This window comes from Lycium barbarum, chromosome 4, assembly GCF_019175385.1.
Source record: "Lycium barbarum isolate Lr01 chromosome 4, ASM1917538v2, whole genome shotgun sequence".
NCBI lineage: Eukaryota > Viridiplantae > Streptophyta > Magnoliopsida > Solanales > Solanaceae > Lycium > Lycium barbarum.
Window position 1 is genome coordinate 122285476 of NC_083340.1, and position 72089 is coordinate 122357564.

Consider the following 72089-nt stretch of genomic DNA (forward strand, 5'->3'; position numbering starts at 1 on the left):
CAGATGATAGATATAACCCTTTCTAATCATTTTCTTTGCCTTAAGGTATGAAATAAACTTACCTTTCGGCAATGCTGTATTTCCAGCCCAATCTAAAACTGGCTCCCCGGGAAACTGGAAGCGAACCACCTTATTCTGGCAGTCAACATTAGCATAACAGGAAGCTAGCCAGTCCATACCCATAATAACATCAAATTCAGTCATATCTAACTCTACCAGATCTGCCTTAGTATCACGGCCACATACAATCACAGAACAGTCTTTTATAAACCTGTTTCGCTACAATAAAGTCCCCTATCGGTGTGGCTACCTCAAATGGCTCTATAGGTTCAGACATAATACCAATTTTTCCAGCAACAAGGGGTGAAATATATGATAAAGTCGAACCTGGATCAATTAATGCATACACAGACCGAGAGAAGACCAATAAAGTACCTGTGACGACATTAGGAGATGCCTCCTGATCCTGGCGGCTGGCCAAAGCATAAATATGCGGTTCGAAGGACCGCTAATACCAGAAGCTCCACCACGGCCTCTGCCGCGACCTGCTGGTGCTGGAAAACCCTGCCCCGTAGGGCGCATAGCCACTGACGACGATGAAGACCCAGCGGCTGATCCGGTAGGCTGCGCTGCACCACCCGAACTACCCTTATACGGGCAATCTCTCACAGAATGGCCCTGACGGCCACAAGAAAAGCATGCACCGGTGGCTCTGTAGCACTCTCCCGTATGGTATCTGCCGCAAAAAGAACACTGAACCCTGGGTGGCCTCATCTGACCAGAACCCCTATTTGTCCGCGAACCTGAAGCCCTGGAGCTCTGGCCTGCTCCTGAATACCATGGGCTATCGAATCTGCGACCTGTAGGCTGGGGAGGCGCGCTCTGCGCCGGCTGAGATGAAAATCTGCTAGGCTGCTGCGGCTGTTGGGGCTGTCTGCCCCGAAAATCTCCAGATGACCTGGCCCTCTTGGGCTGTCTCCGATCCTGGCCCCTGTCAGGCTGGTGTCCCCCTCTGCCCCGATCCTCCATACCCTGGGCATGGGCCTGGATACGGGCAATGTCCATACCGGGCTGAGCAGCCAATACTAAGCAGCTATCAACAAAATACCGATCCAGCCCCATAATATATCTGTGCATCCGGTCCGCCATAGTAGCCACCACAGTAGGTGCATATCGGGCCAAGGAATCAAACTCCAAACTATAGTCCCGGATACTGCGGCCCTTCTGCCTCAATAATAAGAATCTATCAGATCTAGCTCGTCGCAACTCTGGGGGCAGAAAATGTCCAAGAAATGCCTGAGAAAAATCGCCCCAAGCTGCTGGAGGAGCGCCGTCCCCCCTGGATAGCCCCCATGACCCGTACCAGTTTGCCGCCACATCATATAACCGGTACGAAGCTAACGCGACTGACTCTGTCTCGGAAGCATTAATCAATCTAGAGTGCGTCGCATCTTCCTGATAAACTCCTCAGGATCCTCCTCGGGCTTTGTCCCAAAGAACTCTGGAGGGTTACAAGTCAAAAACTCACGGGCTCTCGAACTATCACGCCTGACTGCCCGGTCACCTCCCAGTCCATGCCCCTGAACCTGCCCTGCCACAAGTCTCGTCATCAACTGGACTGCCTCCCTCATAGACTGATCCTCAGTGCCTGGCCGTGGAGCTGGAGGCTCAGGTACTGGAACTGCGGGATCTGGCGGTGGAGCTGCCCCCCGATCTGCGGCTGCGGCCGCCCCAATCTCCTCCACGAGTGGCGGTGTAGACGAACCCTCTGTCTGGGGTAAAGTCCCCGGAGCAATATGTGCCTGGGCCCTGGTAATCCTCTGGACCCGGCTAGTCTCTCCCAAGGCTGCTGACTTGGCCTTTTGGGCCGCGGTTGCCTTTTTTGGAGGCATATCTGCAAATATAGCCACTCGTTAGGGAGGGGTCATCCTGATAACACAGCTCTATCGCACGATCTAAGACAGAAAGAAGGGTAGTATCCTAAATGCCCTGTAGCCTCCTGTTTATAGGCGTGGTGCACAACACACCGATAAACAAGACTCTACTAGACACGGTCTGTGGACATTCCGAGGACGAACTGCTCTGATACCACTTTTGTCACGACCCAACCCCGTGGGCCGCGACCAGTGCTCTAGCTGGGCACCTATACGTACCCGATAGCCAAATTAGCATATTATCAGAATAATAATATAATAATATTAGTGGATGCTACAGAATTTATCAGAAAAAGCAGACTTGGCACACATAGGCCGATAAGGCCATCATTGAACAAAGTATCCCAAACATGTGTACAGAACCCACACAGATGTATCCACAGACCTCTACAGAACATATCATAATCATAAGACGGACAGGGCCCCGTCATACCCAGAACAAAGTACATATCCAGATAGCAGTGACAGACTGTACCAAAAGATGGGCTCTGTAGAAGAGAGCGCCCCAAATAGCAGAAATAGGATCCTAAACGTGTGGATCAGCGAACCTGTCGTCAGTACCTGCGCGGCATGAAAACGCAGCCCCCGAAGAAAGGGGGTCAGTACGAAATATGTACTGAATATGTAAAGCGGAATCACAGAAGTCAAATCGTAATGGTTACAGAAAATGAGTACAGAATCCAGAGTGTCAAATGCATATTTCCAAAACAGACAGAATGCGTACAGAAACATATGTCATATCATATCATATCATATCCGGTCCCTGCCACGAGACTCGGCAGACAGAATGTGGCCACCCTCCCGACGCTGGTGCCACTATACAGAGGAATCAGAAAAAGGGGCGTGGCCCCGTATCATATAATGTCATATCAAAATGTCCATAACAGATCAGAACAGAATAGGCGGACATGGCACATCATACTCCACAGACCCATGTACGCGTATACCTGCCCCCTCACATCGGGACGCGGCGAACAATGCAGAGAATTACGCTTGACAACATATCCTGGCCCGGGCTCAGTGTGGGAAACATTGGGACATCCACGAATGGAGTAGTGAGAGACTAATGCAATTTAAAAATATAATAAATGTTTTCAAAGACTCGATGAAGCGTATCAAAGACAAACAAATCCAATGGGGTCGGACGGAATCATAATAAATGTATTTCGGATATCATAATAAATTACAGAAGTATAACTTTCCCGAAGTCATTCCGAGTGTCAAAATAATTTATAATATTTAACAGAATATTTAAAATAATATTCGTTAAGCGATTAGTAGGGTAATTAAAACATTTCTTTCAAAAATCGCTTAAAAAGGAAGCTTTAACACATTAGGGGCAAAACCGTAAATAGTGGGCCCGCCTCAGAACAAATAAGGTGGCGGGCTCAAATTGTGCCCTCTAAACATATAATATCATCTACGAAGGTTATACAGACATTCTATGACTTTCTGAGTAACTTAGAGCACAATTGCATAATTTCAGAAAAAGCGTATCAAAATGGTTCAATTCTACTGAAGGAAAAACTGAAATTTTGTCTTGCGGATTCCGAGGGCCAAGAGGTCCTTCGAGGCCCGGATCCGACCCTAACACACTAGGGGCATGCCAAGGGAAGAATTGGGGTTGCTTTACATACCTTTCACGCTCCTTAAGCCTTTCCAAACTTACTTTCCGTTTCGTCGAAAAACTGCAATTGGTCAAGTTTACCAATTGTAAGCTATGAATACCAAAGTTTCAACTTAATGCATATTTGGCTACCGAAATTTCGGTAGCACTTCTCCTATACATATAGCACCCCGAGAATTCAACTCGGCTAGAAATCATCAACAACAACCCAAACGACAACATCAATATCAACAATGAACATTAAAAACATAAATATCCTTCAACTAGTCATTTTTCTCACAAGTTGACATAATCTTCAATTCAACCCAACTTTCAACTAAGATCAATAATTTCACATTCAACAACAATCATGATCATCACCATATAGTTCTAGAAACATTTCATATCGTTTTCCTCAAGATATACACTCGATATACATAATATACAACTTTCCGCCAAAGTCATAACTTATGCAAAACATCAAATCTTTGGCATACAACTTCATAACAAGTTTCCAACTTCCAAATTCATCAATGATCATCACTATTAGCAACCAAACAACTTCATTTCCTTAATGTCGGAAAATCATACTAAAACGACATAAGTTTCTACATTCCAATTCAATACAAACTTATATCATTCTAACTTCATTTACATTACAAACATCACAACAACACTTTAACACACTAAACAACTCAATTCCTTTCTATCCCAAACCATATACACCCTACGGCCATATGCCTATTTTTTTCCAATATCAACTAAATTCATCCAACTTTCAATTCCCATATGCATTTCATCACAATCACAACTAGAATATAACATAAATTCAACACATTGTGGCTATACAATTGTGCATACCCACGGCTACACACCTACAACACACACCCACTTTGCAAACTTCCATTTTTCCATACAATCAACACATTTCTATATACTACAACACAATCAAAACTTCATAACACAATAAAAAGGTAGAAATTCTTACCTTTTCTTCAAGTCTTCTTCACTTGGAGATGTGATCACTTTGGTGATTCTAATGCTCCCCACTCCAATCCAACTATACCAAGTTACAAAGGAACCTTAACTTAGTAGGAAAACCACAAAAGAAAAATTTTAGGAGCAAGATTTTTGGTGGTGAATTTTTGCACCTCAAACCCGAAATGCCTTCTTTTTTTTGCTCTTGTTTTGCTCTTCTTTCTCTTCTAAGTCTCTTGAACCTTCTAAGGGATAGTGATCCCTTTATAATTAATTAGCACATGGAAATATTCATTAAAGCCATGGGTTGGGCCTCACTTGGCCGGCCACCCCTTAAACATTGGGCCTAAATTTTTATTTTATTTTTTTTGGGCCAACTCGGTTGATCCCGAGTTGGGCCTAGCCCACTGACCTTTCGACCTTAAAACGTTCATAACTCCTTGTACCGACGTCACCTGGGAACCCACGACCTATGGATGGAAAGCTAATTCAATTATCTACAACTTCTATTTCAAGGTATTTTCGAAATTCCAAACTTATAATACAGTTTTTGCCCCCCAAAGTCAGGTCACCCGAAAACGTTTTCTTAAAAATATTCGTTTGGAGGGTTTCCACTTTGATTTGGTCCAAGGGTACTTCATGAGTTGTGTTTAACTTTACATATGTGATTCATATGACTTTTCAGATGTTCCAAAAAAAATCTCGATGTGTGGGCCCCACCCCAGCAGATACTCCGAGGTTCAAAAATACGGGATATAACATCCTCCCCCCCTTTAGAACATTCGTCCTCGAATGTTAAATTAATCTTATAGGGTCTGAAAATGCTTCGGGGGAGTTTCTTTTTATGGTCAGCACATATGTTACACATTCATTATTGAATATAATTAAGCAAGGATTTTAGATTACCTGTGGGCATAGGGAACAAATGAGGATATTTCTTCTTCATTTCCTCTTCGGCCTCCCATGTCATTTCCTCCCTATTATCGTTCCGCCACAGTACCTTAACAGAGGCTACATCTTTATTCCGAAGCCTCCTTACCTGACGATCCAAAATAGATACGGGCTGCTCCTCGTACGATAGTTGCTCCGTCACCTGAATATCATCAGCAGGAAATATTCTGGAAGGGTCACCGACGCATTTACGAAGCATAGAGACGTGAAATACCGGATGTACCGCTTCCAAATCAAATGGCAAATCTAGCTCATAGGAGACATTTCCAGCTTTCCGAACAATCTGATAAGGCCCAATATAACGCGGACTGAGCTTACCCTTTCTGCCGAACCGCATCACGCCTTTCATAGGCGATACCTTCAGAAATACCCAATCGCCTACCTGAAACTCCAACGGTCGACGCCGTTTATCCGCGTATGATTTCTGTCGACTCTGGGCTGCCAACAGTCGCTCTCGAATAAGTTTCACCTTGTTCACGGCCTGCTGGACCATATTTGGGCCAATCAACTCTGTCTCGCCAATATCAAACCAGCCGATCGGCGATCTGCACTTCCTGCCATATAAAGCCTCATACGGAGCCATCTGGATGCTGGAATGGTAACTGTTATTATATGCAAACTCAATCAACGGCAGGTGATCATCCCAGCTGCCTCTTAAATCAATAACGCAGGCCCGCAACATATCCCCCAGCGTCTGTATAGTGCGCTCGGCCTGCCCGTCGCTCTGAGGATGAAATGCGGTGCTCAAACTCACCTGAGTCCCTAGTCCCTCCTGAAAAGATCTCCAGAAATGCGCCGTAAACTGGGCGCCTCTGTCAGAAATAATAGATATAGGAACTCCGTGAAGCTTCACAATCTCCTTAATATAGAGCCTGGCATAATCCTCGGCGGAATAGGTAGTCCTGACGGGAAGAAAATGGGCTGATTTCGTCAGCCTATCAACGACGACCCAGATGGAATCATACTTCCGTGGAGTGCGAGGCAAACCTGTAATGAAGTCCATATTAATAACCTCCCACTTCCAAGTCGGGATTTCCATCTCCTGCAACAGTCCACCCGGCTTCTGATGCTCAATCTTGACCTGCTGACAATTAGGGCACTGGGCGACGAACTCTGCAACATCCTGCTTCATACCGTCCCACCAGTATAAGCATCGGAGATCATGGTACATCTTCGTAGAGCCAGGATGGACCGAGTAGCGAGCATAATGTGCCTCGCTCATGACCTGCTGCCGAAGGCCTGCAATATCAGGTACACACAACCTGCCTCTGTATAACATAGTGTCGTCCGGTGAAAACTCGAACGAAGTCCTCTCCTTATCATAGGCTGTGTCCCTGTACCGAGCTAAGACAGGATCCTCGAACTGATGCCGCTTAATATCGTCCCTGATGGATGACTCAGAAACCCCTCGAACAGAAATCTGGGTATCTCCAGAATCGGCCAGACGAACCCCGAGACTAGCCAACTGCTGAACATCACGGGCTATCTCTCTCCTGTCTGGCTGTAAATCGGCTAAACTGCCCATAGACTTCCGACTGAGCGCGTCTGCAACAACATTAGCCTTGCCCGGATGATACTACATCATAATCTTTCAGAAGCTCCAGCCACCTCCGCTGCCGCAAATTAAGCTCTCTCTGTCTGAAAATATACTGGAGACTCTTATGATCAGTATAGATATCCACATGAACGCCATATAAATAGTGTCTCCATATCTTCAGAGCATGAATCACCGCTGCGAGCTCCAGATCGTGGGTAGGATAATTCTTCTCATGCTTTTTGAGCTGCCGGGAAGCATACGCTATAACTCTGCCGTGCTGCATCAATACACAGCCTAACCCCATACCAGAAGCGTCACAATAAATAACATATCCGTCCGGTCCCTCTGGAAGAGTCAGAACTGGGGTTGTAGTCAGCTTTTCCTTCAGCAACTGGAAGCTCCGTTCACAAGCGTCAGACTACTGGAACGTAGCTCCCTTCTGAGTCAGCCTTGTCAAAGGCGCTGAAATCGAAGCAAACTTCTCCACAAATCTCCTGTAATAACCTGCCAATCCCAGGAAACTGCGTACCTCTGTGGGCGTCGTAGGTCCGGGCCAATTCTTCATGGCCTCGATCTTCTGTGTGTCCACACGGACACCATCAGCTGCAATAACATGCCCCAAGAAAGCCACTGAAGACAGCCAGAATTCACACTTAGAAAATTTGGCATATAATTTCTGATGCCGGAGTACCCCTAATACCGATCTCAGATGATCTGCGTGCTCCGCCTCAGACCGAGAATAAACCAGGATATCATCAATGAATACAATTACGAACATATCCAAGAATGGCCTGAATACCCGGTTCATCAAATCCATGAATACTGCGGGAGCATTTGTCAGCCCAAAAGACATAACCCTGAACTCGTAATGCCCATATCGAGTCCGGAAAGCTGTCTTAGGGATATCGGCCTCTCGTACTCGAACCTGGTGGTAGCCGGATCGAAGATCTATCTTCGAAAAACACTTAGCGCCCTGCAGCTGATCAAACAAATCATCAATCCTGGGGAGGGGGTATTTATTCTTTATAGTTACCTTATTCAGCTGCCGATAATCAATACACATACGCAGCGACCCGTCCTTCTTACGCACAAATAATACCGGGGCTCCCCAAGGCGAAGTACTGGGTCTGATGAAGCCCTTATCCAGCAAATCTTTCAGCTGCTCCTTCAACTCCTTTAACTCTGCAGGCGCCATTCTATACGGAGGAATAGAGATAGGCTGAGTGTCTGGGAGTAAGTCAATAGAGAAGTCTATCTCCCGCTCTGGAGGAAGACCTGGAAGCTCGTCGGGGAAAACATCTGAAAACTCATTAATCACGGGGACTGACTGAAGTGTCGGCGTCTCGGCGTCCAAGTCTTGCACCCGAACCAGATGATAGATATAACCCTTTCTAATCATTTTCTTTGCCTTAAGGTATGAAATAAACTTACCTTTCGGCAATGCTGTATTTCCAGCCCAATCTAAAACTGGCTCCCGGGAAACTGGAAGCGAACCACCTTATTCTGGCAGTCAACATTAGCATAACAGGAAGCTAGCCAGTCCATACCCATAATAACATCAAATTCAGTCATATCTAACTCTACCAGATCTGCCTTAGTATCACGGCCACATACAATCACAGAACAGTCTTTATAAACCTGTTTCGCTACAATAAAGTCCCCTATCGGTGTGGCTACCTCAAATGGCTCTATAGGTTCAGACATAATACCAATTTTTCCAGCAACAAGGGGTGAAATATATGATAAAGTCGAACCTGGATCAATTAATGCATACACAGACCGAGAGAAGACCAATAAAGTACCTGTGACGACATTAGGAGATGCCTCCTGATCCTGGCGGCTGGCCAAAGCATAAATGCGGTTCGAAGGACCGCTAATACCAGAAGCTCCACCACGGCCTCTGCCGCGACCTGCTGGTGCTGGAAAACCCTGCCCCGTAGGGCGCATAGCCACTGACGACGATGAAGACCCAGCGGCTGATCCGGTAGGCTGCGCTGCACCACCCGAACTACCCTTATACGGGCAATCTCTCACAGAATGGCCCTGACGGCCACAAGAAAAGCATGCACCGGTGGCTCTGTAGCACTCTCCCGTATGGTATCTGCCGCAAAAAGAACACTGAACCCTGGGTGGCCTCATCTGACCAGAACCCCTATTTGTCCGCGAACCTGAAGCCCTGGAGCTCTGGCCTGCTCCTGAATACCATGGGCTATCGAATCTGCGACCTGTAGGCTGGGGAGGCGCGCTCTGCGCCGGCTGAGATGAAAATCTGCTAGGCTGCTGCGGCTGTTGGGGCTGTCTGCCCCGAAAATCTCCAGATGACCTGGCCCTCTTGGGCTGTCTCCGATCCTGGCCCCTGTCAGGCTGGTGTCCCCCTCTGCCCCGATCCTCCATACCCTGGGCATGGGCCTGGATACGGGCAATGTCCATACCGGGCTGAGCAGCCAATACTAAGCAGCTATCAACAAAATACCGATCCAGCCCCATAATATATCTGTGCATCCGGTCCGCCATAGTAGCCACCACAGTAGGTGCATATCGGGCCAAGGAATCAAACTCCAAACTATAGTCCCGGATACTGCGGCCCTTCTGCCTCAATAATAAGAATCTATCAGATCTAGCTCGTCGCAACTCTGGGGGCAGAAAATGTCCAAGAAATGCCTGAGAAAAATCGCCCCAAGCTGCTGGAGGAGCGCCGTCCCCCCTGGATAGCCCCCATGACCCGTACCAGTTTGCCGCCACATCATATAACCGGTACGAAGCTAACGCGACTGACTCTGTCTCGGAAGCATTAATCAAATCTAGAGTGCGTCGCATCTTCCTGATAAACTCCTCAGGATCCTCCTCGGGCTTTGTCCCAAAGAACTCTGGAGGGTTACAAGTCAAAAACTCACGGGCTCTCGAACTATCACGCCTGACTGCCCGGTCACCTCCCAGTCCATGCCCCTGAACCTGCCCTGCCACAAGTCTCGTCATCAACTGGACTGCCTCCCTCATAGACTGATCCTCAGTGCCTGGCCGTGGAGCTGGAGGCTCAGGTACTGGAACTGCGGGATCTGGCGGTGGAGCTGCCCCCCGATCTGCGGCTGCGGCCGCCCCAATCTCCTCCACGAGTGGCGGTGTAGACGAACCCTCTGTCTGGGGTAAAGTCCCCGGAGCAATATGTGCCTGGGCCCTGGTAATCCTCTGGACCCGGCTAGTCTCTCCCAAGGCTGCTGACTTGGCCTTTTGGGCCGCGGTTGCCTTTTTTGGAGGCATATCTGCAAATATAGCCACTCGTTAGGGAGGGGTCATCCTGATAACACAGCTCTATCGCACGATCTAAGACAGAAAGAAGGGTAGTATCCTAAATGCCCTGTAGCCTCCTGTTTATAGGCGTGGTGCACAACACACCGATAAACAAGACTCTACTAGACACGGTCTGTGGACATTCCGAGGACGAACTGCTCTGATACCACTTTTGTCACGACCCAACCCCGTGGGCCGCGACCAGTGCTCTAGCTGGGCACCTATACGTACCCGATAGCCAAATTAGCATATTATCAGAATAATAATATAATAATATTAGTGGATGCTACAGAATTTATCAGAAAAAGCAGACTTGGCACACATAGGCCGATAAGGCCATCATTGAACAAAGTATCCCAAACATGTGTACAGAACCCACACAGATGTATCCACAGACCTCTACAGAACATATCATAATCATAAGACGGGACAGGGCCCCGTCATACCCAGAACAAAGTACATATCCAGATAGCAGTGACAGACTGTACCAAAAGATGGGCTCTGTAGAAGAGAGCGCCCCAAATAGCAGAAATAGGATCCTAAACGTGTGGATCAGCGAACCTGTCGTCAGTACCTGCGCGGCATGAAAACGCAGCCCCCGAAGAAAGGGGGTCAGTACGAAATATGTACTGAATATGTAAAGCGGAATCACAGAAGTCAAATCGTAATGGTTACAGAAAATGAGTACAGAATCCAGAGTGTCAAATGCATATTTCCAAAACAGACAGAATGCGTACAGAAACATATGTCATATCATATCATATCATATCCGGTCCCTGCCACGAGACTCGGCAGACAGAATGTGGCCACCCTCCCGACGCTGGTGCCACTATACAGAGGAATCAGAAAAAGGGGCGTGGCCCCGTATCATATAATGTCATATCAAAATGTCCATAACAGATCAGAACAGAATAGGCGGACATGGCACATCATACTCCACAGACCCATGTACGCGTATACCTGCCCCCTCACATCGGGACGCGGCGAACAATGCAGAGAATTACGCTTGACAACATATCCTGGCCCGGGCTCAGTGTGGGAAACATTGGGACATCCACGAATGGAGTAGTGAGAGACTAATGCAATTTAAAAATATAATAAATGTTTTCAAAGACTCGATGAAGCGTATCAAAGACAAACAAATCCAATGGGGTCGGACGGAATCATAATAAATGTATTTCGGATATCATAATAAATTACAGAAGTATAACTTTCCCGAAGTCATTCTGAGTGTCAAAATAATTTATAATATTTAACAGAATATTTAAAATAATATTCGTTAAGCGATTAGTAGGGTAATTAAAACATTTCTTTCAAAAATCGCTTAAAAAGGAAGCTTTAACACATTAGGGGCAAAACCGTAAATAGTGGGCCCGCCTCAGAACAAATAAGGTGGCGGGCTCAAATTGTGCCCTCTAAACATATAATATCATCTACGAAGGTTATACAGACATTCTATGACTTTCTGAGTAACTTAGAGCACAATTGCATAATTTCAGAAAAAGCGTATCAAAATGGTTCAATTCTACTGAAGGAAAAACTGAAATTTTGTCTTGCGGATTCCGAGGGCCAAGAGGTCCTTCGAGGCCCGGATCCGACCCTAACACACTAGGGGCATGCCAAGGGAAGAATTGGGGTTGCTTTACATAACTTTCACGCTCCTTAAGCCTTTCCAAACTCACTTCCCGTTTCGTCGAAAAACTGCAATTGGTCAAGTTTACCAATTGTAAGCTATGAATACCAAAGTTTCAACTTAATGCATATTTGGCTACCGAAATTTCGGCAGCACTTCCCCTATACATATAGCACCCCGAGAATTCAACTCGGCTAGAAATCATCAACAACAACCCAAACGACAACATCAATATCAACAATGAACATTAAAAACATAAATATCCTTCAACTAGTCATTTTTCTCACAAGTTGACATAATCTTCAATTCAACCCAACTTTCAACTAAGATCAATAATTTCACATTCAACAACAATCATGATCATCACCATATAGTTCTAGAAACATTTCATATCGTTTTCCTCAAGATATACACTCGATATACATAATATACAACTTTCCGCCAAAGTCATAACTTATGCAAAACATCAAATCTTTGGCATACAACTTCATAACAAGTTTCCAACTTCCAAATTCATCAATGATCATCACTATTAGCAACCAAACAACTTCATTTCCTTAATGTCGGAAAATCATACTAAAACGACATAAGTTTCTACATTCCAATTCAATACAAACTTATATCATTCTAACTTCATTTACATTACAAACATCACAACAACACTTTAACACACTAAACAACTCAATTCCTTTCTATCCCAAACCATATACACCCTACGGCCATATGCCTATTTTTTTCCAATATCAACTAAATTCATCCAACTTTCAATTCCCATATGCATTTCATCACAATCACAACTAGAATATAACATAAATTCAACACATTGTGGCTATACAATTGTGCATACCCACGGCTACACACCTACAACACACACCCACTTTGCAAACTTCCATTTTTCCATACAATCAACACATTTCTATATACTACAACACAATCAAAACTTCATAACACAATAAAAAGGTAGAAATTCTTACCTTTTCTTCAAGTCTTCTTCACTTGGAGATGTGATCACTTTGGTGATTCTAATGCTCCCCACTCCAATCCAACTATACCAAGTTACAAAGGAACCTTAACTTAGTAGGAAAACCACAAAAGAAAAATTTTAGGAGCAAGATTTTTGGTGGTGAATTTTTGCACCTCAAACCCGAAATGCCTTCTTTTTTTTGCTCTTGTTTTGCTCTTCTTTCTCTTCTAAGTCTCTTGAACCTTCTAAGGGATAGTGATCCCTTTATAATTAATTAGCACATGGAAATATTCATTAAAGCCATGGGTTGGGCCTCACTTGGCCGGCCACCCCTTAAACATTGGGCCTAAATTTTTATTTTATTTTTTTTGGGCCAACTCGGTTGATCCCGAGTTGGGCCTAGCCCACTGACCTTTCGACCTTAAAACGTTCATAACTCCTTGTACCGACGTCACCTGGGAACCCACGACCTATGGATGGAAAGCTAATTCAATTATCTACAACTTCTATTTCAAGGTATTTTCGAAATTCCAAACTTATAATACAGTTTTTGCCCCCCAAAGTCAGGTCACCCGAAAACGTTTTCTTAAAAATATTCGTTTGGAGGGTTTCCACTTTGATTTGGTCCAAGGGTACTTCATGAGTTGTGTTTAACTTTACATATGTGATTCATATGACTTTTCAGATGTTCCAAAAAAAATCTCGGTGTGTGGGCCCCACCCCAGCAGATACTCCGAGGTTCAAAAATACGGGATATAACATCCTCCCCCCCTTTAGAACATTCGTCCTCGAATGTTAAATTAATCTTATAGGGTCTGAAAATGCTTCGGGGGAGTTTCTTTTTATGGTCAGCACATATGTTACACATTCATTATTGAATATAATTAAGCAAGGATTTTAGATTACCTGTGGGCATAGGGAACAAATGAGGATATTTCTTCTTCATTTCCTCTTCGGCCTCCCATGTCATTTCCTCCCTATTATCGTTCCGCCACAGTACCTTAACAGAGGCTACATCTTTATTCCGAAGCCTCCTTACCTGACGATCCAAAATAGATACGGGCTGCTCCTCGTACGATAGTTGCTCCGTCACCTGAATATCATCAGCAGGAAATATTCTGGAAGGGTCACCGACGCATTTACGAAGCATAGAGACGTGAAATACCGGATGTACCGCTTCCAAATCAAATGGCAAATCTAGCTCATAGGAGACATTTCCAGCTTTCCGAACAATCTGATAAGGCCCAATATAACGCGGACTGAGCTTACCCTTTCTGCCGAACCGCATCACGCCTTTCATAGGCGATACCTTCAGAAATACCCAATCGCCTACCTGAAACTCCAACGGTCGACGCCGTTTATCCGCGTATGATTTCTGTCGACTCTGGGCTGCCAACAGTCGCTCTCGAATAAGTTTCACCTTGTTCACGGCCTGCTGGACCATATCTGGGCCAATCAACTCTGTCTCGCCAATATCAAACCAGCCGATCGGCGATCTGCACTTCCTGCCATATAAAGCCTCATACGGAGCCATCTGGATGCTGGAATGGTAACTGTTATTATATGCAAACTCAATCAACGGCAGGTGATCATCCCAGCTGCCTCTTAAATCAATAACGCAGGCCCGCAACATATCCCCCAGCGTCTGTATAGTGCGCTCGGCCTGCCCGTCGCTCTGAGGATGAAATGCGGTGCTCAAACTCACCTGAGTCCCTAGTCCCTCCTGAAAAGATCTCCAGAAATGCGCCGTAAACTGGGCGCCTCTGTCAGAAATAATAGATATAGAAACTCCGTGAAGCTTCACAATCTCCTTAATATAGAGCCTGGCATAATCCTCGGCGGAATAGGTAGTCATGACGGGAAGAAAATGGGCTGATTTCGTCAGCCTATCAACGACGACCCAGATGGAATCATACTTCCGTGGAGTGCGAGGCAAACCTGTAATGAAGTCCATATTAATAACCTCCCACTTCCAAGTCGGGATTTCCATCTCCTGCAACAGTCCACCCGGCTTCTGATGCTCAATCTTGACCTGCTGACAATTAGGGCACTGGGCGACGAACTCTGCAACATCCTGCTTCATACCGTCCCACCAGTATAAGCATCGGAGATCATGGTACATCTTCGTAGAGCCAGGATGGACCGAGTAGCGAGCATAATGTGCCTCGCTCATGACCTGCTGCCGAAGGCCTGCAATATCAGGTACACACAACCTGCCTCTGTATAACATAGTGCCGTCCGGTGAAAACTCGAACGAAGTCCTCTCCTTATCATAGGCTGTGTCCCTGTACCGAGCTAAGACAGGATCCTCGAACTGATGCCGCTTAATATCGTCCCTGATGGATGACTCAGAAACCCCTCGAACAGAAATCTGGGTATCTCCAGAATCGGCCAGACGAACCCCGAGACTAGCCAACTGCTGAACATCACGGGCTATCTCTCTCCTGTCTGGCTGTAAATCGGCTAAACTGCCCATAGACTTCCGACTGAGCGCGTCTGCAACAACATTAGCCTTGCCCGGATGATACTACATCATAATCTTTCAGAAGCTCCAGCCACCTCCGCTGCCGCAAATTAAGCTCTCTCTGTCTGAAAATATACTGGAGACTCTTATGATCAGTATAGATATCCACATGAACGCCATATAAATAGTGTCTCCATATCTTCAGAGCATGAATCACCGCTGCGAGCTCCAGATCATGGGTAGGATAATTCTTCTCATGCTTTTTGAGCTGCCGGGAAGCATACGCTATAACTCTGCCGTGCTGCATCAATACACAGCCTAACCCCATACCAGAAGCGTCACAATAAATAACATACCCGTCCGGTCCCTCTGGAAGAGTCAGAACTGGGGCTGTAGTCAGCTTTTCCTTCAGCAACTGGAAGCTCCGTTCACAAGCGTCAGACTACTGGAACGTAGCTCCCTTCTGAGTCAGCCTTGTCAAAGGCGCTGAAATCGAAGCAAACTTCTCCACAAATCTCCTGTAATAACCTGCCAATCCCAGGAAACTGCGTACCTCTGTGGGCGTCGTAGGTCCGGGCCAATTCTTCATGGCCTCGATCTTCTGTGTGTCCACACGGACACCATCAGCTGCAATAACATGCCCCAAGAAAGCCACTGAAGACAGCCAGAATTCACACTTAGAAAATTTGGCATATAATTTCTGATGTCGGAGTACCCCTAATACCGATCTCAGATGATCTGCGTGCTCCGCCTCAGACCGAGAATAAACCAGGATATCATCAATGAATACAATTACGAACATATCCAAGAATGGCCTGAATACCCGGTTCATCAAATCCATGAATACTGCGGGAGCATTTGTCAGCCCAAAAGACATAACCCTGAACTCGTAATGCCCATATCGAGTCCGGAAAGCTGTCTTAGGGATATCGGCCTCTCGTACTCGAACCTGGTGGTAGCCGGATCGAAGATCTATCTTCGAAAAACACTTAGCGCCCTGCAGCTGATCAAACAAATCATCAATCCTGGGGAGGGGGTATTTATTCTTTATAGTTACCTTATTCAGCTGCCGATAATCAATACACATACGCAGCGACCTGTCCTTCTTACGCACAAATAATACCGGGGCTCCCCAAGGCGAAGTACTGGGTCTGATGAAGCCCTTATCCAGCAAATCTTTCAGCTGCTCCTTCAACTCCTTTAACTCTGCAGGCGCCATTCTATACGGAGGAATAGAGATAGGCTGAGTGTCTGGGAGTAAGTCAATAGAGAAGTCTATCTCCCACTCTGGAGGAAGACCTGGAAGCTCGTCGGGGAAAACATCTGAAAACTCATTAATCACGGGGACTGACTGAAGTGTCGGCGTCTCGGCGTCCAAGTCTTGCACCCGAACCAGATGATAGATATAACCCTTTCTAATCATTTTCTTTGCCTTAAGGTATGAAATAAACTTACCTTTCGGCAATGCTGTATTTCCAGCCCAATCTAAAACTGGCTCCCCGGGAAACTGGAAGCGAACCACCTTATTCTGGCAGTCAACATTAGCATAACAGGAAGCTAGCCAGTCCATACCCATAATAACATCAAATTCAGTCATATCTAACTCTACCAGATCTGCCTTAGTATCACGGCCACATACAATCACAGAACAGTCTTTATAAACCTGTTTCGCTACAATAAAGTCCCCTATCGGTGTGGCTACCTCAAATGGCTCTATAGGTTCAGACATAATACCAATTTTTCCAGCAACAAGGGGTGAAATATATGATAAAGTCGAACCTGGATCAATTAATGCATACACAGACCGAGAGAAGACCAATAAAGTACCTGTGACGACATTAGGAGATGCCTCCTGATCCTGGCGGCTGGCCAAAGCATAAATGTGGTTCGAAGGACCGCTAATACCAGAAGCTCCACCACGGCCTCTGCCGCGACCTGCTGGTGCTGGAAAACCCTGCCCCGTAGGGCGCATAGCCACTGACGACGATGAAGACCCAGCGGCTGATCCGGTAGGCTGCGCTGCACCACCCGAACTACCCTTATACGGGCAATCTCTCACAGAATGGCCCTGACGGCCACAAGAAAAGCATGCACCGGTGGCTCTGTAGCACTCTCCCGTATGGTATCTGCCGCAAAAAGAACACTGAACCCTGGGTGGCCTCATCTGACCAGAACCCCTATCTGTCCGCGAACCTGAAGCCCTGGAGCTCTGGCCTGCTCCTGAATACCCTGGGCTATCGAATCTGCGACCTGTAGGCTGGGGAGGCGCGCTCTGCGCCGGCTGAGATGAAAATCTGCTAGGCTGCTGCGGCTGTTGGGGCTGTCTGCCCCGAAAATCTCCAGATGACCTGGCCCTCTTGGGCTGTCTCCGATCCTGGCCCCTGTCAGGCTGGTGTCCCCCTCTGCCCCGATCCTCCATACCCTGGGCATGGGCCTGGATACGGGCAATGTCCATACCGGGCTGAGCAGCCAATACTAAGCAGCTATCAACAAAATACCGATCCAGCCCCATAATATATCTGTGCATCCGGTCCGCCATAGTAGCCACCACAGTAGGTGCATATCGGGCCAAGGAATCAAACTCCAAACTATAGTCCCGGATACTGCGGCCCTTCTGCCTCAATAATAAGAATCTATCAGATCTAGCTCGTCGCAACTCTGGGGGCAGAAAATGTCCAAGAAATGCCTGAGAAAAATCGCCCCAAGCTGCTGGAGGAGCGCCGTCCCCCCTGGATAGCCCCCATGACTCGTACCAGTTTTCCGCCACATCATATAACCGGTACGAAGCTAACGCGACTGACTCTGTCTCGGAAGCATTAATCAAATCTAGAGTGCGTCGCATCTTCCTGATAAACTCCTCAGGATCCTCCTCGGGCTTTGTCCCAAAGAACTCTGGAGGGTTACAAGTCAAAAACTCACGGGCTCTCGAACTATCACGCCTGACTGCCCGGTCACCTCCCAGTCCATGCCCCTGAACCTGCCCTGCCACAAGTCTCGTCAGCAACTGGACTGCCTCCCTCATAGACTGATCCTCAGTGCCTGGCCGTGGAGCTGGAGGCTCAGGTACTGGAACTGCGGGAGCTGGCGGTGGAGCCGCCCCCCGATCTGCGGCTGCGGCCGCCCCAATCTCCTCCACGAGTGGCGGTGTAGACGAACCCTCTGTCTGGGGCAAAGTCCCCGGAGCAATATGTGCCTGGGCCCTGGTAATCCTCTGGACCCGGCTAGTCTCTCCCAAGGCTGCTGACTTGGCCTTTTGGGCCACGGTTGCCTTTTTTGGAGGCATATCTGCAAATATAGCCACTCGTTAGGGAGGGGTCATCCTGATAACACAGCTCTATCGCACGATCTAAGACAGAAAGAAGGGTAGTATCCTAAATGCCCTGTAGCCTCCTGTTTATAGGCGTGGTGCACAACACACCGATAAACAAGACTCTACTAGACACGGTCTGTGGACATTCCGAGGACGAACTGCTCTGATACCACTTTTGTCACGACCCAACCCCGTGGGCCGCGACCAGTGCCCTAGCTGGGCACCTATACGTACCCGATAGCCAAATTAGCATATTATCAGAATAATAATATAATAATATTAGTGGATGCTACAGAATTTATCAGAAAAAGCAGACTTGGCACACATAGGCCGATAAGGCCATCATAGAACAAAGTATCCCAAACATGTGTACAGAACCCACACAGATGTATCCACAGACCTCTACAGAACATATCATAATCATAAGACGGGACAGGGCCCCGTCATACCCAGAACAAAGTACATATCCAGATAGCAGTGACAGACTGTACCAAAAGATGGGCTCTGTAGAAGAGAGCGCCCCAAATAGCAGAAATAGGATCCTAAACGTGTGGATCAGCGAACCTGTCGTCAGTACCTGCGCGGCATGAAAACGCAGCCCCCGAAGAAAGGGGTTCAGTACGAAATATGTACTGAATATGTAAAGCGGAATCACAGAAGTCAAATCATAATGGTTACAGAAAATGAGTACAGAATCCAGAGTGTCAAATGCATATTTCCAAAACAGACAGAATGCGTACAGAAACATATGTCATATCATATCATATCATATCCGGTCCCTTCCACGAGACTCGGCAGACAGAATGTGGCCACCCTCCCGACGCTGGTGCCACTATACAGAGGAATCAGAAAAAGGGGCGTGGCCCCGTATCATATAATGTCATATCAAAATGGCCATAACAGATCAGAACAGAATAGGCGGACATGGCACATCATACTCCACATACCCATGTACGCGTATACCTGCCCCCTCACATCGGGACGCGGCGAACAATGCAGAGAATTACGCTTGACAACATATCCTGGCCCGGGTTCAGTGTGGGAAACATTGGGACATCCACGAATGGAGTAGTGAGAGACTAATGCAATTTAAAAATATAATAAATGTTTTCAAAGACTCGATGAAGCGTATCAAAGACAAACAAATCCAATGGGGTCGGACGGAATCATAATAAATGTATTTCGGATATCATAATAAATTACAGAAGTATAACTTTCCCGAAGTCATTCCGAGTGTCAAAATAATTTATAATATTTAACAGAATATTTAAAATAATATTCGTTAAGCGATTAGTAGGGTAATTAAAACATTTCTTTCAAAAATCGCTTAAAAAGGAAGCTTTAACACATTAGGGGCAAAACCGTAAATAGTGGGCCCGCCTCAGAACAAATAAGGTGGCGGGCTCAAATTGTGCCCTCTAAACATATAATATCATCTACGAAGGTTATACAGACATTCTATGACTTTCTGAGTAACTTAGAGCACAATTGCATAATTTCAGAAAAAGCGTATCAAAATGGTTCAATTCTACTGAAGGAAAAACTGAAATTTTGTCTTGCGGATTCCGAGGGCCAAGAGGTCCTTCGAGGCCCGGATCCGACCCTAACACACTAGGGGCATGCCAAGGGAAGAATTGGGTTGCTTTACATACCTTTCACGCTCCTTAAGCCTTTCCAAACTCACTTCCCGTTTCGTCGAAAAACTGCAATTGGTCAAGTTTACCAATTGTAAGCTATGAATACCAAAGTTTCAACTTAATGCATATTTGGCTACCGAAATTTCGGCAGCACTTCCCCTATACATATAGCACCCCGAGAATTCAACTCGGCTAGAAATCATCAACAACAACCCAAACGACAACATCAATATCAACAATGAACATTAAAAACATAAATATCCTTCAACTAGTCATTTTTCTCACAAGTTGACATAATCTTCAATTCAACCCAACTTTCAACTAAGATCAATAATTTCACATTCAATAACAATCATGATCATCACCATTTAGTTCTAGAAACATTTCATATCGTTTTCCTCAAGATATACACTCGATATACATAATATACAACTTTCCGCCAAAGTCATAACCTATGCAAAACATCAAATCTTTGGCATACAACTTCATAACAAGTTTCCAACTTCCAAATTCATCAATGATCATCACTATTAGCAACCAAACAACTTCATTTCCTTAATGTCGGAAAATCATACTAAAACGACATAAGTTTCTACATTCCAATTCAATACAAACTTATATCATTCTAACTTCATTTACATTACAAACATCACAACAACACTTTAACACACTAAACAACTCAATTCCTTTCTATCCCAAACCATATACACCCTACGGCCATATGCCTATTGTTTTCCAATATCAACTAAATTCATCCAACTTTCAATTCCCATATGCATTTCATCACAATCACAACTAGAATATAACATAAATTCAACACATTGTGGCTATACAATTGTGCATACCCACGGCTACACACCTACAACACACACCCACTTTGCAAACTTCCATTTTTTCATACAATCAACACATTTCTATATACTACAACACAATCAAAACTTCATAACACAATAAAAAGGTAGAAATTCTTACCTTTTCTTCAAGTCTTCTTCACTTGGAGATGTGATCACTTTGGTGATTCTAATGCTCCCCACTCCAATCCAACTATACCAAGTTACAAAGGAACCTTAACTTAGTAGGAAAACCACAAAAGAAAAATTTTAGGAGCAAGATTTTTGGTGGTGAATTTTTGCACCTCAAACCCGAAATGCCTTCTTTTTTTTGCTCTTGTTTTGCTCTTCTTTCTCTTCTAAGTCTCTTGAACCTTCTAAGGGATAGTGATCCCTTTATAATTAATTAGCACATGGAAATATTCATTAAAGCCATGGGTTGGGCCTCACTTGGCCGGCCACCCCTTAAACATTAGGCCTAAATATTTTTTTTTTTTTTTTGGGCCAACTCGGTTGGTCCCGAGTTGGGCCTAGCCCACTGACCTTTCGACCTTAAAACGTTCATAACTCCTTGTACCGACGTCACCTGGGAACCCACGACCTATGGATGGAAAGCTAATTCAATTATCTACAACTTCTATTTCAAGGTATTTTCGAAATTCCAAACTTATAATACAGTTTTTTCCCCCCAAAGTCAGGTCACCCGAAAACGTTTTCTTAAAAATATTCGTTTGGAGGGTTTCCACTTTGATTTGGTCCAAGGGTACTTCATGAGTTGTGTTTAACTTTACATATGTGATTCATATGACTTTTCAGATGTTTCAAAAAAAATCTCAGTGTGTGGGCCCCACCCCAGCAGATACTCCGAGGTTCAAAAATACGGGATATAACATTTCGACAGGGTCTTGTCCTATCATTTCTAAATTTTGTATTCTATAGTGGTCTGTAGACAGTAATATGTAGTCATGTTGTTATGCAGCCCCGTCAGCACTTATTTTGTTGTATAGTATGTATATGTGCGGTGGCCAAATCGGCTCGCGTTGTTATCATCAGTGTTTAGGATTATATGTATGCGTTGGCCGTGAGTTCCCGCTACAGTGTCTTTTATGTTGATTATTTGGGAGACCGTATGGCACAATTTCAGATTGTATATGGGTCTAGGACATACAGTGAGAAGTAAGTACAGGCACAGGAGTGCTTGACCAGCAATGGTCGGGTACTTTTCGCGGCTCATCGATTGGGTCGTGACATTAATGATGACTTAATGATGTTTTGGAGAAGAGTTATAACGTCCCTTAGATTGATAATGAGGTGTTAAACAAGTGCTAGGAGGTTCCATAAGGATTGGAGATTAAACGAGTCGACGAGAGCGAGTTCGGAAAAGCTGGGCATTACACGGCCCAACATACTGGCCGTATAAAATATATTGGCCATATGTTAGGCCGTATATTCAGCCCAGATTGGCAGCCTTCACTGGACCAAAAGTATGGCCAAATATACGGTCAGTATAATTTATACGGACCGTATGTTGGTCCATAGAAACAAGACGGGACAGATTAGGAGTTATTAATAAAGGGACCAAGTTCATTTCATCTTCACCCCCCTTCTCTCAAAAACTCTCTAGAACATTTCTCTACACCTCTCCCATAAGAATTCAAGAGATATTAATGATCAACTTCATCAAACCAAGAGAATCAAGTGTAAGAAACTCATTAAAGTTCACCCAAGACAAGAAATCCAAATGGGAGGGGAACTAAGGTTTTTCCCAAGTGAAGTGTTTCCACCCAAATTCCATTCCTACACCATCTAAGGTAAGTTTTATGGTCTTTCCTTGTTTTTTAAGGTATTGAGAGGTTGAAAGACTTGGATTGTAAAATGGATATAGGAAATGGGTCATGAATGTGAGAACAGTATCAATTTTGAGTAGTAACTTGGATTGAGTCGTGATTCTTGATATGTTATTGGTATGATTATGTTATAAATGACATTTAGAACATGGGATAGACATTGTATATGAGTGAATGTAATATTGTGCTATGACCATGGATATGGATGATTTGAAGTGAATTGAGGAATATGGATAATGTAGGTGAATGAAGACTATTGCTATGACGTTGTGAATGTTATTATAGATGTTTGGGAGTTGATATATGATATGGGGGGAAGTTGTATAAATAAAGGAGATGCTGCCCTATTTTTCTCTAGCTCTAGTCAAGTATGCTAAGCTATCGATTGTCAAATGTTAGTATAAACTCTAATGAAGGTAGAAACGTGGGCATTGAAGGAGAACGTCCAAGCGATAGAATAGTTGAATGAAAAGGTATGTAAGGCTAACCCTTCTTTCAATAAGGCATGTTTCCTTGGCCATATATCTATTCTTTCATGAGCCAATGATGACTCCAAATGATTCTATCTTTAAAGCTACTAAAGCTCATGATTCTTGTTATATTTATGACTCTACTAAACCCTTATACGATGAGTGATCCTCTAAGGATAGATGGTAATAAAACGACGATAGTAATGATGTCAAAGATGTTTATGAGCTCCTATGTATATGTGTCTATGTGTGACTATTATGTAACACCGAGCTTATATGGCTGGGTATGATATGTATCGTGCGCGCACCACTGTATTTGGGTACGGATAACCCTGAGCCTTGGTAAGGCCAGGTATGTATAATCACCGAGCCTTGCCATGGCCGGGTATGTAAAACACCGAACCCTCAGGGTCGGGTATGTTATGAATACGATTACGAATATGAACATGGATATGAAAACGTATAAAAATACGGATATGGATTTACAGATATGTACATGTGTGTGTACACAAACACACATTAGAAAATGGAAGGTCCCTATGAAAAGAAAGTAAGTGTTTATGTCGATAGTTCTACTGCCTCCCATCTTATGCCATTTTCTTATGTTGTCAATTATGCTTCTATAATGATGTTGTTTATGCTTTACATACTCAGTAAATTATTCGTACTGACGTCCTTTTTTTTGCGGACGCTGTGTCATGCCCGCAGGTGGCCAGGGAGACAGGCTTGATCCAAAGCTCTATTACTCAGAGACTACGTAGCAGAGCTCCACTTCATTTGGAGTTACAGCTTTTAGTATCTATTCTTTTGTGTACATACTTATGGGCATGGCGGGGTCCTGTCCCGCCTACATGATGTGACATACTCTTCTTAGAGGCTCGTAGACATGTGTATATGGTTAGGTGTATTTGGCCTTGTAGGCTTATATTTTGGATATCCTTTTGTTAGCCCCATCGGCTTATGTACATTGATATGGGCATAGTTGCTAAAGATGTAATAAATGTATTGTTTCCCAATGAGTATAGCATGAATGATGGATAGAAAGTATGATTAAGTTATGTGGCTCACCTAGATGTAAATGGGAATGTATGATAAGAGGTGCTCGGGTGGGGTAGCACCGGGTACCCGTCATGGCCCTTCGGTTGGGTCGTGACAAAAGTGGTATCAGAGCAGCTCTGTCCTAGGGTGTGTCTACGAGCCGTGTCCAGTAGAGTCTTGGTTATGGGTGTGTTGTGCGCTACACTTATAAACAAGAGGCTGCGGGCATTTTAGGAATGAATGACCTTCTTTCTTCATAAGATCGTGCGATAGAGCCATAATATAAGGATTTCCCTTTTCCTTAACTGTGTGTTGTGTATTTCAGAGATGCCTGTGTAGAAAAAGGCTACGGCAGCCCAAAAGGGCAAGACAGTGGTAGGAAAGCGGGCTGAAAGAGCACCGCCAACGGTTGTAGAGGAAAGTGAGTCCCAGCATGCGGCTCAATCTCAGTCCTCTCATTCAGTGCCTATTCCTGAAGAGCACGAGGGAGCCTCAGCCCCAGCTCCTCCACCGGATGCTTCGGGCCAAGATGTAAAAGAGGTCATTCATTTACTCACTCAGTTGGTTACCGCTCAGACTCAGTGGCAGGGTACAGGGCAAGGTGACAGGGCTGTTAGTGCAAGGGCCCGTGATTTTATTAGCCTGAACCTTCCAAAGTTCTTCGAGTCAAAGCCGGATAAGGACCCTCAGAATTTTATTGATGGAATGTTGAGGACACTTCGGTTAATGCATGCTTCAGATGTTGAATCGGTGTAGTTCGTGTCCTATAGATTGAGGGATATTGCGGTTCATTGGTACACAGTTTGGATGGCTTCACGGGGAGCCAATGCACCTCCCCCGGTATGGTAAGAATTTGTAGATGCCTTCCTCTGACATTACCTGCCTCCAGAGGTTTGGCGAGCTAGAGCCGATAAGTTCTTGAATTTGAGGCAAGGAAGTATGAATGCTTTAGAGTATAGTCTCCGCTTCAATTCTTTGGCTAGGTATGCTTTGGCCATGGTAGCGGATATGGGTGACCGAGTGCACCGATTTGTGAGAGGCCTAGGGCCACATTTGATGGATAGGTGCTTGACTGTGTCCCTTCAAGACAACATGGATATTTCACGCATTCAAGCCTATGCCCAAAATTTAGAGGAAAGCCAACAACAACAAAGAAGTGAGCGTGAGCATGATGGGGGGTATAACAAGAGGGCTAGATCTTCGGGTCCGATGAGTGAGTTTAGAGACGGGCACAAACAATAGTTTTCTAGGCATTCAGTCCATTCTATGACTAGTGCGCCTCCACGGTTTACAGGCCCGAGATTTGATCGATCTACTCATTCCGGGCCGAGTCAGAGTTTTTCAGGTTCTCAGTTCAGGGGTGATTCGGGTCAGGCGAGGCCACCCGTGCCACGATGCTCCCAGTGTGGAAAGCTACATTGGGGCCAGTGCTGATTAGGTTCAGAGGTTTGCTATACATGTGGTCGGCCAGGCCATATTATGCGGGATTGGCCCTCGGTTGGCAGTAGAGGTAGGACCTAGCTTTCAGGGTCGATAGCCGGATCTTCATCATCTATACGCCCTATGGGGACAGGTTCACATACGCCAGTCGGCCGGTTGGGGAATCGGTAATAGCTAGCCGAGTATATAGAAATTGCATAGTTGTGATTTGTGACCATCGTACTATGGTTGATTTACATGAGTTAAAAATGGTGGATTTTGATGTCATTGTTGACACCTAATTTTGGCTCGACGTGCTTAAAATTAACGTTTCGGGGAGCCCTGATCGTTAAAAGAGCACGAAATAGCTTTTTACACATTTTTAAATTTTTTGACAATTTATTGATGATTATCCTTATTTTAGGAATTTTATCAATTTATTGTCATCTTTAAGAATCATTATTTTTGCACATGTACGGCGTAATATTACCATTTTGTGCAATAATAATTGTCTCTTTATTTTATAGCAGTACATTTTTATATTTTATACTTACATTATTATTATTTATATTTTATACTTACATTATTATTTATACATGTATTAGTTAACTATATTTTAGTACAGTCCGTCAGTGCAGAGAAAATTGGAGCAATTAATTTTTAAACGCTGAGCAAAAATTCGATCAAGTCAAGGTCTCGTCACCTTTTTAAAAGTTGACATTTGAGGTGATGGGTTGGGTTCTTGATCCATTAATTAATAAATTTTTATACATTGGTTAAAAGGGTGAAATCCCCATTGGACAATAACTCAAAGATTAAAATGAGCATTGAGGGGACAAAGGGGTATGGATTTATATTTTTTGGACAATAGAAGGGGTTAGTTTGTATTATAAAGGAATCGAAAGGGTTATTTTTTTTCATGAACTCATTTTTTTATACAACACTTTCACATTTCAGATTTTTTTCTTTAAACCTTAAACATTTTCTCTTCCCTTCACCCTCCCCCCACGAAACCGCCGCCAGCCCCTCCACGCTGGAGCTCTGAGCTCTGGCGAACGCCGACCACACAACCCTCTACTCCCTCCGCCACACCTCTCTCCACTGCCAGCTTCGTCCAAGCCAACCCCGACGAACTCCCAACGTCGGAGCTCCGGCAGAAACCCACCACGAAACCACCAGCCAAACGCCCGCACTTCTCTCTCTCTCTCCCCTCTTATCCCTTCTGTTATCACGTCACAACCCTCACCACCGTCGGAGCTCCGATGAACACCACCGCCACGAACGAAACACCACCACCACTGGCAGTGACGCCGCCTCCCACCACTTCATCTTACTTTCTCTCCATCAAAACCACAAACCAAACACCCCTTCCCCATTCCGAGCTCCACCACCATCTCCGACGACTCCCGTTTGTTTCGTGTTTTGTACATTTTTCGTATACGTATAATTGTGTTTGTTTGTTGGGCTATTTATTTGCGTTTCCAGGCAATCCTTTTTGTCCCGTTTCAGATCTGGCCAAAGTTGAATTTTTCGGTGACTGTTTGAGTTCTCCGGCCAGCGTTTAAATGACTAATGTTTGATACTGTTTTTTTTTTTGTTTTTGGACTGGTTTTGCACTTATTTTTTTTATTCTCCAGCGATGAGCTTCATTTTCGCGGGCGAAACTCGCTTCTTTGGCTACTGCCTGTTGTTACTGTCGATATTTGACTATTTTACATTACCTTTTGCTCAATAATGTTGGTTTTGTGCCCGTAAAATACTCCCGCGGCCAATGACATTTTTACCCTTTTTACCCTTTAAACTCATTGGGCGAATACTAAACCCAAATGGCTGATGAAGAAATTTCCGTCGATTTCCAAGGCCTCCCATGTACAAAAGACGGGTTTTTATTTTAAGTTTATTCATTATTTCTTTAATTAATTCGATAGTTATTTATTCTCTTATTAACACTTTTAGTTATTTATTCTCTTATTAACACTTTTACTAGGTGTTTACACAGGTACCCGGAGACACATCCCGAAGACGACACTCGGAAGGAACCCGAAGACTTCATCGAATCCTTGTTTGTATTTACTTTCGCGCGTTATTTAAAATTGTACAAAACATAAACTTGTAGTATAGTGGAAACTTTACATTTGGAAAACGGGTTGATATATTTATTTACTTGTCGCCTTGATCGTTTAACTTAAAATTTGTCATTCGCTTTAGGCAAGACTTAGGCCGTCAATACTTTCATAAATAGATTAAATTGACTTGGTATAAATGTTTCCTTAATTAAATTCACACTTCTGACGTGTAGGCAAAAATACTAGTTCATTCTTTATTTTGTATTCTTTATACACTTTTAATACAATTTACATTTTATATTGTTTCGTGTAAACTAATATATATTTTAGTTAAGTTAAATCCACATTTTGATGCTAGGTAAATATTAAGTCGTCCATTTACAAATCTTTTATTCTTTAAACGCATTACACATTTTCACTCATTTTTTATCCACAATTTCTTATACTTAATTTTTACCAATACGTTTTACAATTATTTTGTTCCTGATTCTTTTGATAGGATATTCATTAAACAAAAACTCTTTTTAACTAAACGATAGAAACAAGTCAAATAAATTTCACTTTTCTGAATAATTTCGTTATATAAAATCTTTACACCAATGAATATTCGTAAATTATTTTTACATTCTTTATGCACTAATATACCTAGTTATACAATTCTTTATACATTTTAGGTTTTACGTACACTCTTTTACACTTGAAATATGTTCTTTATATGTTTAATAAACATACATTCTTTTAATATACATAGACGCACATTCTTTATATCCTTGATATATTTATTTTTACATAGTCTTACATTTTTTTTATATTCTTAATATAGTTACACATTCTTTACACTAACATATATATACACTCTTTGTACTAACAGATATACTTTTATACTTACGAGGTACATTCTCTTTATACTCTTTTATATATTCTTTTTTACTATACATTCTTTATGAATACTTGATATAAATACATTTTTATACACTGTATATACTTAGGATATTATCACCTAGTGTAGCTTTTCATGAAGTCATAACATTTTGAAAACAAGTAATAATAATGATAAACAGATAGATAATCCCCCTCTAGTGTTCAGTTAAACTAAGTCTAAGGACTGTCTTTGGGCAGGCTCTGAGGAATGCTTAATACCTTCCCCTCGGGGTAAATAAAACCCTTCTCCAGAATCTTATAGGTTTCGTGGACTAAAAATGGAGTAGACACATAAATACATATAGGTTTCCTATTTTTCCTTAAAAATTAGGTGGCGACTCTAACCCTTTTAAAACCAGTTAGAAGATCCGTGAAGTTGTAAATTATATTGGACCCGTTCAAAATACGGCGTAACAGTCATCATGGGTATGGATTGGTTGGCTTCTTGCTATGCCAATGTTGATTGTAGAATGAAAATGGTTCATTTCCAGTTTCCGGGAGAACCAATTTTAGAATGGAAATGGAGTACTGCGTCACCAAAAGGTAGGTTTATTTCCTATCTTAAGGCAAGGAAAATGATCAAAAAAGGTTGCATTTATCATTTAGTTCGGGTTCAAGATGTAGAAGCTTAACCGCCAACTCTTCAATCAATCCCCGTAGTGAATGAGTTTCCGGATGTATTTCCAGATGAACTTTCGAGCCTTCCTCCCGAAAGAGAGATTGATTTTGCTATTGATGTGTTGCCAGACACCAAGCCTATATCTATTCCACCTTATAGAATGGCTCCCGCAGAGTTGAAAGAATTGAAGGAGCAATTGAAGGACTTGCTTGAGAAAGGCTTTATTAGGCCTAGTTCTTCCTCGTGGGGAGCACCCGTGTTGTTTGTACGAAAGAAAGATGGCTCCTTGCGAATGTGCATTGACTATCGGCAACTGAATAAGGTGACGATTAAGAATAAATATCCTCTTTCAAGGATTGATGACTTATTTGATCAATTACAAGGCGCCAAATGATTTTCAAAGATAGATTTGAGATCCGGGTATCATCAAGTGAGAGTTAGGGAGGAACATATCCCTAAGACAGCCTTCAAAACAAGATATGACCATTTTGAGTTCCGGGTAATGTCATTTGGGCTAACTAATGCACCGGCAGTAATTATGGATTTGATGAACAATGTGTTCAGGCCCTTCTTAGATTTATTTGTGATTGTGTTCATCGACGATATCTTGGTGTATTCTAGGTCCGAGGCAGAACATGCGGATCATTTGCGTACTGTCCTTAGAGTTCTTCAAACTCGAGAGTTATTCGCCAAATTTTCCAAGTGTGAGTTTTGGTTGAACTCAATGACATTTTTGGGGCATATTGTTTCAGCTGAAGGCATTCGGGTAGATAGCCAAAAGATTAAGTCCGTGAAGACTTGGCCAAGGCCCACAACTCCTACGGAAGTTCATAGCTTTCTGGGCTTAGCAGGTTATTATAGGAGATTTGTAGAAGGTTTTTCTTCAATTTCTGCACCACTCACAAAGCTGACCCAGAAATCGGCAAAGTTCCAATGGACAGATGTTTGTGAACGTAGTTTCCAAGAGCTAAAGGATAGATTAACTTCTGCCCCAGTCCTGACACTTCTAGAGGGATTGGAAGGTTATGTTGTTTACTATGATGTTTCAGGCATTAGGCTAGGCTGTGTATTGATGCAGCATGGTAAGGTGATTGCGTATGCTTCAAGGCAATTATGGAAACATGAGAAAACTTATCCAACCCATGACCTTGAATTGGCTGCAGTGATTCATGCATTAAAGATGTGGAGACATTATTTGTATGGTTTCCATGTGGATATTTATACAGATCATAAAAGCCTTCAGTATATCTTTAAGCAGAAGGAGTTGAATTTGCGGCAACGACGATGGTTGGAATTGCTAAAAGATTATGATGTTGATATCCTATATCACCCCGGAAAGGCAAATGTTGTGGTTGATGCTCTTAGCCGTAGATCTATGGGAATTTTGTGTGATGTTCGGCCAGAGAAAAGAGAAATGGCTTGTGAGCTCCTGCAGTTAGCAAGCCTAGGAGTTCGAGTGGTGGACTCAGGTAGCGTGGGAGCTAGCATTCAGAATTCAGCAGTCTCGTCGCTAGTAGTGGAAGTGAAGGAGCGACAATATGAAGATCCCATTCTAATTCATTACAGAAATACACTTCCTCAGAAGGAGAAGTCATCATTTGAGATCTTAGGAGATGGAGTTCTCCGATGCCGAGGCAGAAAATGTGTTCCTGATGTGGCAGGATTACGCCACCAAATATTGAGAGAAACCCATTGCTCCCGTTATTCTGTCCACCCCGGAATAACAAAAATGTATCATGATCTTAAATCTATATTGGTGGAATGGAATGAAGAAAGATATAGCGGAATTTGTAGCTCAATGTTCCAACTGTCAACAGGTGAAGATCGAGCACCAAAAGTCGGGCGGATTGTTGCAAGATATAGAAATTCCAACGTGGAAGTGGGAAGTAATTAACATGGACTTCATTACAAGCTTACCCCGTTCTCAATGTAAGTATGATTATATATGGGTGATTGTGGATAGACTCACGAAGTCAGCTCATTCTTTACCAGTCAGGACTACATAAGTGGCAGAAGATTATGCAAAGTTTTATGTTAAAGAGATAGTGCGACTTCACGGTGTTCCAGTATCTATTATCTCTGATAGAGGAACTCAGTTTACAGCTAATTTTTGGAAATCCTTCCAAGAGGGTTTGGGGACTCGGGTGAGTCTTAGCACGGCATTTCACCCGCAGACTGATGGACAAGCTGAGCGTACCATTCAGACTCTCGAGGATATGCTACGGGCATGTATGTTGGATTTTGGAGGTAATTGGGATTATCACTTACCCCTTATCGAATTTTCTTATAATAAGTTATCATTCTAGCATCCAAATAGTACCGTATGAGGCTTTATACGGGTGAAAGTGTAGATCCCCAATTGGGTGGTTTGAAGTAGGAGAGACTAAATTGATAGGGCCAGACTTGGTCCAGCAAGCCATAGAGAAGGTCAAGCTTATACAAGATCGGATATTAGAAGCCCAAAATCATCATAAGTCCTATGCAGATAATCGTCGAAGGGACTTAGAGTTCCAAGTGAAAGATTGGGTATTCCTAAAAGTGTCGCCAATGAAGAGCGACACGAGATTTGGCAAAAAGGGGAAGCTTAGTCCCCGGTACATTGGGCCTTATGAGATTGTGTGCAAGGTAGGTAAAGTGGCTTATGAATTAGATCTACCCCCTGATTTGGAGTCAATTCACCCAGTTTTCCATGTCTCAATGCTCCGTAAGTGTGTCGGAGATCCTACTAGGATCGTGCCGGTAGATAATGTTCAAGTGAAAGCAAAGTTGACTTATGAAGAAGTACCCATTGCCATATTAGATAGGCAAGTACGGAGGCTTAGAAACAAAGAATCGGCCTCAGTTAAGGTTTTGTGGAGAAACAATAACCGAGAAGTAATGACTTGGGAAGCCGAAGAAAATATGAAATCCAAGTACCCGCGCTTATTTCAACCCCCGGAAGAGGTCCAAGATGAGACATATAGATCATAAGGTATGCATGTTTTCTTTTTATGCATTTGGGTCGTATGTGGCCAAACTCTATTGTTATTATGTTGTGGCCCTATGAGGCATTGTTATTTTGGGCTGTTGTGACAGGATGGTAGTGCCATATTACAGGGGAAACTCTGGCGAAATTTTTATAGAATCCCCGAGAACCTAACATTCGAGGACGAATGTTCTTAAGGGGGGAGAATGTTACACCTCGAAACATTCTCCGTTGATGCACAGTGAATAGGCTAACGAAGGGCACGAAGTATACGATGTTTCAATAAGTAAGAAATAGCATTTGATGACCCTAATTGAGATTTCAAAGACATTCGAGGTAATAGAAGAAAGTTTGCCAAGAAAGGCAAGGCATATGTTAGGTATCAGAAAGGATTTACGAGTAATGAGTTAATGATGACTTAATGATGTTTTAGAGAAGATTTATAACATCCCATAGATTGATAATGAGGTGTTAAACATGTGTTAGGAAGGTTCCACAAGGATTGGAGATCAAACGAGTCGACGAGAGCGAGTTCGGAAAATCTGGGCATTACACGGCCCAACATACTGGCCGTATAAAATATACTGGTCAGCCCAAATTGGCAGCCTTCACTGGACCAAAAGTACGGCCAAATATACGGTCAGTATAATTTATACGGCCAGTATGTTGGGCCGTAGAAACAAGACGGGACAGATTGGGAGTTATTAATAAAGGGACCAAGTTCATTTCATTTCATTTCATCTTCACTCCCCTTCTCTCAAAAACTCTCTAGAACATTTCTCCACACCTCTCCCACAAGAATTCAAGAGATATTAATTATCAACTTCATCAAACCAAGATAATCAAGTGTAAGAAACTTATTAAAGTTCACCCAAGACAAGAAATCCAAGTGGGAGTGGAACTAGGGTTTTTCCTAAGTGAAGTGTTTCCACCCAAAGTCCAATCCTACGCCATATAAGGTAAGTTTTATGGTCTTTCCCTGTTGTTTAAGGTATTGAGATGTTGAAAGACTTGGATTGTAAAATTGAGATAGGAAATGGGTCATGAATTTGAGAATAGTATCAATTTTGAGTAGTAACTTGGATTGAGTCGTGATTCTTGATATGTTATGAGTATGATTATGTTATAAATGACATTTATATCATGGGATAGACATTGCATATGAGTGAATGTAATATTGTACTATGACCATGAATATGGATGATTTGAAGTGAATTGAGGAATATGGATAATGTAGGTGAATGAAGACTATTGCTATGACGTTGTGAATGTTATTATAGATGTTTGGGAGTTGATATATGATATGGGGGGAAGTTGTATAAATAAAGGAGATGCTGCCCAATTTTTCTCTAGCTCTAGTCAAGTATGCTAAGCTATCGATTGTCTAATGTTAGTATAAACTCTAATGAAGGTAGAAACGTGGGCATTGAAGGAGAACGTCCAAGCGATAGAATAGTTGAACGAAAAGATATGTAAGGCTAACCCTTCTTTCAATAAGGCATGTTTCCTTGGCCATATATCTATTCTTTCATGAGCCAATGATGACTCCAAATGATTCTATCTTTAAAGCTACCAAAGCTCATGATTGTTGTTATGTTTATGACTCTACTAAATCCCTTATACGATGAGTGATCCTCTAAGGATAGATGTAATAAAACGACGATAGTAATGATGTCAAAGATGTTTATGAGCTCCTATGTATATGTGTCTATGTGTGACTATTATGTAACACCGAGTTTATATGGCCGGGTATGATATGTATCGCTCGCGCACCACTGTATTTGGGTACGGATAACCCTGAGCCTTGGTAAGGCCAGGTATGTATAATCACCGAGCCTTGCCATGGCCGGGTATGTAAAACACCGAACCCTCAGGGTCGGGTATGCTATGAATACGAATATGAATATGAATATGAATATGATTACGAATATGAACATGGATATGAAAATGTATATAAATACGGATACGGATGCACGGATATGTACATGTGTGTGTACACAAACACGCATTAGAAAATGGAAGGTCCCTATGAAAAGCAAGTAAGTGTTTATGTCGATAGTTCTACTGCCTCCCATCTTATGCTATTTTTTTATGTTGTCTATTATGCTTCTATAATGATGTTGATTATGCTTTACATAATCAGTACATTATTCGTACTGACGTCCTTTTTTTTGTGGACACTGCATCATGCCCGCAGGTGACCAGGGAGATAGGCTTGATCCATAGCTCTATTACTCAGAGACTACGTAGCAGAGCTCCACTTCATTCGGAGTTACAGCTTTTGGTATCTATTCTTTTATGTACATACTTATAGGCATGGTGGGGTCCTGTCCCGCCTATATGATGTGACATACTCTTCTTAGAGGCTCGTAGACATGTATATATGGTTAGGTGTATTTGGTATTGTCGGCTTATATTTTGGATATCATTTTGTTAGCCCCATCGGCTTATGTACATTGATATGGGCATAGTTGCTAATGATGATATAAATGTATTGTTGCCCAATGAGTATAGCATGAATGATGGATAGAAAGTATAATTAAGTTATGTGGCTCACCAAGATGTAAATGGGAATGTATGATAAGAGGTGCCCGGGTGGGGTAGCACCGGGTACCTGTATGGGCCTCCGGTTGGGTCGTGACACCGTGCTTCATCCCTTCGTGGTTCGGTGATGCCTTTTGACCTTTCCGGGGCTGTCTTATCATTTTTTCTTTGCAGCTAAGCTATTGCAATTCCCTGTTCGGCTATTGCGGTTCCCTGTTCCTGCAACATTTCAAAAATTAGACATAAGTTAATCTCATCCAGAGTATCCGGCGCTTTCCGGCCTTGGGCCCGGGATAAAGTAATTGAGTTATGAGTATTCAAGGGATCAGTGGCCAGTAGGGTGACACTCTCCTGGTTCACGGTGTTCTGCCGGTTGAGGCCTTCCCTCGAATCAACAGAGTTCAGGTCGATTGGATCTGATGGTAGGTTCGGTAACCCACTGTTCTCGTTTTGGCCACAATCTCGTTGTTGTTAACATGACCAGACTGTCCGTTGCTCGCCATTTGGTTCGTTTTATCAGAATTAGCAGACGATTTCTTAACCAAACGGGTAGGAGGTAGAAGCAAAAATTAAAAAACCACCATTATCCAAGCCCCACGGTGGGCGCCAAACCGTTTACCCCGAATTTAGGTAATCAATTGAATTTATAGGTGAGGTATAGGATATGTGGACAAACTTTAATCTATTTTGGGTGATGTGGAATGCATATGGAACAGTATGCAATAATATGTATATGCGAATATATGTGTTAACACTTTGAGTAAATATGTAGATATTGATGATTAAGTTAACTAATGTTGAATGAATAGGCATGATCAAAACACCACTGATCCGGACCCAAAGAGAGAGAGAGGGAGTTTCAATATATATATTCTATTACAATGTTCTTGATCTCAATAAAACAACCCCTAAAAGTATGGAAATGTCCTATATTTATAGTTTTGCCTCATGGGCCTTACATACAACACAAAGCCTTTTTAGAATGAAGAAACCCTAAAAAGATAAGGTAGGACCGTACGATCTAACACCCGTACGGTCGTCAGTACAAAATGACAGAACGGTCTTGACGCGTGGAGATTTTGCAACTGGTTAACCGGACCAACGGCCACGATCAATTCGGACATAGAGCAACCGGACTAACGGCCACGAGAACTTGACTTTGGAGAAAACGGACTAACGGCAACGCAGAGTTTGGTCCGGATACATCGGACCAACAGATTTACTTCTCTTATCTCGGATCAGCCACATCCGGTGGATCCCCCCAGTCTGAAGGAAAGACCGATCATACTCGTGCTCATTTGATCATATCCTCGGCTCCCGGTCTCATCGGTCTTCGTATATATCCGGTTTTTACCGTATACACTAACATTATCCAATTCCTATAAATAACTCGACATTCAATTAAGTGTATTATTGATAGACCTAAGTCACACCATTGAGAAATAATAATGGACATAATAGTACTGGAGGGGATTAGTTACGTTCACGTATCATCACTTTCCAAATTAATAGTCCAAGTTTGCTATAGTACGCATCAGGAATTTTACTTAAAATAGGTGTATTACTATACGCAGAAAACTTGAGCCCTTTATATATATTGCCTATCTACTGGTTTTGTCGACCACAAATCCAATTAGCATTTAGCCAGCCCCTTGCAAGGCCATATTCAAATCATGTGTAATTGCCAACACTTTCAACATCAAATGCAATGTATACACAAAATCATAAGATCTTATGTCATCTACTAAACTTTTTGCTAGTGATCTCTCTTGATAATTTGAACCCTCCTTAGCAAGAACTCCAAGTACAAGAATAATTGAGGAGAATAAACTAATAAAGTTACGCACTGTCTTAAAATGAGAACTCCAACGTGTATCCCCTACCCTTTGAAGTCCAAGTTCTTGATTCAATCCACTTCCTGTATGAACTTCACCGAGCACTAGTATCTCCTTTAATTTTTCTGCTTGATCATCTCTAAGCATCTCCCTACGCTTAAAAGAACCTCCAATAACATTTAAAACATTAGCAAGAATATCAAAAAATTGATCTACCTCATGATGCTTCTTTGCAACAGCTACAAGAGTCAATTGTAATTGATGAGCAAAGCAATGTGTGCAATATGCCGAAGGAGAATCTTTCATAATCAAAGTTTTAAGACCATTGATTTCTCCCTGCATGTTACTAGCTCCATCATAACCCTGTCCCCGAATTTGAGATGAACTCAAATTATGTTCTAAAAGTAAAGAATATATCGCGTCTTTCAACGATCGTGCAGATGTATCTTTAACATGAACAACACTAAGGAATCGCTCAATTAGTTTACCCTCTTTGTTGACATACCGCAGAATAAGAGCCATGTGTTCTTTATGAGAGACATCCTTAGACTCATCAACTAATATCCCAAAGTAATCCCCATTTAAGTCTTCAACAATTTCTTTCACTGTTTCTTTTGCACAAGAACTCACAATGTCTTTTTGGATACTTGGACAAATCATGATGTCATTTTGTGGAGCATTTTCTAACACAATTTGTTTCACATCTTCATTCTTATCCGCATACCACTTTAAGAGATGTAAAAAGTTTCCTCTTCTTGCGGAAGTTTCACTTTCATCATGGCCTCGAAAAAGCATTCCTTCTTTTAAAAGAAACCTTGCAACATCAATCGAAGCATTCAAGCAAACCCGATATTTGCTTTTAGTTTCCTCCTTTTCCTTGTCAAAACAAGTTAGAATAGATTGTGCTTGATTATCTAAATCTAACATCATCTTGAAACATCGATAATGAACACTATTCACTTCACCCACATGCTTATTAAGTCTTTCTAAACCTTTATTCCAACTTCTGAAACCATCCACTGTGAAAGGATCACCTACTTGTTTTCCATGTCCTCCCGTCTCATTTTTGAACAAAAAGCTGCATCTTTTTCAATGCTGTATTCTAACCATCCCGAATACGAAGTGTCAAAACAATCAGACTGAAAAGAACGCGGGTTGTCACCAAAATATGTTAATGGAAAAACAAAAAGATCACAAGGTTTACACAGACCCTTGTTAATGTAATATCTCTTCACTCTATCACGTAGATTAGGAGAATAATCTGAAATTTGTTTTATTTTAGCAGGATCATATTCAAGAGGACCCAAATCCAACATCTTGTCTTTACCTGATGGTCTAGAAGGATTGACATCATCGACGTTGTGAATAGCTGGACATGGAGGAGAGCTTAGCGCAGGAGAATTTGAAGTGGTTTGAGGCTTGAAAAATTTTATGATCATATCGATTCTCACTTCACAATTTCAACCTGTTTAAATACAAAATATTAATTTAATTCAAATCACATTCTAGCATCAAATATGAGCTTTTCAAGAAAATATAACATTAGGAATTTCACAAATTAGGTAGAACACTCAAATACCCCTGAATAGAGTTTATCAAATGCTCTCTATGATTTAAACTCTATTTATGGACTTCTGGTATGAAGCAACACTCAGATACACTTGATTCAATGATAAATAGGCTAAATTTTTAGTAAAAGAAGATAGCTAGAACAAAAAGATGGCAATAATAATTAGTAAAATAAGAAAGGTATGGAGAATTGGAGAAAGAAATACCTGAACTGGTATTATGCCTTTGTTGCTATTGAAGATGAAATATGATTGCCTCACTTTGGTTCTGGACTTTGGTATGGAGATTGGAGATTGGAGAAATAAACTTTAATTTTTTAACCCTAGCTTTCTTGTTTCTCATTTGTTTTGGTTTAATATTTGATTTGAAATATTGGGATTTGGATAAAAGTAATAATTTATTGGTTAGATATTTTTTTAGTTGACTTTGTAATTTGTTTTTTTTTGTTTTTTTTTTGAAAAAGAAAGAAGAAGAAAGGTGTTTTGAAAAAGAAAGAAGAAGAAAGATGTCCTGGAAATTGGAAAAAAAAAACGTGTGAAAAAGAAAGAAGAAGAAAGATGTTCTGGAAATTTGAAAAGAAAAAGGAAGAAACGTGTTTTCTCGAAAAGGAATAAAACAAAAAGGGTGGGGTTACCTTTTACAATGGGAATCGATCCCGGGTACAGCAGGTCTCCCTTCTTTGCCAGTGAACCATCGGCTATATAGCTGTGGGTTCTAAACTGATAATTGTTATATTTGATTATAATTTTCAATATAATAATAGGACCTGCATTAGCGGATGTGGGTTCCCGAGAACCCACACCCGCCACTATAGATCCGCCCCTGGTTATGCAGGTATTAAATTCTAGGGAGTTGCTAAATTGTCACACCAATTTGACCCAAATTTGGTCACACTTATGTAAAAACCACTATAACCTCTATTATACAATTTTAAATTAAGATAAACTTTGAGAAAAAATGATAGAAATGACATTAAGTAAACATAAATTATTAAATTTGATCTAAATAGTCATATGAATTTATCCCATTTGGGCCATTGTGGCCAAAAAACCTTTCCGTAAATTCAGCATAAATAATATCATGTTTGATAGCGGGTTAGGAGGTAAGTTATTCATGTATAAACTTAATACAGTGTTTGATTTGCAATTTAGAAACCCGCATGACTAATACATATATGTATAAGTTATGATGAAATCTATGTATTATTTTATGCAGGATAGAAAGTGAAATAACTAATTTCTGCATAAAATAAAACATAAATTTCATCATAACTGATCCATGTATTAGTAATGCTTTCATAACTCCAAATTACCAAACGACCCCTTACGCTTCACATACATCACTTTCCAACTTATTAATAGTCATAATCACATAATGTCATTTTGAAATTTAAAAATTGTTGTCGTACTTGTCAGGTACTCCCTCTATCTCAATTTATGTGATACATTTTTTTTAGTCTGTCCCAAAAAGAACGATATATATTTAAAAATAATTTAACTTAAAACTTCTAATTTTACCCCTAATGAAATGATTTACAACCGCACAAATATATATGACTTATTTTAGTCCATAAATTTCAAAAGACTTCATTTTTTTTGTTAAACTCCGCATCTAATCAAACTTTATTACATAAATTCGAATAAAGGGGGAATAATTTTACTTAAAATAGGTGTATTGCTTTAAGCAGAAAATAGCCATTCACTTGAGCCCTCCTCCATCTATATAATATGGCTGTCTGCTAATTTCATTGACCGCAAATCCAATTAGCCACCCCATTACGGGATACTGTCTTTTCAGCTCTTCCTTTCTTCTCTTCTAATTATAGCTTGAAGATTATTTTCTTCTCACAAAATGGAAGAATCTTCTCTTAGCTCCGTGAAAATAATGCACGGACGCAAATTATTCAACCGTGCATTTGCTTCTATATACGCATTTGCCATTATAGCCTTGTTCTACCACCACACAGTCACATTAACTCTATCATTTCCGTCAATTTTCATGTTAATTTCTGATGTTATCCTCGCATTCATGTGGGTCACATCACAATCATTCTTCATAAACCCAATCTCTCGTCAACAGTTCCCCGAAAATCTCGAGAAATTAGTCAACAAAAATGATTTTCCAGCAATTGACATATTTATATGTACGGCTGATCCGTTTAAGGAACCACCATTAACTACTGTTAACACAGCTTTATCTGTATTAGCTTATGATTATCCGATGGATAAACTTTCGGTTTATGTATCGGATGATGGAGGATCGAAGCTCAATCTATTTGCTCTTACGGAAGCCGTTAAATTTGCAAAGAATTGGTTACCTTATTGTAAGGAAAATAAGATTGAGCAAAGGTGTCCTGAAGAATATTTTCGGCGAAACCAGAGTACAAATTCTCAATTTCAGATTATTGAGGTAATTAAAAGCACTCTGATTAATTTAATTACTTTTATATGTGCTTAATTATTTGTTCATACTGGAACTATACTACTAAACATGACAAGCACTAGTCTGCTCTGGACCGGCTCGACTCGGAATATAATTTAATTTTTCTGACTTTAAATAACTATTCCCAATGTTTATCGAAATTATTAGTGGTAATTTAGTTTTAGCGGTTAAAAAATTAAAATAGTAAAAAATCACTTAACTATGACTAATGAGATAATTTATAGATATACAAATATTTATTATATCTTTCGTTTTAATTTATGTGATACTCGACCCCTTAGTCAGTTCAAAAAATAACGGCGTTTTTTTATATTTAGTAACAACTTAACGTTAAAATAATTATTTATTTTAAATAAAATAATTTTTAACCACATAAATATCTATATTTTATCTTAAATGACAAATTTTTTTAAAAAAAACTTTTATTTCTTTAATTTCTTATTCAGCTAAACACTTTTACATAAATTAAAACAGACAATATTTATTTTGGAGCATAAATTTTACAAACGTTTTTTTCTCTTAGATTTTATGTGATGTGACAGAGAATAAAAATAAGGTTGAAGTGGTTAAAACGGCCTTAAACTTGACGATGATTTTTACTTTCCTCCCCGAACTATGCTTAGTATTAAAAACACCCCTACACTTGGATAAATAAATTTAAAAACGCCCCTGAGCTCATGGACCTTAGCAACGTGTATGCACTCGCCGTCTAGTTGGACTTTTTAGTTGATGTATGATTCACGTAGACTAATTAAAAGCAAAAAAAAAAAAAAAGGAAAAAGACTTACAGACTAAAGTATCCCTCTCTCTCTCTCTCAAAATTTCCATGGAATTGTTAGGGTTTAGTCTAGAAAACTCGATAAAGTGGGGTGTAAAGATCGCTTCTGTTGGTTCTGAAAATTTCATACCCAGATCATCATAGTGTTCGCATTTTTTATTTTATTTTTTTAATTTTTTTAAATGCTTCCTTTCTTTCTTTCCCCATTTTTTCTTCTTCCACCATTCTTCTTCAAACCCCATATAAAGACATCCATTAAATCACCATAGTCTCATCTTATTATTTTTCTACAACAGTGAAAAGAAAAAGAACAATGACAAACTAATCTCTAAAAAAATTAACAAATAGTCGTCCCATCTATTATCTTCTTCCTCTGGCATGGTTGGGCAGATAACCCATTATCTTTAAAGACCTCATACGAATCATAAATTTGCACATACTAATGATTTTGGTAACAAGTGAAATGTCAATTCTTGATTTTCTTTTTCTTTCGATCTCCCATAATTTTGATTTTAGTAATAACTGGATTTGACAAATCAGATTGAGTTTTGATGATGAATGAAGTCTAAGAGCCAGCTATTCGTTTAGTCGTACTTCATATTACATTATATAATATATTAGATACTGAGTAATGATTAGGCAGGTAATCGCAAAACACACTCAAGAATTAATTTTGAGTTCGAACTTGAGGTGTAATTTAATGGAGGAACACATAAATAGGGAAGAAATGGTCTTTTTAGCAGTTGGGCTAGGGAGAATTAAAAATAAAGGGATGCGTAAAAAATGATAGGGATATGTAAAAATAAAAAATAAAAAAATAGTTTTTTTACAGTTGAGCTGCTTATGTGGCAATTTTTATACCCTTTCACACGCATAAAAAAGGCTGAGACCACTTGCTATCCCATGTGGCAGCTCGGGTGCGTTTTTAAATTCATTTATTCAAGTGTTGGAGTGTTTTTAGTACTAGACATAGTTCGGAGACGAAGTGATAATCCGTGTCAAGTTTAGGAGCGTTTTAATCACTTCAACCTAAACATAATTTTAAAAGAAGACGAGCCTATGACGAGGGTGGCATGTGGTTGGGACCAGCTACCCGACAACGGCAGGTCCGACTATTTTCTAATTAAAGAAAACGTTAGCTTAATTACAATTTTACTCCGACTCCATATTTGTAGATATTGTCGCCTGTCTCATTTTTCACTTTATTACTATTAAAATTTTTACCTTCTCTCAGTATCATATGCTTAAGTTTTTAAATCTCTGAATCTCTCAGACTCGGATTGGTGAACTTGGAATAATTTTTCCTCCCTCCACCTTTGGTGGGCAGATTCCTAAATCTCTTAAGTATTAAGATGTCAAACGTAATCAGACAAGTCAAACTATCAGAGGTCACCATTGAAAATGGCATAAGATTCTCTTCGATTATACGGTGTTTTTACGTGCCAAGGAAAGTGAAAGGGGAAAACGCCCACATCATTATCAAATGATTTTCACCAAACGACACTAGCACGATATTGAAGGAACACATAAATCTATACAAAATAAATTGTGCTTAAAATATAAACGGGAAACTTACAAATCCATTGGGTAACGAAGCGAAAGACTAAAACGAATGGTCGATTGCAATATAATTGCCATACATATTACAACTGAGCAACCACCTTATGTTGCAATCTAAATCCTAAATCTGTACGTAGAAAGAGAGCACGGCATGAGAATTCTATCTCACGTATATTTTGATCATACACTATAGGTAACTTATATAGAAGAAACTAAGTATATTTATATAGAAGAAACTAAGTTAGCAGAAATTACTAAAATTATTGTATTCTATCTAGTAATAAATAAAGACAGAACCAGAGAGGGAGCTTCATTTAAATGAAAAATGTGGCAACTATATTTTTAATAAAAAGCTTTGGGATATACAGGAAAAAAACATAGTACTAACTATAGCTGTCATAACTCTTTATCTTATAGAGTTTATTCTCCAAAATTACCTCGATAATTTACTCCACCAGTCCACCATTAGTTATTTCTAAAATTTATTACTATAAAAAAGCCCTGAACTATTTGAGGTGAACATACCTCACCTATGTTGGTTTTTTAAAAAAGAAATGTAGGAAATAACAGAGAAAAATATACTGCAATGCAGTCAAACAGAATTATATTATTTAGCTATGTTTAGCTTTGCATTTATAAGAAAAAACAGTAAAAAGATAATCATAAACTAGCCTAGAATAACTCTACAGAGTATATCTTTAACTAACTAATCTAACCTAGAATATCTCTGCAGAATATATTTCTAACTAACTAATTACTAATAGTGAAGCAAATTTATTTAAAAGCAGTAAAACAAAGTTATTGCAGTCCAAAGACAAATATTCTAACACTCCTCCTTGGTTTTGAAACTGCAAATTCTAGACTTGGCTGGAATTGACTTCGTGAACAAATCTGCCAAGTCATCTTTGGTCTTGCAGTTTGCTTGATCCATATTTCCAAGTTGCAGCTCTTGATTATCAACAAATTCTGGCATGTGTTTATCTTCTGTTGGATTAAATGAGAAGTTTTTACCTCTCATTTTAACTCGTAAAATCTCATGCCTAGTGGCATCAAATTAAATATTCGACAGTACTTTTCTTCGAATAACAATTTAAATCCTTTTTCCACCAGCTGGCCAACACTTAACAAATTTTAATCAATATCAGGCACATAAGAACATCTGAAATTATTTTTGTACCTGAACCTTTTTAAGTTGCAACAGTCCCTTTCCCTTTTGCAAGAACATAGTCACCATTCCCGATTCTGACTTTCTTGTTTTCCATAGACATAATAAACTCTTTAAAAAGATGTTTTTCATATGTCATGTGGTTTGTACAACCACTATCAATCATCCAAAAATCAGATTCTTGGTTGAAAAATATGTTGTCACAAACAAGTGGTCTTCTTCTTTTTCATTGGCGACTTGGGCATCTACTTCATATTTTGGGGATTTGTTTTTTCAAATCACTGCTTCATGACTAAGTTGATTGCAGATCTTGCACTGTGCATCTTGACCTCTTCCAATATTTAAATGGAGGATGGCCTTTTTTGCCACAGTGCTGACAAGGTGGGTGATTTTTATTTTAATTATTACCTTTACTTTGAGTTTTGTGGTTGGCTATCAAGGTTCCTTCAGCCATACCATCTTGCCTCATAAGCCTCCTTCACTCTTGTGCCTGCAATGTATTTAGCAATCTGCCAAGGTAATTTTGGACAGAACTTTTGTGTTTTCCAAGGTAGTTGTGTATACTTCATATCTTTCAGGCACTGTAACAAGAATTATTTTCAACAATTCTTGAATCTTTATATTTAGGACCCGTTTGGCCGTGATAATTTTTCACTTTTTTTTTTCGAAAAATTAATTCAATTTATTTGGAAATCAACGTTTGGCCATGAAAATTCTAAATATAACTTGAAGTTCACCATGAGAATTATTCACTTTTTTCACTTTCAATACATTCAAACAACCAAATATTCTTTGCAAAAACTATAACCAAACACAACTCCAACTTCAAAATTTCAAATCAAGTGAAAAAAAATTGATTTTCATGGCCAAACGCCTACTTAGTGTCAAGCAACCTTACCTTGTTAACAATGCCAAGAAGCATGTCTGAGAGTACTCTTTGACGATCTCAGATTCCTTCATCTTTTGCAATTCAAATTCCCTTATTAAATTAAACACCTTCATGCCTCGTATTCTTTCATCTCCTGTGTATTCTTCCTTCGGATAATCCCAAATTTCTTTTGCTGTTTTGAGAGCCATAACTCTCGTGAAAATTGTTGTAGATACACCAGCAAACAAAGTTGCTTTCGCCTTTGATTTTTTGATTTTCTGTTCTTTTTGGCTTTTGATCTGGGTCACGGTGGGATTATTTGGCAGCGGAAGAACATCATAATCCTCTTCCACGGCATCCCAAAGATCTAAAGCCTCAAGATAAGTCTCCATTCTTGCTTCCTAGAGATGGTAATTCTCACCATCAAAGACAGGAGGAGCTATTTGAGAAAAGCTATTTTCAGAATCCATCTCTCACAGGTCCATCAAGAAAATGGCTCTAATACCAATTGCTGGTTTTTAACAAAGAAACGTAGGAAATAACAGAGGAAAAAATACTGAGAGAAAAATATACTGCAATGCATATTATTTAGCTATATTTAGCTTGGCATTTATAGGGAAAAAACAGTAAAAAGATAATCATAAACTAACTTCGAATATCTCTGTATAGTATATCTTTAACTAACTAACCTAGCTTGGAATATCTCTGCGGAATATATTTCGAACTAACTAATTACTAACAGTAAAACAAAATTATTTAAAAATAGTAAAACAAAGTTACGGCAGTCCAAAAGAAAATATTGTAACAACCTATATAGTTACTTTGACTTGGTTTTTTTTTAAAAAGAAAAGTAAAAACAATAATGGCTAATTCAAAGCAAAAAGTTTCACTAACTTTTTACTCTCTCCTTTTAGTGCAAACTTTACTATCAACAACTCCCAAGCAGTATTTCCATGTTTGATCACACATCCTTGATCGACACGTTTATTTCATAAACTCAATTCCTTAAGAAATTCTTAATTTTTGCACTTGGAATTATAGCTTGTTTGGTTAAGCTTATAAAAATAACTTTTTTTCAAAATAACTTTTTTTCAAAAGTACTTTTGGCTAAAAGCAATTTGTGTTTGACCAATTAATTTAAAAAGTACTTTTGAGTAGCAGTTGGTGTTTGGTCAAGCTTTTAAAAAGTGCTTCTAATTGTATTTTTCTTGTAAGTACTTTTCAAAAAAATGCTTTTGAGCAAAAGTTATTTTTTTTTTAGCTTCTGCTACTCCCCAAAAGCACTTATTTTATCTCAAAAGATTGGTCAAACACCTCAGTTTTTTAAAATAAGCAGTTATTGAAAAAATAAGTACTTTTGGGGGAAAAATAAGCTTGACCAAACAGGCTATTAGCTTCGTAACCACTGATCATCAGTCGTGTGCTACAAACATGGTTCTTTCAATGTCTGCGTAATATTTCAGCAACCTTGTTAACATCATCACCAGTTCCTCTAGGAGACATGTTAAGAACTTGGTTCCTGTGTAATGTTTGTTAATCATCAAAATATGAGATCAGCTCAGCTCAACAAAAAAATTTGAGTGAAAAATAAAAATGACACTTCATCAAGTACCACATTTCTAGAAGTAAAAAATAAACTTATTTGTCTATGGATCGATGCACTTCCTACCCTTTCCTATAAGAGTCATAGCCAACAAATACACATTTGCTTGCTTTCGGATCTTGGTTCTAGTAAATTTGATAATACAAACATAACCAATTGGATCATTTATTTCAATTATGTGGTAAAATAAAAGTAACCGCAAAAAGCGAACCAAATGGACAAAATTGAAACCAAAAAAATTTATACTATAATGGTTTCTTAGATTTTAAAATTTTAAAAACCGTCTGGTTTGATTTCCTTGTAAGCAAAAATCGAGTCAGTACTCCGAACACCCCTACTAAGTTTATTAATAATAAAAACTAATATGCATATGTAAGTATATGATATAACGTAGTTTCTAACTTATTATGTCATTATATAGAGCTTGTACGAGGATATGAAGATGAGGATAGAGAATGTTGTTGAAAGAGGTGAGGTTGTTGAAGAGTGTATTACCGATCCACAACAACGTGCAGCTTTTAGCAAATGGACCAAAGGATTCACTCCCAATGATCATCCCGCTATAATCCAGGTTTTTCTCATTAGCTAATTCTTGTTTTATTTTTCTCTTTTTTTGTTCGCGTGTATCATTCCCCAATATTCCTTTTGGATAATTAGAAATATTGATATTTTTACCATCTTTTGTGGATTACCAGTCCATATCAACTACAAGAATAAAACGCCATTATTTTTTAAGTAACATAATTGCTCAAAAAGTTGACTATATTATGCATTATTTTGTCAGATTATGCGGCACCTGTTGATGTGCATAAATTAAACACTTCTTTTCAATCACGTGGTACTCAACCACCCATACAAGGTGCTTTTTTGTGCTTAGGAAACTAATCAATTTCGTACATAGTTTACAATCCAATATAATTTTATGGGCAATGAATTAGAGAGTCCGGAACCAAAATGTCCAAAAAAACACATTTTGAACTAAAATACCCCAACAAAAAAAATGTTATCAAACTACCTTTAGCGCAGTAATTTACTGTGCTAAAGCAGTTAACGGGGACGGCTCCGTTAACTACTATAGCGCAGTAATTTACTGCGCTATAGTGTCCCTCCTTTTTTTTGCCCTTTTGGTTAACTCTTCTTCCATTACACTTTTTAACGTATTTTGACCATAGATTAATCATGCTTCGGGACCCCGAAACTTCAATATTTTATATAGAACCCTACTTATTTTTGTGCGATTAATAAGGTAGGATCAATACATCAAGGATACACAAAAGTTCGGATGGCCGTTTTAGTGGTTGAAAAGTGCTCGAACGCCATTTTCATTTGAAGGCTCGGTGACATTAGCTTGAAGTTTTTTATGAATACTTAAACTTGTTCATTAATAATTAATTAAAAGTTAGTCAAAATGGCAGCATTCATACAAAAAAAAACTTAATTAAATTGCATCATTCATAACCTTGAGTAGATGAAAATACTTAAACTTTTTCATTAATAAGAAACCCAAACTTTTTAAAATACAATCATCAAAGTAAGAAAAAAAACTTAAAAAACATTCATTAATTAATGCCCTTGAGTTGATCTTCCGCCACCACCGCGAGATGTGCCACCACCGCGAGATGTGCCACCACCACTAGAGGTACTTCCACCACGAAAGTTCCTCCACCACGAGGTACTTCCACCGCGAGATGTAGTTTGACCACCATGCCGTAAGGGAAACTTGCGCTTATCATGACTAACATAATTGCAAAATGAGCAGTTTCGAGTGTATCTCCCCGGTGGAACATCCATTTCATTATGAATACGCGAGTATGCATTCTTTCTGAATTTACGGATAAATGCTTTATTTGCAACCATTGAAAATGGATTCGGTGGCCAATAACTCTCACTACCAAGTGGGTAGAACCTTCCAGCATACGTTCTTGCATAATTTTCAACTGTATATTCCTCAGCCATGTATGGGGAGGCATTCTTTCCCATTGCGATAAAACACTTGAAGGCATGTGATATGATTGCCACTTGCCGCATGTGCATGTTCTTGGAATCTCACGAATTGTGTGGATGTTACCTCCTTTACCTTGGTGCACACTTGTTGTGAGTTCAAATATGCGCTCTGCAGAGTTGTACTACATCCGGTCATGTTTCTGAGCCTTATATTTGTGGTACTCAAACAGTTTTGACGGTTTTGGCATCCATCTTAGACCTATTGTTGCATGTGCTTTGGCCTCTTTTGATCTACTGACGAACCGCTCCACAACCTGCTTAAATGTCATTCTCACCATTGCGGTGACGGGTAGCCCCCGTGCAGATTTCAACAAGCCATTGAATGACTCAGAGCTGTTTGTTGTCAGCATACCCCATCGCCTACCTTCATCCTGGTGTAATGTCCATTTGTCTTTATCAATTGCATTCAACCAGTGGAAGGCTTCCTCATTCGCCCGCCTAATAATGTCCATCTGCAGGTTAAACTTCTTCTCTTGATGCTCTGTTGCAGCCGCCCACATCCAATTGCAAAGTGCTGGGATTCGATATGCCTTTTGGAAGTTTGCCTTCAAATGCCTTAAACAATAACGATGGTAGGCAAAAGGTGGCTGCCACCCCTGCAAATTGAACATATTGTGCAATATGTCAGCATGTCTATCTGATATCACACATATTCCCATGCGATCCTTAATAACGTGTTGCCTTAAGTAGTCCAAAAACATACCCCACGTACTAATGCTCTCATTAGTTGCAATTGCAAAAGCTAGAGGGAATATAGCTCCATTTGCATCCATTCCAACTGCTATTAGCAGTTTTATGTCATACTTCCCGTACACATGTGTTCCATCTATTGATATTACAGGCCAACAATGAGCAAAACCATCAATGCATGGTTTGAAGGCCCAAAACACAAAATCAAAAATATTACCGGGCACACCAGGCTTCGATTTGACCTTCCATTCAACAACAGTACCATGATTGAAGTGTTGTAGAGCCGCCATGTATCTCGGTAACGTCTTGGAAGAGCCCTCCCAATTGCCGAAGACTATCTCATGTGCACGCCTACGCCCAAGATACGCCTTCCTCCTAGTAACAGTTTTGATATATACTTTCAGGACGGCTCTAATACAACTTTAATAGGGAACCTAAAAAAGTTGAAATATCAGCATATAACAACGAGGAACATTATATTAACACCAAAAATAAAATAAACTTAGGTGAAGGGGATACCTTGGGTTTTCTCTAATGTCGCCAACTAATACACGCGCAATCAAATTAGTATCTAGATTGTAATGATCATCTGGGAGGTCACCCATATCACAAGTGTGCTTTGTGTAGAACTTTGAAATAGTCCACACCTTTTCAGCAGCTTCCTTACCACGGAGCATCCATTCGCAGCCTTGATATTTTCGCTTGCAGACCAATCGCCAAAGTTTTCGTGTGGAATCGTCAACTTTAAACTCCCTCATCCCCTGGATGCAATAAATCTTAACAGCCCTTTGCAATGATTTTTTCGAGCTGAAAATCATCCCTTTTTCAATATGAGCCTTTTGTTTTAAAAGATCCACTGGCTATTTCCACAAACTTCGCCGAATATGATCATCATCCCTAGTAAAGACAAAGGCATTTGGGCGATCTTGAAGATGATCAAGATAGGGGATCTCATCGGAATGCCACTGAATCAGGGTCGACTCTTGCTGTTGAAATTGGCTTTGCGGCTGAACCAGAGTCGACTTTTGTTATTCAAATGGTTGCTGTGAATTCAGTTCCTCCTCGTTTGCCGGACTGTTCATCATGTCTTGCAACAGTTCTACTTGATGTTGAGGATTAGTTCCAACCTCAATCGCATCGTCACCTTGCTCATCGTCACTTTCCTCCGCATTAGGTATTTCCTCACTATCGCTGGATGATGTCACTATATAATTCGGATAATCCGGACCATCCATAGCAGGCCTTTGCCTATAATTTGGTGCAACCACCACATTCTCCCTACATAAGAAATTAGGGTGTTTTAACTACTACACATCAAATAACACTATTGATGTTAAAAAAAATAGACGTACCGATAGTAATCAACTGCACCGAAACTTGAGGAAGGACCATCGCTTTGAGTTGTTAGATAGACTGAGGATGTTCCAACCTGATTCATCTATCCCGATTGAGGAGACCGTCCGATATGATCCATATCAGGTGTATAACCTCTAAATAATATAATCGACATCATTAGTAGCATTCAAGTGCCACTTAATATTGTAAAAAAATGAATATTTACCACTGCCCGTCAAATTGCTGACTTAAACTATCCAGAGGCATTTGGCTAGTCAAAATGCTTTCATAGGTACTCATGTTAGGGTAATTGTGTTGATAAGTAGGTTCCGCTTGAGTGACTTCGGCCTGAATTATAGACGGGGCTTCCCGACGAGGTCTATTTCGGGCTTCCCGAGGAGCCTTAGCCATGAATTCAAGTCGATTAATGGGGACCTTCTCTATATACATTTCAAGGACGTTTAAAGTTATGCATTGCCAATAATCATAAGGCGCCTTCAAATAATCAGTCAAAGAATCATCGTCTTGAATGTACCACTGTCCATAACTAGTTACACCTTGCGGCGTAAATGACATTGGATATTTTCCAATTATATTTAGATCAAAATCACTTCTACTAACTTGTAGTCTATTATACAAGGCTTGGAGTAGTTTTGAGAATTTTAAGTTAAGTGGAAACTTAACATGGAGTTTTGGGGAAGAATCATAGCGCAAATTATTTTCCTCGAATATAATTTGTCCGTCCCAGAATAAAGAAACTCTAATTCTTGGAACATCTGCCATATTTTGAATAATTTAGGAGGAATACAAAATGCAAAAACTAGATGAAACTTCGAATTTTTTGCTTTTTTTGCCTTATACAAACTCGGTATTAATAGGATTTAAAGTTTGAATATAGAACCAACGCATGCATGCAATTACAGTGTCTTGCAGTGTTACGTCAAATCAAATTAAGAATGGAGTGTTGCATAACGCATGAAATAACTGCGTTATGTCAGAATACCGCGTTATGACAGTATAACGCAGTAATTTAATGTGTTATACTAGTATAACGCACTATTGTACTGCGCTATACCCCTAGTATAACGCACTATTTTACTGCGCTATACCCCTGCAGCATATCTTCACCTCAACTGTCAAACAAAAAAACGTCATGATTCGAATCAAACTTTATATAACGTAATTTGACGAATAGTTGTTACCAACCACATAACATTCCACACAAAATTGAGTTACTATGTCATTTTTTGACCAATTTTGAGATATTAGTCGTGTTATATCGTTCACTCCAGCAAACATATTTGAAGCAATGGGTAGGACCTGGGAACTAGATGATGATGATTTTCATTACTCAAATAACCCTAACGATAGATTCAATCGAGAATACAATAATAAAATGAGAGATGAGTGGGATTGACGTGTTAGGGAGGCTGCAGCACTGGAGCACAAGTTAGCGTCAGTAAGGCTTAAACGCCCAAAAAAAGTGCTATGTCAATGCCTCGCGGAACTCCACAAGAGTTTAATTTGGCTCTTAATCGTTTTCGCGAAGAGAACAATCGGATGCAAATACGTTACCATAGGGTAGAATATGGTATACATGGTAGCACAAGATTTAGATCCAAGTGGGATTCGGACTGTGAAATGTCCGATGAAGATTAATATTTTTCTTACAATAAGGTAAGTAGGTAGGGTCATAAAGACCCTCCCCCTCCCCCCCCCCCCCCCCCCCCCCCCCCCCCCCGAGGGTACTTGGGGGTTTGCAACTATATAAGTAGCCCTTTCTTTTGTTATTAGACTACACCATATTCAATGTCGAGTAGTAGAAACTCAACTTGGTCTTTACTCCTTCCAAAAGAACCAAATAGCAGTGATGATGAGAGTTCAAATCATAGCAGTTTTTCGAGCGATACCAGTGATTTCAAACTAGATGAGCTAAATCCCCACCTTCTTATAGAGCGTAATGATGATTTCTGCAGTATGAAATATTCAGATCCGCGGGAATATTATTGCGGTTTACGCCGAGAATGGTCACATCGGCTTGCCGAATCAGAACGTCTTGTTCGTGACTTGGAAAATCTCAATGCTCCAATCCCAACAAGGTACTCCTTAACCATGCCTCAAGTAGGTCCAGAAACTTGCGAGCTTGCCGTGCAAAGGATTAGAAAAGAAAACAACAGAATGCTGGCAAGACGATGTAGATTTTAAATGCTAAAGTTGGCCGAAGAACAAGCATCATCAACCGGTAGAGAACTAACTGCTACTGAAAAGAGATGTGTCTTAAGAAACCGCCAATATTTTTCTGAGGGTGATATTGAGGACTTGTACTCTGATGATGATTAAGAATGTTGTAATTTTAGTTTTAAGTTTAATTTATGATTATGTTGTTATTTTGAAGAATATTAGTATGTTAAGTATTTTCATCTGCTCAGGATTATGAATGATGTAATTTAATTAAGTTTTTTTTTTTTTTGTATGAATGCTGCCATTTTGACTAACTTTTAATTAATTATTAATGAACAAGTTTAAGTATTCGTAAAGAACTTCAAGCTAATGACACCGAGCCTTCAAACGAAAATGGCATTCGAGCACTTTTCAACCACTAAAACGGTCATCCGAACTTTTGTGTATCCTTGATGTATTGATCCTACCTTATTAATTGCACAAAAATAAGTAGGGTTCTATATAAAATATTGAAGTTTCGGGGTCCCCAAGCATGATTAATCTGTGGTCAAAGTACGTTAAAAAGTGTAATGGAAGAAGGGTTAACCAAAAGGCCCGAAAAAAAAAAAAAAAAAGAGGGACACTATAGCGCAGTAAATTACTGCGCTATAGTAGTTAACGGAGTCGTCCCCGTTAACTGCTTTAGCGCAGTAAATTATTGCGCTAAAGGTAGTTTGGTAACATTTTTTTTTTTTGTTGGGGTATTTTGGTTCAAAATGTTTTTTTTTTGGCATTTTGGCTCCGGACTCTGAATTAGATACCTCTTGGGGTTTATGAGATTCATGGACTTATTTTGTCTACAAGATCATTTTTTACTTGAAATATTCTTTAAATTAGTTGAAATGATGAACTAAATCATAAAACAAACATTAATTTTCAAATAATATATTTAAAGTTGAAATTGAAACTATAAATAAAATTTATGGCCAACCGAGAACTAAGATTAAATTGTTTGATTCATGGTAAGAATTATTACATGCTAATTAACATTTATCTTCATTTTCTCTTAACAATGTACGTCTAGAGGGTGGACCTTACTATCAAATGAACATGCTGGAACCAGCAAGGTGGACCGGTTTTTGATATTTCTACTCTTTTGAGCAGGTATTATTGGAAAGTGACAAAGATAAAGATATCAAAGGTTACTCAATTCCAAATCTCATTTATGTATCAAGAGAGAAAAGCACAACCTCACTTCATCATTTCAAGGCTGGGGCACTTAATGCTTTGGTAAGATACAAAACCCAATTTGTAGTATTGTGATGATTGATGCTCACCTAATTTATTTGTTATAGAAAATATCTTGATTCGCCGCCCCACTTGATATCTTAAATGTTATTTTGTTTCGCTTCTCAAGATTCAAAATAAACTGAGTACTAGCTTGATTTCCTTTTTGTTCTATCATGCAGCTCAGAGTCTCGGAAGCGATGACAAATGCACCATTAATTTTGACCCTTGATTGTGACATGTACTCAAATGATCCCCAAACGCCTCAACGCGTCCTTTGTTACTTTTGTGATCCGTCAATTAAGTGTAAATTAGGGTACGTTCAGTTCCCTCAACGTTATCATGGGCTCAACGAGGACGATATATATGGGGGTGATAATGTACGTACATTTCGAATTTCACCTGCGGGCTTAGATGGGCTGGGTGGCCCGGATAACTGTGGAACTAATTGTTTTTTCAACCGCCGAGCTCTTTTTGGTAGCCCATCATCAGTTACTTCACTAGGACACTCTGAAGATAGCCATATTCGCAATATGTGTATCTCCTCTGTGTCAGTCATAGAGCAGGCTCGTCAAGTTGCTAGCTGCAATTATGAGTACAACACCGATTGGGGTACCAAGGTATGAGGTTAAACATTCTAAATCAAAAAACTTTTTTTTTGGCCTGTCAGCCGAAATTTATTACGAGTGCTAGTCAAAATATACAAAATATATACACCGACTATGTATGTAGTATGTATACAATATGTATATTAGATGTATATTGATACTTAATATACAAATTATATACATTTGTCGGTTATCATTTTCTAGGGCGGCCCAAAAAGTAAATTTTTCCCTAAATAAAGTTCAATGAATATGTTCTTCAAACTTGCATTTGGAATAATTTATGATATTTGTCATTGAAGAGGATGTGTCACTTTTCAGTTTAGAAGGTAAGTGTGTCTAATATGGGATAAATTAGATTCGGGGCCATTCAATGCTTATAGGTTTGTTCGAGTAAATTCCTTGTATGGCCATTCAACTTGCAATAGATTAAGAGCTATGTCAATTCAAAACTCAAACTTAAGGGACTAGTTTGGACCTTTTTTTCTCATTTTTAAAGGGGCTTTCAAGCAATTGTTACTTTGTAAGATGAATGTATAAACTTGAGTGACTTTATTGGGACCAAAAAATGATAAATGACTATACTAAGTAATTTTATTAAGGTGAGTGACCATATAAGAAGTGGGGTTGGAAGTATAGTGATCCTAGATATGTTTGTTGGAGTGTGAATTAGACTTGAGATTAAGCCAGAAAGTTTAGTTAATGAACAATGATGAATATTCCAGTACAAAATTTCTTTTCTTTTCTTAGCATTGACAATCACACATCTCGAATTTTCAGATGGGGATCAAGTATGGAACACTTGTAGAAGACATATTCACAGGTTATATGATGCAATGTGAAGGCTGGGATTCCATATTTTGCAATACTGAAAGGCCTGCATTTTTAGGTGAAGTACCAATAAATCTAAATGAAGTACTAAGCCAGGTTAAAAGATGGTCTTTTGGACACCTTGAAGTGTTATCCTGTAAATACAGCCCATTAACATTCGGAACCAAAGCTCTGGGAATTTTAAGGTCTAATTGCTACATACACTATGTTTTATGGCCAATTTGGTGCATACCGGTCACTCTGTATGCCTGCGTTCCACAACTGAGTCTGCTCAACAATATCTCCATCTTTCCCAAGGTACATAATCTGAAACCTTAGCCTATTTGGCCAAGCTTCCGACATCTGTTTAGTTTAAAAAGTGTTTTTTGTCAAAGTGCTTTTTGAAAAATATTTTTGGAGAGTAGCAGTTTGTGTTTGGCTAACTAATTTGAAAAATACTTTTGCCAATATTAAAACAATAATTTGTGTTTGGCTAAGGTTCCAGAAGTGCTTCTAGGGCAAAGTTATTTCTTTTATGTTCTGAAAAAACAACTTCTGCTACTATTCAAAAGTATTTATTTTGGAAATTGCAGCCCAAGACCTTTGGTCATTAGTTTACAAAAAGGCCAACAAATGTAAAGGTTTTATATATTTATATTTAAATATACATATAATATACTTAATTATACGTATAATATATATATATATCAGTATATAGGTTTTGTATATTTAGGCTACTTCGGTAATTAAGTTTGGCCGAAGTTGCATTTCTTTTTCTCTAAAAGCTTGGTCAAACACCTTTAACTTTTTAAAATAAACACTTCTTAAACACAGGCACTTTTAGCTTCCCCAGAAGCTTGGCCAAACGGGCTATCCTTTCCTCTATATGTTCATTTCATTCCGCTAGCGTAGAAATATAGGACAATTGAGTTTATAACTCCTTCTGGAACTTCTGACAGGTTTTTGATCCATGGTTCTTCTTGTATGTGTTCCTGTTCTTTGGAGCCTATGCACACGATTTTATACAGTTTAGGTTGTTCGAAGGCACTATAAAAAGGTATTGGAACGACCAAAGAATGTGGTACGTGAAGGCATTGTCACCTTATCTCTTCGCCTCAATTGAGTTCCTAACGAAGAAATTAGGCATCACGACGAAAGGATTCAACGTTACAAGCAAAGTAGCAGGCCAGGATGAAAGAAAAATGTATGATCAAAGCGTCTTCACGTTTGGGATTCCTTCACCTATGTTTGTGCCATTAGCAACGATATCAATCATCAATCTGATAGCATTTCTCAGAGGAATCGCGACAATTATATTTAGGATGGAAAGTTTAGATGAGTTCTTCGTCCAACTATTCATTGCTGGATTTGCAGCTGTGAATTGCTTGCCTATTTATGAGGCAATGTTACTTAGATCTGATCATGGCAGGATGCCTAAGAGGATAGTCGTTACTTCTGCTGTTCTTGCTGGGGTGCTCTGCATTGCATTTTCTTTAATTGTAAACTGAAAATTCCTTTGGCAAAATCCTTTAGTTGTAAAAATAATGCCAACAGATTCAGTGTTCATGAGCCCTTAGCTTCCAAAATATTCTTGTGTACACCTGGGAAAAAAAAAGAAAAAAAAAAAAAAAACTGTCTAACTTGGGAGGATACCTCCATTACATTTTGTATACATTGAGCTTCACAAAAAGATGCTATAAACAGTGTTGTGTGAAGTAACATCATCGCTAACTAAGGTTAGCATCATTAATTATAAAATAGTTATTTTCTGTTGATCAAGTTTCATAATAGCCTTCAAACTTGACCTCTCCCTGCCACCCACCATGGGTGTGTTAGCTTTACCAATGGCAATTGATTGAAAAAAAAAAAAAAAAAAACTCTCCCTCTGTCTCCAAGTTGGCTATATCATCAGCAATCATATTACCCTCTAGGTATGTATGGACAAAACAACAATTACCATCGCTTGAGAGATGAATAATTTGATTAATGATATGGTTAATATGCCAAGGAACCTTCATTTTTTGTTAATCATGTCTGCTATCAATTAGGAATTAGATTCAACTATCACATTAGAGTAGCTACTATTAATGCACAATTTTTATTCCCGGTAACAAAGCTTTGGCCTCGGTCCTATTGTTACTTCTAGGGCCATAGTACTTAGCATAATCTAGGATACAATACCTCAGACTATTCTCAAGGGCAACCCTTCCTCCAGAGTGTCCTGAATTACCTTGACTACGATGAACGATCATCAATGTTTAATTTTAACCAATGTTCCTCGAGTTATTCCACCTCACCAACTGACTGCTAATGACCTGCTTTGCCTTCTCAAATGATGTGCAAAATGCATGCCATGGCTAAGGTAAATCATATACTTATACACTTGTTGAATGACATACTTGCAAAACAGGTGAGTTTTTCAAATTTGGAAACACCTATTCTTTAATATCTTTAGTCTACCAGTCTAGTTATCCCACCAAAAAGACAGCATGCATTTACCAATCTTCCATAGGACAATTTTTTCTGCAACATCCTTGATATCATTAGTTTCTTTTCAATTATGAAATATGACCACTTTCTAATTACTGGATGCTTCCTTTTGTAGTACTTTTCTTTTAGAAATTTCTTTCGCAAACTTTTATGAGTTTTAAAATGGGCATCGACCCTTATGGCCCTATTTTGTGCTGGTCTTTAATTTTTGTCCCTCATAACAAATAACTGTTTCACGGGACATAAATTTATATTTTCGCATCATAATATCCTACAAGTTATGCCCTGCATGACTGAAGAATTTATGCCTAGTGAGAGCTAAAATTAAGGACCAGCCCATTTAAAGGACAATTCGTGCAATTTCTTCTTTTAAAATTCCCCCATACTGTAGTTCAAAAAGGCTCTACAAGTATTATCATGTGTAGACCTAAACCTAGCCCCTTCTTCATGGGTTCCACAGCATAGGTCTGTCTAGGATTTTTCACTGAAACTTGTTTTTATCCTCCATCTTCACCCAAAATAAATTGAATATGATCCTCTCAATTTGATATATAACAGTTTTGGGAGGATATAAAACGGAGAGGAGATTGTTTCCCTTACCCCCCTTGCATTCTATCAGAAACTTTAGCAACCATGTTACTAAAGTGAGCTACTTTTTTCCTTCCCAAGTATATAGGTGCCCCTAGATACCAAACTGGGAAATGAAGATTGGGAAAATCATTAATATTTTTAACATCATACTTTCAGGAGACATAAAATTCATATTTTTTCTTATTGACTCTCGATTCATATTACTTTAATACGTCCATCAATTTAAGAAAAATTGGATCATCTGATGAGAATAGAATGGTGTCATCTACAAAACATAGATGAGTGATTAAGGGACCATTCTTCTCTGCTGAATATGAAATAAAATCACTTTCTAGCAGTAGTTTATCAATCTAGATAATAGTTCAGGATAGACTATTACGGTTGCAACTTTCTTTTTACTTCAGGATAGACTCAACTGAAATTCTCAGAGAATGAACTGTTGGCAACTAGGAAAGTTTTCTCTGATGCTCAAGCCAGAAATGAAACAATTGAAAAGGAAAGAGATCAATTGCTTGAAAAGTTAGCTTGGTTTGAGGCTAAACAGGAGTATTTGTCCACCGCAAATGCATGACAAGGATTTGGAGATGTCAGAACTAGACCTGGAGGATTTTGTCCGAGGACTAGTTACATGGACTGTAGAATGAGGAACTGACTTTGAAAGGAGGAATCATAGAAGCGCAGTTGTGTGCTGGTGTTCTTTTGTCTGAAAATGGAATTCTTGTTGTAAACCTAGACTTCTTTCAGCTTTTACCTCCAACTTTATATAAAACAAACTTAAATAGTTCAATATGGAAGTTGTGGAAGGGGAATCTTTCGCTGTTGTTTGTCTGCTAGAGGTGGTGGTGTTCCTATAACTTCAACTTAAGTTGGGTGCTACTGCTCCTAGAACTTAAACTCCATTATTAGCCTAAAAGACTTCATCTATATTATTGGGCCCGTGCGCAGCACAAGCAACACTTAGAAAGGGGAAACAATTAGGAACCAGATCTGAATAGAAAATGTGAAAGGTTAAGTGCAAATTGTCCATTAAAGCATAATACAAAAATTAGCATTAGCTATGGGCTTAGAGCACCTGCCATATCATTGTGATATGTGAAAGAGAGAGGCTTGCTGCTCAAAGCAATCAAGAATATATACACCCCCTTCTTTTTCCTTTAAAATGAAGAATGTACTACTTATAGTAAGCTAGCTTTATAGTCCCAACAGTCTAACAGCCACAACAAGCTAGAGACCAAAATGGAAGTGATAAGATATTCTCCTTTCCCCTTTCATTCCAAACAAAGTAAAAGAGGAGGGATTGAAAAACAAGCAGATACAACAAAATAACAGGGAATAGTTCAATACTACTGGCCGATGAGAAATACAAAAATTATGATTAGCTAGACCTATGCCTCACCAAGCTGATTAGAAATTACAATCCTAAAGTTTAATGCATCAAAGCTACAAACAGTAACAAAAGCTTTAGTAAGCTGATAAGATACAACTACAAATACCAAGGGCTTGTCTCCCAGTGATGCGATAAATCTACAGTTTGAAGCCGTCCATTCAAGGGTAGCTGCTCAGCGCCTTTGTCCATATTTTCAACTTTTGACCATCTGAAATGGGGGAAAACCAGCATGCTTAGCATTTTGTCCACCATAGTTTGTTTTATGAGTGCAGGAAGAACACAAAAAGATTTATTGAGAGGAAGAAGAGAAATGAAGGAAGCAAAAGAAATAGGAAATGAGAAACACATAAAAATTCAAACCACACCCAAATGATGAGAATACAGTTGACAAGGCTCCAGGTCCAGATGGCTTTTCTATGGGATTTTTTCATTGCTGCTGGGAGATTGTGAAAGAGGATCTGATGAACACTGTTAGGAATTTCCATAGAAGTGAATTCTTTGAAAAGAGCTTTAATGCAACTTATATTGCATTAATCCCCAAGAAGAATGGTGCCAAGAGACTAAAAGACTTCAGACCCATTAGCCTGATTGGGAGTGTGTATAAAATCATCTCTAAGTTGCTCACAGAGAGGCTTAAGAGAGTGATCAACAAGTTGGTAAATGGACACCAAATGGCTTTCATAAGAGGTAGACAAATTATGGATGCAGCTTTGTTAGCAAATGAATGCGTTGATTCTAGACTTAAAGGACAGAAAGCAGGCATATTATGCAAACTTGATATTGAGAAGGCATATGACCATGTTAATTGGAACTATCTACTTAAAGTTCTAAAAGACATGGGTTTTGGGGTGAAGTGGATTAAATGGATTTCTTTCTGCATAAAGACAGTAAAATTTTCAGTTTTGGTGAATGGTTCACCAGAAGGCTTTTTTGCCTCAGAAAGAGGTTTGAGGCAGGGTGACCCTCTTTCACCTCTCCTCTTTCTCATTGCCATGGAGGGTGTAAATCAGATGTTTCAAGTAGCAAAGGAAAGGAGTTTTGTGAAGGGGTTCAGAGCTGCAGTTGGGGGGAACAATGGCACTGAGATCACACATTTACTATATGCAGATGATTCACTGGTTTTTTGTGATGCAGATATCAACCAGGTGGAATATTTGAGGTCTATTTTGGTGATTTTTGAAGCAGTATCAGGGCTACATGTTAACTGGAATAAGAGTATGTTGTTTCCAGTCAATAAAGTGGAAAATATTCAACTGCTAGCAGAAATTCTAGGGTGTGAGGTGGGAGCCTTACCCACCATTTACCTAGGACTCTCCTTGGGTGCAAAAAGTAAAGCTCTGGAAATTTGGAATGGTGTTTTGGAAAGGTGTGAAAAGAGGCTTGCTAGTTGGAAGGGGCAGTATTTATCATTGGGCGGCAGAGTCATTTTAGTCAACAGTGTACTGGATGCCCTCTCCACATATGTCATGTCTCTGTTTCCTATCCCATCTAATGTTCTGAAAAGAATAGACTCATTGAGGAGAAAATTCATTTGGCAAGGCAACAAAGAAAGGAAAGCAATCCATTTGGTTAAATGGGACTGCCTCATCACCAGTAAGAAGGATGGAGGACTTGGCATTAGGGATCTCAAAATCCATAATCAAAGCTTACTTATGAAGTGGTTGTGGAGATATAACATGGAGGTCAATGCATTATGGAGGAGGTTTGTGCATGATAAATATGGCCAGGAAGAAGAGTGGTGCTCTAAGTCAGTTAATAGTCCCTTTGGAGTGGGTGTTTGGAAAGCTATTAGATCATTGTGGCCATCTCTGGCCGAAAATATCAGTATAAAAGTGGGCAATGGAAGGAAAATTCTCTTGTGGCATGACAACTGGCTTGGGCATGGATCCTTAAAAGATTTGTTTCCTGAGTTCTATAATATTGTTACTCTACCGGAGGTAAAACTTGAATCAGCTAAAGGAGTACATGGATGGAATATTACTTTCAGAAGATTACTACATGACTGGGAATTGGAAAGAGCTGTGGAATTATTCAAGACCTTGGAACAATTTCAAGGTTTTAAAGAATCTGAGGATTCTTTGTACTGGAAACATGGCAATAATGGTGTTTTTACTGTCAAATCAGCATACAATTATCAGCTCAGGCAATATACACAATCTGATCAGTGGCCATGGAAATCCATTTGGAAGACTAAGGCACCGTATAAGGTTTCATGTTTCTCTTGGCTGGTAGCAAGAGAAGCATGTCTCACCCAGGAAAACTTAAGGAGAAGGGGTTTTCATCTATGTACTAGATGTGTTCTGTGTGATGCAGCCAGAGAAAGTAACTCACATTTATTTATACATTGTCCTTTCACTATACAATTGTGGCAATTTTTCCTGAACATGGTAGGACTAAGTTGGACTATGCCGGCGAACAGCTGTGAGTTATTGAAGTGCTGGAACTATAATGGGGGAGCAGTAAGACAAAAGAGTTGGTGGAAACTTATCCCAGCAGTTATTTGGTGGATAATTTGGAAGGAGAGGAACAATAGAGTTTTTGAAGACAAATGTAATTCTGTGCAGAAAATTAAGATGAATTGTGTCATTTTGTTTCACTTTTGGTATAAAGAAAACTATGTAGAAGAGGCTGAATCACTAGTTGATATGATAGGTTCCTTGTGAAGCAGTAGTCTGCAGCATGGTGGGGTGTTTTTTTTAATTTTGTATGGCTGCACTGTCATGGTGCAGGTTTAATATATATATATATATAAATATACATGTTACCAGTCTCAAAAAAAAATGATGAGAATACAGTTGATTCATAAGGTGTCTACTTCCAAAACCACTGTGGATAGGCTACAATGAGACACAAAAACAACATACCCAGTGTAATCCCACAAAGTGGAGTCTGGGAAAGGTAAGATGTACGCAGGCCTTACCCCTACCTTTGTGGGATAGACATGCTGTTTCCGAAGACCCTCGGCTCAAAGGATACAATATGCGACAAAAGTTGCAAAATGGAGGAATACAAGGTAAAGTAATCTGTTCCTAACTGATGTATAGCTGCTGCCTTCTAGAGTTATAGCCATCTTCCCCTTAGGCCTTATCACCAAATACTAATATGGCAAAGAAATCCAACAAACTAATGCTTTGCCACTTAGATTTGTGTCATAGGGCAATGAAATAAATGATACAAAGAACCACAATATCTAGGGAGATAACAAGCAAACTAGTTTAATAATTCTAGACTGATGTCAGTGCTAAAGTTCCAACTCTCTAAAAGCATATAAATCACACCTGCAACACACACACCACAAATCTAGATGGTGAGTATCAGATAACTAACTATGGTATAGGAACTCGGGATCAGTGGAATACTAACATAAACATGATAGATATGTCACCGGATATGTGTCTCCTTTCCTTCTCCTGCCAAAATTAGTGAAGTACCCTTGTGCTTGTCTGAGTAACAGCAGGACTAAGAGCCCGTTTGGCTTAGCTTAAAAAAAGTGGCTTATAAGCTAGTTTGACTAAAAAACAGCTTATAAGCTGGTTTGACCACTTATAAGCCAATCCAAACGGGCTCTAAGATTTTATCAAGTGTTGCAATTTACTTTAATGAGCATCCATGTTAAAGGAAAATATCATCTAATCAAAATAGAACTTGAGAAACACTTCAACTCCTCCAATAACTCGATTCAGAACCTAATGATCAGTCCACAGCTTGATTCGAACTTGTGACGTGCATCTAACCTGTCATACATTGTGCTCTTACCAACCAAAGCCCTGAGGAAAACGTGGCTTTGTTTCTTTTTTTTCCCGATAAGGTAGAGGAAAAGCATGGCATAACAAATGCTCTTTGCATGAAGTAGCTGAAGAATAAAAATATCACCTATTACTTTAAGTCTTTAACGCAAAGTAGCAAAGAGAGAGTTTGAATATATTTTTGTGTCCCCTGGACATGCCACGATTGTGCTGGACTGCTTTCTTATCTATTTTGGGTATGACTCCAGTGCAGAAGAAGGCTGAAGAGTTCAGGATGCAACACCCTGTAGATTATGCGGAGTTCATGGAAGGAGAGGAAAAGGGAACGCTCTGAAGGACAAGCAACCAGTCTTGACTTTATTTTCTTGTATTAGCTTTTTGAATGTATGGTGTAAGTTTACTATTTACTGAAAAAAGAAAAGGAAAGAAAAACCCTGAAGCTCCTGACAGCTAAACATGACACACAGTTCACAATACTTTCATAGCACTCTTTTGTGAATAAAATACCTTATCCCGAGAAAAAAATTCCAATTAGAATGACTCCAAACTTCTACTATATAGACTAACACTTCTCACTAACCTCAATTCCACCCCCTGTAATCTATCTCTAAACACACCTAGAACTGAAACAGCCAGAGCAGTAATGACCGTTTCATTTAGGAAATTCCAAAAACAACCAATCACAGTAACTGTCCATCTTTTCAATAAGAACATTTTACTAGAGACTATAGTTTCTAACCCGGCTACTGTAACTGTACACTTAACTTTCGGCTTTAAGATATCAAGGTACCTAAAAGTTCAGGATAATTAGCTGATGTTAAGGAATAGGAAACCTTCAGCAAAAACGATCAGGCAGAAGGATGGAAGGAAATTGTTTATACAAAAACACAAATGAAAAACATCCAAAATATGGAAGTATCGTGTTTATAAGTGAACTCCTCAAACCCATCCTCATCCCCCTTCCTTGGGGAAAAAGAATGAAAATTTAAAGAGAGAGAAGGTGGACATTCCACCAAAATGTTTCTACAACAACAGTGTGATCCCACGAGTGGGGATATAATATACATTTAAAGAGAAAAAACCACTTTGATCACATAGCAAAATATAGAGACACATATGACGTCATTATTGCCTTTAACTTTCAGATTTTGCTTGCTCAAGCAAATTAATACTTCCATAATTGTGCAGGTCACGATAGACATAAAGGTTAAAGTTGTCATGTCGTTGACTTCTCACAGCTAAACCAAGCATCAGTGACTTTTCCTTTGTCCTGTTTCTTTCTTTGTTTTTTGAGGGTCCCTGGATTCTTCTTCGAACCTATGATAAGAGTGGATGCAAACCCGAACAGAATAACCTATTTTGTAAATCATGCCATCTCTACCACGAGTCTAACCTTCCTCATTAAAAACTTGAACGGATAAATCAATAAGTTGCAGTGAAAATGGTCCATTCTAAGGACACTAAGGGTGACAAATTAACATCTCTAAGCCCTTGGTTGAATCTCTAGCAAATGGAACTTGATTTTGATCAAAAGCAGAGGAACACTTGACATCGTCAGGTTCCTCAACCTCTCTTTGAAAATGTAAAATTTGTTAAGAATTGGTCAGATCAAGGAATTTCAATTGATCGAAAAAAGAGAGGTGAAAACATAATGGAGGAGCTAGCTGACATTATCGGCTGCAACATTGGTTCATTCCCTACTACTTATCTTGGCTTACCACTGGGAGCAAAATTCAGATCCACTGAAATCTTGAATGACATCATAGAAAAATTTGAGAAGAGACTTGCAACATGGCAAATGGAATATCTCTCATTAAGTGGCAGATCAACACTTCTTAATAGTGTGTTGCATAGCATTCCAACCTCCTATATGGCTCTTTTTCCTATCCCAGCCAAGGTTGTGAAGGCGACAGGGACATAAATTTCATTTGATGAAGTGGAAAAAGGTAACCCAACCAAAATTTCATGGGGTACTGGGCATCAAGGACCTTTCTGTTCACAACAATAGCATGATGATGACGCGGCTGTGGAGATATTGGAGGTCGCAGGGTTCTGGAAAGAGGTTATCAAAGCCAAGCATGGGGAGTGAAATCACTGGTGCTCAAAAATTTCAAATACTCCCTATGGGACTGGTGTGTGGAAGTGCATTAGTAAATTATGGAGCACTTTCTCATAAAACATCCACTTTGCAGTAGATAATGGTGCACACATCAGGTTTTGGAAGGATAAATGGATAGGAAATTCCTCTCTAGAGGAAGACTACCCAAGCCTATTTCTTATAGCTCAAGATCCCTTTTCTACCGTTGCAGCAAACGGAGGAGGGGATATTTGGCACTTGAAATTAAGGAGGGACATGCATGACTCGGAGATAAATCAGTTGATAGACCTCTTACCTAGATTACAGCAAAGCAAACTCTCAAGACTGACGATAAGCTTAGATGGGAAAATATGGTGGAGGTAACTACACAGTCAAGGAGGGATACCAACAGAGCTGTTCAAGCAACTCTATGATAGATAACTAGCCTTGGAAACTCATCAGGAAAACTAAACTACCTCCTAAAGTCTTGTCTTTCACTTGGACAGTGTTATAAAAGGGATGCCTTACTCAAGATAACCTAATTAAGAGGAACTTCTAATTACCCAACAGATGCTACATGTAGAGGTGGCAAAATTAGCCCATGAACCCTCAGGGGTTGGCCTAGTGGTAATTGGCTTGAGCCTTGGGGTGCTCCCTTTCAAGGTCTCAAGTTCGAAACCCACTGGGTGCAAACAATTTCTGAGGGCCATCGGACTGGGGTAAAACCCTGAATTATCCGTGGTGCACTTGCGGGAAACTCCTTGCCGAGGGCCTGTGCACCCCCGGGATTAGTCAGGGCTCAAAGAGACCCAGACACCCGGTGCTTAATAAAATAAAATAAAAAATCATAACCCGCACAACCCGTCTAAGCTTGGGCTGGTTATTGACCGCCCATTTATTAGCTCCGCCCATTTCAGCCCAACCCATTTCTACCCATCAAAATTTGGGCTGATATTTAGCCCAAATTGATCCATGAGAAATCTTATCAAAATATTTTCAAAAATACATTTTTTTATTTGATATGTTATACATAGCTATAATAAAGAAAATTAATACTTTATAGAAAAAAAATAAAGTAATTAAAACTTAGTAAGAGTTGGGTGGATTGTTTGACCCGCATTTTAGCCCATTTCAGCCCAAGTAACTTTTGGGTGGGTCCCGAACGCGCCCATTTATTAACTCAGGCCATTTTGACCCTCCCAAACTCAGCCCAACCCACCCATTTGCCACCTCTAGATACATGTGCCAACTGGAAGCTGAAAGTACATGGCATTTTCTATTGCACAGCCAAGTGACTATGGATGTTTAGAGTATGTTCATGTGTATGTTTGGTCTCAAATGGGTCACTCCTACACGGTGAAGGATGCTTATGAGAGCTGGAGGAGTTTATGAAGAGTTGATAAAGACATTAAGAAAATCTGGGCAATGCTTCCTGCTTGTATATTTTGGTGTTATTTGGACAGAGAAACAACAAATGTTTTGATGGAAGCTCAACTTCATTAGGCTTCTAAAAAGCTAGGTGTATTACTATTTTGTACTGTTGGTCTAGAATGCACCCTGTTAACAATGTTGATCAATTTTTATATTTCATTGGCTCTTTAGAACTGGATTAGTCAGTTATGTATAGAAGCCAGCTGGAATTTTTTGTCAGCTTAAATGCCGTATCATGTACTCTTAGCATTTTCTTGATGCCTTCTATTGAATCCACTTACTTCAACCAAAAAAAAAAATGAACAGGGAAGGAAACACATGGGACTATCTTAAATGTATAAAGGTGTGAGTACCTGATACAAGGAGAGATCTCGAGGTCGGAGTCAAACAACAAACAAACAGCAACATACCTAATGTAATCCCACAAGTAGGGTCGGAGTCATCATTTCTAAAACTTTAGGATTCACCATAGGGATATAACTATGACTAAGGGAGCGGGGTAGTGCAAATAAATCGTAAATAAGATACATATGACATTTGATTAAAGTTATTGAAAAGTATATTTCTTTCAATTGACAATCACTAGATCTACTATTTTAAGTTAATCTAGTAGTGTTCAATAAACCTTATTTATTTAAGTTATTAAAAGTCACCCAAGGTAGCCAACTTATTTATTACTCCCTCCGTCCCAATTTATGTGGCACTTTTCGCTTTTCGGGAGTCAATTTGACTAAACTTTAAAGCTAAATAGGATTAGATTAACATAATATTTTAAGATTAAAATTTATATATTTGAAAAACACATGAAAAGTACCATAATTTGCAACTTTTCTCATATCAATTTGGTGAAAAAATACATATTAAAATGTTGGTCAAAATTCATGCAGTTTGAATCTCGGGAAACGAAAAGTGCCACATAAATTGGGACAGAGGGAGTATAAGATATAAGAATCTGCCAAGTAAGCCAACTTTTTTAATTATTCTTGGGCTTGTTTAAAAGTTATTACTAGAAAGAAACAAAAAAAAAAATTGTTTTTTGCAAAAATAAACTGTTTTTGTACTCAAACTAATATGTGTTCTAAATAAGATCATGCACTTATTGAAGATTGTGCTCAGCCATTATATCAAATAACAGCTTAAAAAATTTAATACTATTTTTTTCAAAATAAGGAAAAAAAATAGGGATTGTGCCACTACCCTAGCTTCTGCCTCTTTTCTTATATGTTCTAAGGCGGTATTCAGATTAAAATCCAGTTGTCGGCACCAACGATCGCAAACCAACGATATTCAACTCGTCTTTTCTTGATTTCACGGTATCCTTCCCTCCCTCCCCTTCCTTCCTTCTTAATTATCCAGACTGAGTCAAATCCTTCACAGACGAACACATGTGCACTTGTGTCATTTTGTATTGACACCACAAAGCAGAAGATTAGTGCAACACAACATAAGGCCCTTCACAAAATTTACATAACAGGCCTAACAACCAACATAAAAGGAAAACAAGTCGACTCGAAGATCAGTTTTACAAACTAAACAGGTGTAAGTCACAATAATCGAAGATTTTTTTTTTTTTCAAAAAAAGCCGGCTTCTTCAAAAATATTCACCAATTTACTTAAAATGTTCACATGACCACAAAATATTCACCAATTTACTTAAACTACATTAACATGACTTTAAATATTCACCAATTTATTTTACAACATTCACATGATCATCACTACTCATGGGTTATAAAGAAAAAAATGAGCAGTTACACTTACAATGAGAATTTTAACTTTTGAGAGAGGAAACATAACCTGATCTGGTGGATTTGTGACTAGGAAACTCCTGTTATCAGACCTTGAAGACTAGTGAAAATACCTTCTACAGTTCAACGAGCCACATAAGCACTGCTTTCTCCTACGATCTGCTTTGTTAATACCATAATCATAGGTTAATTCTTGCATGGGAGGAATGTGTCTAATGGCAAAAAAGGCAATATGAAAGTATGCCTCGTTGTTACTTTCTCGTACAACAAGCTTCCAGTAAACATTAGGTGAACAACTATGGTTCATAAAACGAGCAATATTTCCACCATTTTTGGCACTTATTATAAGGGGAAAAGGGACTTTTCGAGACTCGTCATTATAATCGTGTACAGCTTCCAGTGGTTCATATATACGGGTCGCATCAAAAGTGTAATTGTCATCACTGTCATTACCAACGTCAATGACTTCTCCAGCATATTCACAAATAAAACCACCTCCACGTATAGGATCCAAAGACCTGAGCCCCCAACCTCTATTTTTTGTTTTAAAAACTTCCAAACGAACTTTAGGACCCCCTTGAGATATTCGATTTCGGCAGTCAGGAGGGCATGAACAGGCTGAAAAACACTCACGTATCAAGGTTTTGTAACTCATAAGAACTCCAAGTGAACTATAAGGCAGAAAGCCTTCATTCCTCTGAATACAAGGGCAATTAGAGTCACCAGATTGGCACCCATCAAGGCAGTGACAACTCGGAGAGGGTCTAGGCATTATGAAAGGTTTTGAATACTTTAGAGTAGGAATATATGTGAAATAGGCAGGTCCTTTCTCGTCATCTACATCATTAACAAGACAAACTGGTTGTCTCTCCGCACCAGATGTCAAGTCTGGTAAGATGACTCCAACACGTGACGCCACACCATCCTTCCATTGCTGAATTGACTTCCATACTTTGAATGCTTCAGGCTGCCCAGGTACTCTCACAAGTTTGTACTTGAAGACATTGCACTCCGACTTGCTTTTCTCTGTCCATGATTCCTGAACCTTATAAAGTCCGTCATAAATATAGATCTTACCAGTTGGATTTGCGACATCCTTAACACCCCTAATTACTCTTACCTCATTGGCACGATGCACACTCTTTTCCAAAGCAAGATTGCCCCCCTCAAGTTTCTGATCAAACATTTTCCCATCCTTTCTCTGGACTCCACCCTGGCCAGTGTAAACTAACAAGTCTCCGTCACCTCCATCATCATGATATCCTCCCGCAGACACTATGCTGACTGCAAGAGGTTCTTCATCCCTTGTTAGTTTGGGACTCACATAATCTATCCCAGACATAGTTGGTGCATGCAAGCCCACTATGCACAGTTCCATCCTGAAGAAGAAGATGTCACCAACTTCAACCCCAGGTACATTTCCAATCCTCTTTGTTTGGTTTGTACGAATTCCCTTCGTCCTCAGCATATTAGAAGCTTTTAAGTCTGGCCTTGTATCCCTGGACTCGTCAATTTGGGCCATCCTTCTTCTGAACAAGTCAAAAACCAATAGTATCCTCGCGACTACCTCCTTGTCACCATCAGCTTTCTTTACTTGATCCAACTCAACAAGCTTAAACGACGTGAGCAGCTGGTTTAACAGAGGTTCGACATCCACTTCCACACGAGGGAACTCAGCAGCCTGCTGAGACCTCTTAGGCTTTTTCGGTCTTCCCTTTTTCTTTCCAGTACTGGAGTCCCCTACATCATTAACATGCACACCATCATCTTCTACCGCTAAGCCATCTGCTCCAGCACTTCTGCCAGGCCTCGTTGACCTCCCACTATTTAAAGGAACCCCACTTGGAGTTTGTTGACTAGTTTCATTTGGAGCTACAAAGGGGAAAATTGGAGAAACCCCACTTGGGAAAGGACCAGTGGGAGGAACACAAACAAAGGGTGAGGGTTGTGGAGTTGAAAGAGATGACATTTCACTTTGGGATGGAAATACAGGGGAAAGACATCTCAAAGGCTTCACATCCAAAACCCTAGTCTTATCAACACTTAAAGGATTAGCATTAGAACCCGTACCTTGTTCCATTATCGATTCAATTCAACTTCAAGGCTGCAATTTCTTCAACTCAATTCATATTAAAGAATTTCCTGCATCATGAAAAGTCATATTATAATCCAATAGGATGATTTGAAACTTCCGGAAAATGAGAATTTAGAACTTGAAGGAAGCGAACAGGAGAAACTCATAAATGATACTCCCTCGGGTTCTTAACAAGTGTCTACTCCGATTAATTTATTTTCTTTTAAAATTTACACCTATTAGTAAATTCTTTGTAACCAAAAGATTATAGCCCTTCTCGTTAAAAAGAATGTTCACTTAACAATTTACAATTTTTTTGAAAATACTACTCCCTTCAGATAAAAAAAAAATGTCACTTACCTTTTTTTCTTGAGTAAAAAAGAGAAGTCAATTCCTTAAATGGTCATTGAACTTGTAAAGAAATCAAACAAAACTACAAAAGTAACTTTTGCAATTTTATAGACAATAAGATCATCAAATTATGTCATTATTTACAATGAAGTAAACCATTCCATTTTAGATGTAAGACCCTTTAATCCATATATAAATTATAAAATATGTTACCTAGGCACAATTTTTCAATACTTTAATATTCTTGTTTAAATTAATATTTTTCATATTTTAATAACAAAATAGAAATATTCAATGTAATATTTCAAGTTATAGGAATAAAACAATATAACCATTTAAGTATGCTATAAGGCTTTCTTTGTTATATCAGCTTATTTAGAATTATTTTGATTTTTTTATATTGCTCAAGTCCAGAAGTTAAACATTTCACTTAATGGAAGTGCTTGGACATAATTGAGAGAC

General features: G+C 39.7%; 3 protein-coding genes across 3 annotated transcripts; 1 reads left to right on the forward strand and 2 right to left on the reverse strand.

Annotated features, from left to right (window-relative positions):
- Positions 1–36661: 36661 nt before the first annotated feature.
- On the reverse strand, positions 36662–39175 carry LOC132637721 (uncharacterized). The gene is made up of 2 exons (XM_060354769.1): positions 38632–39175; positions 36662–38321 (listed from the first exon to the last, which is right to left on the reverse strand). Exon 2 carries the CDS (start codon positions 37784–37786, stop codon positions 36662–36664), a length of 1125 nt encoding a protein of 374 aa, XP_060210752.1. The 5' UTR covers positions 37787–38321; positions 38632–39175.
- A 988-nt stretch (positions 39176–40163) lies between these two features.
- On the forward strand, positions 40164–57451 carry LOC132636327 (cellulose synthase-like protein G3). The gene is made up of 6 exons (XM_060353144.1): positions 40164–40834; positions 47263–47412; positions 54195–54320; positions 54500–54937; positions 55703–56050; positions 56692–57451. Exons 1-6 carry the CDS (start codon positions 40277–40279, stop codon positions 57238–57240), a joined length of 2169 nt encoding a protein of 722 aa, XP_060209127.1. The 5' UTR covers positions 40164–40276; the 3' UTR covers positions 57241–57451.
- A 2599-nt stretch (positions 57452–60050) lies between these two features.
- On the reverse strand, positions 60051–71474 carry LOC132636328 (histone-lysine N-methyltransferase, H3 lysine-9 specific SUVH1-like). Its single transcript, XM_060353146.1, has 2 exons — positions 69252–71474; positions 60051–60408 (listed from the first exon to the last, which is right to left on the reverse strand). The coding sequence occupies exon 1, from the start codon at positions 71280–71282 to the stop codon at positions 69303–69305; it is 1980 nt and encodes a 659-aa protein (XP_060209129.1). The 5' UTR covers positions 71283–71474; the 3' UTR covers positions 60051–60408; positions 69252–69302.
- Positions 71475–72089: the final 615 nt, after the last annotated feature.

What these genes read in the sequence shown, in the direction of transcription:
- LOC132637721 (XM_060354769.1), bottom strand. Translation starts at nt 37,786, where the DNA reads ATGATGTTAGATTTAGATAATCAAGCACAATCTATTCTAACTTGTTTT.
- LOC132636327 (XM_060353144.1), top strand. Translation starts at nt 40,277, where the DNA reads ATGGAAGAATCTTCTCTTAGCTCCGTGAAAATAATGCACGGACGCAAA. An exon ending in CTGGGGCACTTAATGCTTTG is followed by an intron (nt 54,321 to 54,499) that starts GTAAGATACAAA and finishes TCTATCATGCAG; the next exon opens with CTCAGAGTCTCGGAAGCGAT. An exon ending in ACACCGATTGGGGTACCAAG is followed by an intron (nt 54,938 to 55,702) that starts GTATGAGGTTAA and finishes TCGAATTTTCAG; the next exon opens with ATGGGGATCAAGTATGGAAC.
- LOC132636328 (XM_060353146.1), bottom strand. Translation starts at nt 71,282, where the DNA reads ATGGAACAAGGTACGGGTTCTAATGCTAATCCTTTAAGTGTTGATAAG.